At 44.1% G+C, this 71,537-nt stretch overlaps 1 protein-coding gene across 3 annotated transcripts; it reads left to right on the forward strand.

The window, feature by feature from the left end:
• The first annotated feature begins 18,499 nt into the window (after positions 1-18,499).
• PDGFRA (platelet derived growth factor receptor alpha) lies at positions 18,500-52,916 on the forward strand. 3 transcript variants are annotated; one of them, XM_059470140.1, is made up of 23 exons: positions 18,500-18,676; positions 25,990-26,050; positions 27,341-27,655; positions 30,398-30,661; positions 31,339-31,469; positions 32,790-32,961; positions 33,061-33,250; positions 33,751-33,866; positions 34,339-34,465; positions 34,967-35,160; positions 35,615-35,709; positions 35,819-35,951; positions 40,000-40,104; positions 40,785-40,895; positions 41,630-41,783; positions 42,792-42,958; positions 44,116-44,231; positions 44,785-44,907; positions 45,502-45,613; positions 47,200-47,299; positions 47,421-47,526; positions 48,241-48,476; positions 49,536-52,916. In XM_059470140.1, exons 2-23 carry the CDS (start codon positions 26,002-26,004, stop codon positions 49,681-49,683), a joined length of 3,264 nt encoding a protein of 1,087 aa, XP_059326123.1. In that variant the 5' UTR covers positions 18,500-18,676; positions 25,990-26,001; the 3' UTR covers positions 49,684-52,916. The 3 variants fall into 3 exon arrangements, with proteins under 3 accessions (XP_059326123.1, XP_059326125.1, XP_059326126.1); XM_059470142.1 differs by having other exon boundaries at positions 18,660-18,683; XM_059470143.1 differs by lacking the exon at positions 18,500-18,676 and adding an exon at positions 19,087-19,110.
• The last annotated feature ends 18,621 nt before the right edge of the window (positions 52,917-71,537 follow it).

Here is a 71,537-nt window from a genome sequence, read left to right on the forward strand (position 1 = left end):
GCAATCCCTGAGCAGCTGTGGACAGGACAGAGACTGGTGGAGTTTCCTGTGGGGATGGGTGCCAGGAGCAGAGGAGCTGGGAAGCTCCAAGGGCCAGGCTGCTGTGATGTTCACAAACAATGTCCCCCAGCAGGTTCCATTAGCCTGGGCACGGTGCCACGCAGCTGAGGGGACAGTGTGCAGCCAGCAGAGGCTCTGGGGTCTCTGCAGAATGCCCTGCTGTGTAGCATAGGCATCTACTTTGTGTTTCCTTCAGACCATTCATGCTACAGCTGTTTCTAAGAGGCTAAAAATACCTCAGACTCGACAAGATGCATGGAGACGATGCCCAAAATGAGATTATTGGTTTGTCTGAAGTGGGCTCATGTATATCTTAGGTTATTAAATTTCACCTACTTTTTTTTGGAGTCTGGAACTGATCCAAAGCCTACTGCAGCCTCTGGAATTACTCCAGAAAGTTCAATGGGTTGTGATTCAGGCTTTGAGTCAAGCTCAACTTTATACATTTTTAATTATTGAAAGGATTCTAATCCCCTTCTGCCTTCATGTGTGCTGATACAGAGACCTCATTTTCCAATGGTTAATGCTGGAATTTGTCACTTTTTGTAGGAAACATGCAGCATTTTCATTCAATGCAATCAAACTGTGTATTTTTCTAATAGATATTGTGGGTATGTTAATGGAGTTGTGGCACAGACTCAGGATGGGTCTGACACCAATTATTCCTAAAACTCAATGAGTTGTGAGCATAGAAACAGGAGTATTGTCCTTCAGCTTCAAATTACAGATCTCTGCTCCCTGAGCTGCAGGTGATGGTCCCCAGAGGTGAAGGGTGAGTCACACCCACAGAGGTGGATCAGCACCCCTGTTCAACTAAGTATTCCCAAAGCTTTGGAAAAAAGAAAAAAATCTGGCTGGTTTCTAGAGTAATGAAAAGCAGGTATTTGCCTCACATCATTCACAAAAATAGCAAGTGGAATGCAGAAAATTTATTTCAAGACAAACTATTTCTGCCTCTGGAAGCAGAAGAGAAGAAAGGGAGACAGAGAAATTACAAGGAAATTCACAAAGTAAAGGTGGCATTTGCCATGTGAACCTGAGCAAGCAGAACATGGGAAAATCTCAGTTTTCTGTCTGTCAGCAGCAAAGAGGCAACAAGTGTAAGCAAATGAGAAGAGGTTGGCCCAGCACCAGCCCATATATAAAATTATTTGAAGAAACTTAGATGGTGAGTGCTGAAAAGGAGAAAGAAATCCTTGAGACCACACTGATAGCAGCTGTGTTCAGAGTTACCGAAGAAACAACCACAAACTAATTCCCTTTATCATTTCAAAAAGAAGATAGAATTGAGTGTTGAAAGAAGAGTGCAAGGGCTAATTGTTTTACAGGTATAAATAACATGAGGCCCAGATCATTCTGCAAATGCAGCTTCCAGTTTTGCCTGGTTTAATAGCATTCCTTTACTCATGGTGGTGTAACAAGATGATTCAGCACATGGCTGAGGTATATTTAGTGAAATGCTGGCCCATCCACACCACTTTTGAAGGGCTGTGTGCTGAGAAGGAGCCTCCACCAGCTGATGCACTGACCATGTGCTGAGCTGCCCTCAGAGGAGAGCACCAGCTACCAGTGAGGTTAGCAGGTTGCAGCTTTGGTTCCGTTCCTGGTCTTTTTCTTGCCTGCTGCTCCAGCAGTTTAATTCAATACTGAGCACTAACCCTAGCTAGCAGCTAATTCCTGCAAGCTTCAGAAAGGTGTCATCTTCCTGCCCAATATTCTAGGAAATCACGAGCAAATACTGAACTTCCAACAAGCCAATCAATGAACCATCAGTGCAATTAATGGTTTCCTTTTTTTTTTAGGACCTTTAAAAATCCTGATAAAGAGATATGTACCTCTCTGCACTGCAGGGGTTGTGAAGTGTCATAATTCAGCACTAACTCTAAGCATGAGCAAATCTCTGCCTCTTTTTAAAGCTCTGGAAAATCAGACTGCAGCTACTGCAGCCACCAGCAAGGGATGAATTGGTGCATAAATAGCAGAGGGTATGGGTGAGGGAGATGCCTCCTCCCTGTAAGAGAAGCCATTGCTTCATAGCTTGGTTCTCCAACCTGGGAAAGGGATACAAGAGCTTTGATGCTCACTTACCTTTGTTGTCCCTTCCTTCTGGCAAAACAGATGCTCTCCAGGATTACATGGAGTCTGAGACTTGGGCCATGAGAGATCTTCCACCTCTCAGGCTGCTGCAGTGCTCCTGGTGACCAGCCCACCACTTTAGAGGACAAAATGGAAGCACTTTATTTATTATCCTAAACATGTGCATCATCAATATTTACTTCATTACCGATGTTTTATTCACCAGTATATTTAAGCACACTTTTATTTTGCCATTTTTTTTAAAAAGAGCATTCTCCCTTCTGGTATTTACTCTGTTGTGTTTTTCAAGACATTTATACTTCTCCATTTTTCAGTTTGACAGACTGAGGTAGCCAAGCTCCCCAGGTGCCCTCCCACTTTCATGGTAGCTCTTCTCCTGTACCTAGGATTTCCCTTTCATGCGTGTTCTTGAATAAAGCTGAACAAAGTGAACTCAGTTCCTTGTAGAATAGCATTTGTTCTTCCATCTCTCCGATGATAATTTCTATCCTGATATACCTTGTTATCTGTTTTTGCTTATTTATTTTGACCATTATGTCTGTAGGAGATCAAAATGATCCCATCAGTCTACAAGCCTTTCTTATATCCACAGCAAAAGCTGCTCATATCCAATTGGTGGATGATCTTGCACGTTCTTATGCCAGATTTCATCTTTCTTCTCTCACTTCAGTCCAGAACTTCTTTTTTGCCACTGTCCTGGTCCTTTTGCCTACCAGTGATTCTTCCCAGCTCGATGCCAATAGACTATATTGGCTGACTTTTCCCTGCTGTACTGCTCTAGAATGGCTTCTGAAGAGCAGCTGTGGCCTTTGCAGTCCTTGGCCTCCTGGAAGAGCCACTGTAGATACAGCATGTTGTTACTGGCTGCTCACCAAATCCAGCCTTGATCTTCATCACAACCTTCACATATATAGAACATCTGGGACTGGAAACTTACTGCACCGTAAATTCTGTTTCTGACTTTTCCATCTACAGGATGGCCTGATGGTTCTTAAAGGAAGTGACCAACTTCAGTGCAGACACCTTTCCATATTTCTGATGTCTTACAGTGCAAGAGTTCAATTGTCTTTACATTATAAGGGTTCTATATTGCTGGAGTTTCCCATAGGCAGCTCCTCCAGGCCCTGCCTCTGCCTTGCCCTCACAGCAGCCAGCTGGCTCCAGTTCCCCTCACCCAACCAATCCACTCTTTTATAACACTCCTCTCATTGGCTGCAGCTGTGGCCTGTTAACATCAGGCCTGCTCCTAATCCTTAGGAACTGGCTCAGATGCAACTCTTTAGGGGGTAACATTATTTTCTATACTACCTTTATTTACTTATGTTCTATCCCACTACATATTTCTGATGATAAATATAAATGAAATGAGATCACCTAGCTTCTTGACAATTGTGTCTATTTTAAGTTTTGCCTTTTATCCTTAGTGAGCCAGAAAACCCCATGTTCTTTCTTCAGAATCTTCCTTCCAACACAGGTAAGGAATAGCTTACTGTTTGTTTCAAACATTTGCATGCTTTTCTTTATGAAATTTATGATGAAAATTCCTATTAATTTTCTGCCTAATATTCACTGGCTGTAATTTATGTTTTCTTTACTAGGCGCTCAAAAAACTAATTTCACATTTTGACTTTGAGTCTTTCCAACCCTGCCAATTTCTGTATTGTTGTGTGGTACTCACCTCTCCTGAGCCTCTCAGGATGCTTCTTTCCAAGGAACCCCTTGATGCTGGATGTGCAGGGCTAAGACTCTGAGGTGGGGGGGTAAAAAGTGCAACTGAAAAAATTGATGGACATTGTGAATTATTAAACATAAAATATTAAATGTCTCCTTTTGCATTTGCCTCTATTTCTGTGTTACTATTGACCATGGGCCTGTGGTCTGGCTCAGTATAGCTGTTCTTGTGGACAGTCTTGTCCATAAATCCTGGACTTTTCTGATTTCCTTTAAACTTTAGCAATGTGAGAAGCTTTGTGTTTAACTGAAATGTCCCCTGGCGAGCCCCAGGGTGTCTGGAGGATGCAGCACCAGCATCACCTCCTGCACAGAGCCCCAGCCCCCACTGCTCCACAGCATCTCCCTCTCACCTGGGGCCAGGCCAGAGCAGCTGCAGGGCTGCACGGCTCCTCAGCTCTGCAGACTGGCACTGCCACCACTGGGACACAGGAGCTCGGGACTGTCACACTTGGCCTCTCCGCCATGTCACTGCAGACTCCGGGACAGGGTCGCCTATATTTAGATGTATCCATTTATAGATATTCATGTGTATAAGAAGCATCTTTTATGGCAGGATACTAATCTTGATTGATTACTTTCTGCAAAAAAACCCTCCCAAACAAGCCACTGCTGGAAACAACCCAGGTGTAAAGGGAAAACACAGACAAATTAGGAAAGTTGATGGATAAAAGTATGCTTGCATATATAAGCACATGGAAGGCTACAATAATAAATTGCTTCTGTATATGGCTTATTCATATGGTTCCCTGTTGCCTAATGGTGCAGGAGCTCTTTTGTCATTACATTGCAAGGGTTCCATTTGCTAGAGCTTTGTACCTCCTTGATGTTTGTTGTAGGCATCTCCTCCAGGCACTGAGTCTTCCTTGTCCTCACAGCAGCCAGCTGACTCCAGTTCCCACCAATCCACTCTTTTATAACACTCTCCTTATTGGCTTCAGCTGTGGCCTCTTAACATCAGGCCTGCTCCCAATCTTTAGTAATTGGTTCAGCTGCAACTCTTTAGAGGCTAAGATTACATTCTATACCACCTTTATACCCATACTGTATCCTCCTACAGTTCCCTATGGTTTTTTTTTTTTTTTCAGTTCTTCCCTCTAGAAAGTAGTGAAGCTGGTTTTGGCAGTTTCTGTGTTTGTTAGAATATCAAATAATAGATTTTTTTCTAATCTTTCTCTGGAAGAGATGACTTGTGAAGTTATCTACATTGATCCAGAAATGGTGCAATATCCTTCTCTTCTGAAACTTACAGATCTGTGCTAAGAGATGAAAACACAGGAGAAGAATTGCACAACTTTGCTAGTTTATGGAAATATGTCAGGTCATGTAAATAAAACTGCATTCTTGAATTCAAAATATAAGGTAACACTACCAGCTTGAAAATATGCCCATGTCTGCATATTAGGTAACTATCAAAGTGGCAAGTAATATACAATATACTTAGCAACCTTGGCATATCTTTTTCTTTTATGAGGGAGTGATTAATTTTTTTTTTTTTGATAAAAGATTCCTTGTGAAAATATAAAATTCAAAGATTAGAAAAACAAACTAGTATGAACAAATTACGTGACAAAAATGTTTCAAAGGAATTTCAAAAGAGATGCTTGAGATAGCATTTCAAAACTGTGCTAGTGGGACTTGATTTTTTCAAAGGGTTTCTCCAATAAGAATCATAACAACCCAATAGTGATCAAAGTTTGTAATGAAGCAAATTTAATGCCACAATATCACTTTTTGATCTGTCACCACGCCCTTCAGAAAAAATGAGTGACCTTTGCACCTCAAAATCCTTTTAATATGAGTATAAGAATTGAAAAATCTCTCTAAAATGCTATTTTCTGTTTGAAGCAGTTGTCAAATAAAGTAAATAATAGCCCAAATGTCATATGCAGTCATATTTCCTAATTTTTCCTTGTATTAGTATTACCTGCATTGCTGAAAGTGCTGCATATCTCATACCAAACACTTATCAATATTTTCATAAAACCCTGCATTTTTTCAAAATTTCCCGTATTTTTGTGTACCATAGGAACATTTAGGATTGCAATCACCCTGCCTGTTCCAGCCATAGCGAGCCACATCGACTCCAACCAGATGATACTGGAGACAGAAGAGCTTGGAAAGGAAATGTGTGCATTTTTTTTGATCCTGTTCCTGTTTTTCGCCACTCTCTGTTCTCAAAATTGTTTAGAGAAGCCTTGCATCCCCAGGCTGGCCAAATCCACCAGAACCTCCTTCCCTCTCAGGTGTCTATCTGCTGCCTCTGTCCCCAACTGCAGCAATGATCTCCTCTGCGCGTGCCTTGGCACTGGCTTTGCCACAGGAGCCAGCGCTGACCTGTCCTGCTCCTGACCCAGTTTTTCCTCTGTCCCTGGTGCAATAAGTGGGAATGTGCTACAGTCTGAAGACAGACAGATGGAGGAAGAGTCTCAGGATGTGACTGTTGCAAGAGCTTGAAAGTGAGCCAGCAAAACTTCATCATTGCACAAAGGAGTAAACAAGCTCAACTGGAGTATGGAGATGAGATAACCCCAATGTTCAGTGTCAGCTCTCAAGCTGGGGAGAGTCACCATGCCACAGGGATGTTTCCCATTCTTGTCTCTCTTTCTCTCTCTTCTTTTTTTTCCCCCCCCTATATTCTTTGAGAGAAAAAAAAAAAGGACAAATTAAACTCAAAGAAATGTGTGAGATGGGAACCTGGTACTGTTTTAAATATTTTTTTCCCTAGGCTATGACTTGGATCTTCTTAATTTTGTCTAAAATGAAGAGATTTCTCAGAGAAAAAGAAAAAACTTCCATGAGAATCCATTAAAAATTTCCAGCAAAAATCAGTGATTTGTTTTGTCTTATTGAAGCTTTCTCATTTGTGTTAACAACTGCCAGAAGCCCATTTGGAGGAGTGATTTTGCACTGTTTGCCAGAGAGGGATTTGGGATGGAAGACGTTCTACTTGATGGTGGAATATCTATCCTGTCCTGACAAGCTACATTCAATGTTCTGAGTTTCTTCCATACTGATGCTGAAAAAGAGTCCCTAATATAAGGAGATGTACATATTGGTACAGCTTGTTGAGGTTTTTTAACCACCTTGTAGTAAGTTTTAGGAACTCTGACCTTAAGTCAGGCTTCACGAAGTATGGCCAAGCAGAAAGACTGTTTACATATGATATGCAGAGGTAGGGATTATGGAGTCCCTGACTGGTTCTTATGTAGTTATTATAACAATATATTTTTTATGTTAGGGAAAGAGCAATGCTTGCAAAAATATTCTGTTGTATCTAATAAATTACATTTCAAGATGAAAAGCTACTATACTACCTCTGAGTAATGTTGCTCATTACTTAAATCCCTCAGCAACTTCAGGAAGTATTTAGTAAAATATTCACTATGCTACAGCACTTTTTTTACATTTTTTAAAACTACTTTATACCAGAGTGGGCACTACTTTGTGAGAGGAGAGGGAAGCAGGAGGGTGGTGGTTTACCTGTCTGTAGCAGGCATAGGCATCCCAACAAATTTAAGACTTTTATTGACCATGTTGTCCTCAGGATCAGGACCTCTAAATTTTAATAGCTGTCTGGTGGCTACAGAAGCCTCTTTATCTGCATCCTTCCTCTACATGATAGCAGCAGATCCAGTGACTCCACCAGATGCAGTGCACAGCCTCTTAGAAGAGTGTCAGATGTTGCTAGCACAGTGCACTTCAAACCCAGAGAGCACCAACCCAGTTGATCTGCAGGGAGTGAAGACTGGCTTGGAAATATCTGCCAGGTCAGAAGCCAGAGCCAGAGAATTTCTGCACATTTTTGGGAGTATGTGTGCAAAGCAAGTAGGATGCCTGCTGCCTGTGAACAGAAAGGAGAGTAATGAAAGATGCTATGAAAAGGAAGAAAAGAAGCAAAATCTGAAAGCAGCCCAAGGAATGATTAAAAACCCCCCCTCTGAATCTGCTTCATGAAATCCACTTCCCTGCAGGGTCATGAGCTGTTGTGTTGGTCAGGCTGCAGATAGGAAAGGATCTCGTGGCCCCATCACTCTGTGCACTGCCACCGGGGGCCTTGGGGCCCTTCTGTCCCACCAGCTCTGCACACACTGGAATCCTGTTGTGCTTCTTCCAGAGGCGCCTCCAAATCCCCAGGGGCAGGAGTCAATGTTGGATGGCATGCAGAGCGCCTGCAACGCCTGTGCACAGCCTGCTCCTCTCCTGTGCTCTGAGAGCCTGAGGAATCCAAGTGAACGGTCAGCTTCTGGAGATTTAGGAAACAGTCTGGTATTTAGGCTAGAGTAAAAACAAATGTTGCCTGCAAGAGCAGATGAGGATGCTGTGTCTCACTTCCTGGAATTTAGGGCTGGCAAAGGCAGAATCCTTTTAATTCATATCATATCAAGGTCTTCTGCACATTCCTTCTGAATGGGAGATACTGGAAGTGGAAAGTTGGCTCTGGTTTTTATTGTTTCCAAAACAAAGTCCTTTTGGTGATATTCCTGACAGAAACACTAAAAACTTTTCTTAGAACCCCACCTCCAATATACTGATTTTTCTGAGAGACGTCTAACAGATCCCTGTAGGTACAGCCTGTTACATAAAATGTTGTCCTTACAGATTTTCTGATTTACCATTTCAGTGAAAAACATCGTGGAGGATCACTATGAATTCAAAGAAAAAAGACATCCTCTTGGTCCCATTCTTTTCTCAATGTAACTTTGGTGGATTTCAACCATTATCCTTCTGTTACATTAGTGAAGTTACTGTAATCAATGTGAAGTGATTGGTCTTTCTCCCTGTACAGCTGGCACTAACATGAACTGATCCATTCCATTTACTTGGTTGAACCCAGTCTTCTGGACCAAAACTCCAAAGGGTATTTCATGTGTTGGTACACATGGGCCCAAAGTTTTCTGAGCTAATATGAACAGAAATAGTGGGTGGTCTGAACTTTCACTTTGGTAGCCTTGTAGCTGCTTTAGTGAATGCTAAGTGGATAATTAACATAAATGCCAGCATGAGGGCACAAACCTCTGCCTATGCTTTCTCCACAGGCCTAGCTGCTCTGTCTGCCCTGGATTTCCCTGCTGGAGACATACTCGTGCCACCAATGTGGACCTAATCATCCAACCATCAGCAAAACCAGTCTCCATCCAAATGGAGGATTTGAGGAGTGGCAGCAACGCATTTCAATATGCCTGGAGATCACCACCTTAAAGACCAGGAGGTACCCTGCCTGTACCCTCTTGCACTGTGGTCCTGTTCTGATTCCAGTTCTCAGCAGAATCCCTGACGTCAGGAGACCACAGACTGCATCCAGGTCTTTTCCAACAGAAAGCCTGCCCTCCAGTGTGTTACTCTCCTGTCCCTCTGGCCACATCTATGGGCTCAGATGTGGTGGGATGGATCCTTGGGTCTCCCCAGCAAATGTAGAGACACAGGTCCACAGGAGTTACTCATTACATTGCCATACCAATGAGACACATCCAAACTGACATCAGGATGACATCCTATTTCTCAGCACTGACTCCTTACCAAAGCCACAGTGCTGCCATATTTTGGATTCATTACCTGCTCTCATAATGAAAGGGCTATTTTTTAATCCAAACAGGTTCAAAACCATCACCCCTGGCACTTTTTAAACTCTGTAGAGATCCAAAAGGTTTTCTCCTGAAAGGACACCTCACCACAAGACTACTTTTGGGTTAGACTTTTGTGGTGTGTCCTTTCTGTTGTGGTTTCTGGAGATGCTGCAGGACTTGCAGAGCTGGCGAAGCCATGGAGCTGGGTGGAGGCAGCCCATGGTGCCTGTGCTTACAGACTATGCTAATTTTATTTTTGCTTCTGGGTGGGAAGCCAGCAGTTGGTTTCAATCCAAATTTGAATGTGTCTTTCTCAGAGTCTGGTTCTCTTCTTGTGTAACACTGTGACGCTGAGATATTCTGGGACACTTTTACTAACCATGGCAGAGATGCATTCCTGGGGACTGGAGCGAGGGTGCTTTTCAGTGCAGGGCCACATGTTTGAGTGATTCCAGCTGGGAAACCCACTCTCCCTGGTGGTGTGATGGAGCAGAGGTTTACTGACCTTCACAAAACTGTGCCACCCACTGCAGCATGACTGCCTCCCCCTGTCACACACATTCCCCTTCTCGCTGCACACCCCTGTGACCTGGGGCTTCACCCTTGCTTCTCCTGGCTTGGGCAGGCAGAGCAGTTCAGAAACAATGATGGCAGAGAGAAGGGAGGAAACAAAGCTACCCAAGAATGACAGCAGGTTTTACTCAGGCTCCAGTGGATGCTTTGAGGGATCCAACATGGTTTTTTGAAAGACGGTTTGTTACATCCCTAATTCCAAATAATCCTCACTGCTGAAATGGGAAGCAAACATCCTCCACTGTGATCCTGCTTCTCTCCTGCTCTTCAAAATAATTGAGGAGTGATACTTACACAAGGTGACTACCTACCCTAGCTCCTCTTGTCCCTTTATCTTCATTCAGATGCTAATGATGGTTTAAACCAATGTTTGTGATTCACAGGCCTAAAGCAAAGCTAGGCAGAAGGTCTGTAGACAGTAGGGGAGCCAGCTATTTTAGCTCTCCTCCTTCCCTAAGTCAATATTAGTATAAGCAGCAATGAAAAAGGCCAACACACGGAGAAAGAATTTGAAGCCAGGAGAGCTGCAGAAGCTGTCAGAACAAGCAGCCTCACAGGGCAAAGGGCAGCAGAGGGACACTGGCAGGTGCTAAGTGGGCTGGGGGACCATTTGTCTCCCACAAAAAAAAGCACTAGACTGCTCAGATATTTACAATGGCTTCTGTCCACTCCAACTGTCCAACTACCTATACATTTTAACCTCCCCTAAGCAGAGCTGCCTCCAGCATCCCTGTTAATGCAGAGGCTCTGGTTATGCTTCTGAGCGCTGTTCTGATCAGCCCCCAGCTGTACAGCTGCTAATGTTTCTGGAGTAAAGCATTTCCTCAACCCTTCATCTTGTCAAGTTGACCAAATCCTACCATGTTTTGGAAAGGGATAATCTGAACAGGCGTCATAGATTCTTTCAGCCTACCAGAGATTCTGCTAGAAGCTTGCTTAGCAAGAGATTCCCAACCAAGTTTCATGGAGGTGTGGATTTCAATAATACCTTTTTCCTGCAGTAGTATGTGATGCATTGGGAGAAAAATAACTAAGAAAATAAAAATATAAGTTTAGTGATGGAAATGATGGAAAGGAATTGCAAGAATTTATTTGGATTTATGTTGGCTTTAAAAATGTTTTCTGCTATTGCAAAGAGAGGGAGAGAATATTCTGTACTCTCTTGACAATAAGAGGAACATGCTCATATTTCCTTTGACTGTGAAATAAAAAACAGAGATGAAGTGACCTTTGCCTATTCCTTCTTCTTGGTGTCCATGACTGATGGACAAAGAGAACTGTTCTGAACTGGGCATTGCTTTGTATCGTTGCTGCTATTCCTTCAGCACTTAGCCTGTTAACAGGGGACAAAGGAAGAAAAACATGGATGGGAATAGGGGCCAGGTTGGTAAGGGATTACCCCACACTTCCCTTTCTCTGAAAGAAATCTCAAATGTGTAAAATCAGAATGGGCTCCATCTTCCTGGCTCTTTCAGTACATGTTCTTTCAAAGCTGCAGCCTGGTTTCTCCTCCTGTGTTTGCTCCCTGCAGCCTCCCAAGGCACCCATGCAGGGCAGAGAAAGGATGGTGGATAAGCTCACTGCCACAGGAGGTTGTGAGATGTGATGTGTTAGGGTGCTTCCTAATTCTACAAACCTGCTCAACCGGGAGATTAAAAGATTGCTCTGTGAAAGAGTCAGCTTCACCATGGTGTCTCTGTTCACTGATTGAGTAAGGAGTCAAAAAAAGAAGGCTGACAAGGCCTGACACTCAGGTACTTTTGAAATAACAAAATAGATTTGACTCCTCCTACATGCCAAACCCACTTAAAAAGAGCAAAATACATTTTCCAAATACATATTCTTCATACCCCACAAGAAGGAATCAAAGATAAATTACTCTTTCCCTTTCACCCCTTCTTTTCCTACACACCCTAAAGAGAGATCTGATTAACGCATGATTAAAATCTGGGGCCAGTCAAGAGAATGATAAATATCCTTGTGATTTCATTGGGGCTGAAAGGCAGACCTAACAGAAATAGATCAGCACTTTCTGACCAATTGCAATCAAATTATGGTGACATATTTTCTACGATGGACATGGACCTAACAAATAGAGTGACAGTAGAAATAGAAACTGTTAAATGTCATCTCATTTTCTTACAGAAATTTGGGTAGCAATTTATAATACTTCAGCATTCCTCTAGGAACTCCTTGCAGAGGTAGCTTTCCAAGGATACTAAAGAACTAGACAATTGCTCCTTCTCAATGTGTTGTGTTTAGCAGTCAGATAACAAGGTTTGCACCATAAAAAACCCATGTTGATTAAAGTATAAATTCAGAATTATTTCAGTGCTTGTGCTGTGGCTAGAGCAGTGAAATTCATTACTTCAGCAGCAAGCAGAAGCTTGCAACTGCCACAGCAGCATTTGTATCCTTTTAATGGAATTTGTTTTTTGTTTGGACAATATCCTGCAAAATTAAAAGTTTCTGTACATAACATTTTAAGCACAGTTGGTTGTCAAGGGTTAACTTGGTCAGTGGAACCTAAGTGAAAGTTTTAAAATACTGCTGTCATAGAGAACAAATGCCTTCAAAGTGTCTATAGCATATGTTTTTTAAAAGAGTGCTGAAATAAAGTCCTGGTTTTAATTATTTTTCTTTGCAGAACTTCTCTAACTTTATTGCCAAAGAAAAGACTTCCAGAGCCAATTTTTAATCTTAATTATACCAGATTCAATCTGGAATTTTTCCCTTGAAGTTAGAGTTACACCAGGTTTACACAAAGCAGAATCTGGCCCAGTTTCCACATTAGACTCTTTCTCAAAAGATAATGTAGATTAAAAAGCAAAATGTCTGACTAAAAAAAAAGCCAGAAGTCTAAGGATCATAATGCAACTAAAATGCTGCTGTATCCTCTGTTCGTGAGCCACTTCAGAGCTTTCCTGTCAAAGCCTGAAGTGTAGCTTCACATGCATGGTTACAGGAACCTTTAGCTGCATTTTCCTCTCATCTCACTCTCTCATTTCTCTCTCCACAACCACCTTGTTCAAGAGAAGTGTATATAACTGAGTTCTCTGGAGGATTGTCAACAACAAACAGGCAAGTGATCATGTAACTGAGGCAGAAAGTGCTCTCTGCAGAATTACATGAGGTGCAGACTAAAACAAGGGGATCTCGGAGAAAAAGGCCAAACAGTCTATTAGAGAAGTAAAAAAAGAGAGGAACTGCTTCCCTTGACATTTCAATGTTTCAGTCTCTCCTGTGCCTGAACTTAAAAATAAGGAAAATGAGGACATGGGCATTGGCCACTTCTTGGGATGGCTTGAGGTGTGATTGCTGCCTGCTTGATTTCTTCCATCACTGGTTAGGGCCGTAGAACCTTGAGTACAGGAGACATGCAGGGCTGAAAGGAGAATGAACATGATTTGTGCCTCCTGCTGGCATACCTCCAGCACGATCTTGGTAAATACGAGTAAAAGGAGTGAACTAATTCAGTGAGTAAGAGGAATGGCTGCTTTCATTTCCAGGTTTGGAACATTTTGCTGACTGTGACAACTCCTTGCAGATCTTGCAACTCCTAGTGGTGGCTCCACACAAACTCCAATTCTGCAAGCTCTTAGGAAGCATTAATGCATTTCCATCTTCTCAAGTCCTTGGGATGGGGCAGATCCAAGTTCAGAAACACTCCATGCCACAGAATAAGAGGGACAATGTTTTGTTTGCAGGGGTATTTTGGAGCATGAAAGATCAGGTGAGGAGAAGGATCCTTTTAGAAACCTAATTGCAATTAATAAACCTTGGCAGTTGCTCCAGTATTTCCACAGGAAATCACCACAAAGGTGTGTGTTAATCACTAAGTGTCAGAAGAAAATCTGTTGTGGGATGAAGCAGAAAAATGTCATCCCTTGCCTGGAGCATGGGCAACTCTGGGTACTCGGTAAACAGAGACCTTTCTCTCCTGAGTCTGACTCTTTGTGATGCTCAGCCTGTCTTGGGTCTTCCAAGGTAGGAATGTATGGTGGACATGATCAGCCCAGGAGCACGTGGGGACGGACACTGACACAGATGTTGGCACATGCCCACCGTGTCACAGCGAGCACGGCCGCGACATCCAGGGTGGTCTGCACACCATCCAGCCCCCCGTGCGGAACTCAGGGCTGGGCTCCCAAGCACAGTAGCCCGAGGGGAGCAAAGCTGGTACTAATAGCGAATAGCTGCAGAACGCAAGCAGCTTGGTCTGGCTGTGGTTTTGTCCTGCTGTAATCCATTAATCGCTGCAGCTCGAAAGAACAAAGGCACGGATAATGGTCTCGGGAGTTACGAACCGGAGGCAAACCTGGGCTGAATCAGCAGACGATCCTTTGATTTCAGAGGGAAAACTTATCATTTGCGGCACGGGAGGAATTTATCTCTCTGCTTTGCTCGCAACACGCCACATCCCCCGAGCTGCTGAGCCGGGTGCGGGCTGGACCTGCGGGGCAGGAGTCATTCGGTTCCCGGACGGCCCCTCTCGGCCGCATTCTCCGGTCTCTGTGCCCCTGCCGGGCTCGGCGGCTGCTCCCGCGGGCTGCGGTGCCCTCTAGTGTCGCGGGGCGGTGGCACTGCCCGGCGGTGGTGCCCCGGTGTGGCTGCGACGCCTCCCGCCCGTCGGTGCCGCGGCGGGGCCGGGGGTCCCCGCACGGGCCCGGAGCGCAGCGCGGAGCCAGGCGGCGGCGAGGGGCCGGGCGGGGAGCAGCCCCTTCCCCCTGGCTTTGCCTCGCCCCTAAATTGCGTTCAGCCTGCTTCTGGACCAGAGCGACGTGTTTATTCTGTCGCAGTCAAAAAAGTCAGGGCGGGAGCAAAAGGAAAAACAAAGTCTGTTTTTCAAAGAGTAAGGCTTCCACGGCTGTTCTGGCATCTTGTAATGTCGAGAGCCAAACGCAACAATGAAAGCAAAACAGCTCGACGTCGTGGCAGCAGCGGCCTCGGTGGGAAAACGACGGGCGCGGGGAACTACCTCAAACAGCCATGTGGCGAACAAAAAATAAAGGCTAGGGAGGGCAGGCTGGGCAAAGTTAATTTCTTTTGTCTGGCTGCCTGTCCTCCCAGTGACACGGGATCCCTGCCATTCAGAGCCAAATTCTGTTGAACAAACAAAATGAGGGAATCTGTACTCGTGGAAAGATGGAAAGAAATAAAAATCTAAAAATCTGGTAGGACTGTAAATGTACACAAGACCCTGCCGCCTCCAGAACACTTTTCCAGAGGGGCTCGGGCCCTTGAGTTCCCGTGCTTAGCTCTCCTTCCAGGTGGGGCAGCCCTCGCCGCTGGATTCCCTCCCTAGGCGGTGGATGTGAGCACAGATGTGAGGCCGCTGTGTTTTCTCCCTCTCTCAGGGGTTTGAGGGGTCTCTGCTCCGGGCTGTAGCTGCTCCTCACGCAGGGGTTCCTGCTCTAAAAGGTAAAAAGGGTGACTACTCTCCGTGCATCGCAGAACGTGGGTAACGATAATGAAACCCACACGAGCCTTCCCATCCAGTCAGAAGGCTGCGGCCCCTCAGTGGGGGCTCCCTCGGAGCCCGGGCCGGGGCACCCCCTCTCCCGGGCCTGCCCGATCCCGCCGGTGGCCACACAAGCCACCTATTAGCTCGTTCAATAGGCTTATCCAGTTAAGCGCTCCCCGGCTCACCCTTGGGAGAGAGCCGCAGGAAAGGATTTATTACTTGAAACAAATTGTGATTTCCCCAGGGAGGGGGATGCTGAGCGGGGGAGGTTGGGGGGTGTGAAGGGGCCTCGAAGGCTCCCAGCCCCCCTGGAAGGGCCTGAGAGCCGAGAGCCTGCCCCGCAATAACGCGGGCCGTCGGTGCTCCCGCTGCCCGGGGAGGGACACACACACACCCCGCCCGGCCCGGGGACAGGCTGGGAGCACAAACAGCCCAGAGCGGCTCTAGCCCGGGCGCCGCGCTCTGTTTGAGACGCGCAGCTTCCATCTGTTACCACATAAACACAGCTAACGGGATGCTGTATGCTGCAGCCCTTCAGGGGAGGGGAAGGCGGGAGGACAGGGAGAGGTAAAAAATCCCCCCACCCCCAGCCTGTCCTCTCGCTAACCCCACGGCACCCTCGCCTCCCTGGACGGGACCCCCTGCACCACTCGGGGCGGGAGGCAGAGCTCAGCAGCCGTCCTGGAGGGTTTATTTTAACTACCACCGCCTCTGCGCGGGACCAATCCATAGGCACAGCGCAGAGAGATCGGCCCAGAGCTGGCAGAGCCCAGCTCCCGCCGGCCCCGTGCTCGGGCCCTTAGTGTGGGCAAGGGAAAGCTACGTCGGGGAAAGCGCCACCATTCCCACAAGGGTCCCTGAGCCACGGAACACCTCCGTCCCTGTCTCCACAGAGCCGTCGGGCCCCCGCCAGAAGGGCCAGACTGGCCTAGCAGGCAAGCCTCGCCAGTCGCCCAGTTCACAATTTTTATTTTTGGCTGGGTCTTGTGAAATCCCACGTGGAAGCCGTTAACGACGTCTCGATAATGATCGCGACAAAGGCATTATTCAAATAAGGCAGGTAATTGCAACCAGAAGGCACCTCCTCCCCTTGCCTTTCGCTCCTTTCTTTTGGAAAGAGTAACTCTCGCATTACATCCCATCCTGATGGTGTTTCGCCAGGAATCACCCCGCACGTCGAACCACACACTCTCACGCCGGTACAGCACGGCCCGAGCCCTGCAGGATCGCCCCGGCGCTCCGGCAGCTGATGATCATCTTCGAGGGGTTTAAATTTGCCAGAGCCCGCAGCTCTGATCCAAGTAATGATAAAGCTTTTCCCTCCGCAAATTAAGGGGTTCAGGGTGCTGGGTGCGCTCGCCCTCTCAGATGGAGAGTTCCAGGGTGCGGTGTGGGTTTTTTTTCTCCTGTGTTGTTTGTTTGTTTGGTTTAGCTTTTTTTCTTTTTTTTTTTTTTTTCCTCCATGTTTTTTTTTTGACTCTCTGGGAGCCTGTTGTTTATTCACAAGCATTACGGTATCCTGTTAGCATTCCGACCAGGGGCTGCTCATAGATGTGACTCCGATGATTTCCTGGAGGAACATGTGGAAGCAATAGCGGGGTTGTGCTCTCGCCCGAGCCGAGGACGCGCTAGTGGAGGGCGTGCAAAGGGCCGGGAGCCCCGAGAGCCCAGGCAGGGGCACCTCAGCCCTGAGCGCGCATCCTTGGGACGTGGTTCTCGTTTCTGCTTCTGTTCTCTTCGGGGCATCTTCGTTTCAGAGGCTGAACTCTCCCTCGCTTACGAAAGAGAAAAGCTACTGTGTCCTGGCCCTTGCCTTCGAGAACAAACTTTTGTTTAATACTAAATGGGAGAAAAAGGTGCGGGTGGTGTGGTGCTGGGCTGGGGAAGGAAGCAAAAGGGAGAAGCCCCGGCCCAGGGGCATCTGGGGGCCCGTGCCCTGCCCAGAAGGCAGGCGGCGGGCAGGGACCCGCTCGGCTCCGTTCCTGGGGCTGCAGTGCCCCCTCTCCCGCGGCCGCCGCATCGCCGCGCTCCGCACGAAGCCTGCAGCCAAAGGGCGGCGAGGGCAGCTCCCCGGCAGCCCCTCGGCCACCCCTTATCGCCAGCGATAGCGACGGCCAGCAAGGCAGAGATAGCCAGCGCTGCTCCCCGGCGGGGATCAAAGCTCCGTCGGGAGCTGCTCAAACGGGACGGGCTCGGACGTGCGCTGCCCGCGCCTCCCCGGCACCTCCGGCCCCGGCCGGATCCCTGCCTTGGTCATTACTGGGCTCTGTTGGAGCAGGGCAAAGCGAAGGCAGAGACGAAGAGAAGAGTGCTCTCGGTCCCGTCGGAGCTGAGGGTTTTGGGGATGCTCTCTCCTGGCGAAGGTTACCTTTCGTTGTGTCTTTCATTCATAAATGTTAGTGATTCGTCTCTCCCCCCGTCTCTCCGTGCCTCCTGTCCTGGCTGGCTCACGGCCGTCCGTCCAGCTTTCTAGCCCGACCCCGAGCGCAGCGGTGTACAAAGGACACGAGGAAGCCGCGAATTCGTTTCCAAATCAAACTCCCCATCCATAAACTCACACTGTAAGCGTAGACATCGAGCCCGGCGCCCGAGCCACCATCCTGGAGGCTCTGAGGAGGGAAGACTCATTCATGAAATTTGGGAGCACTCTGAGTTTTCATGAAAGTTTTTTGGGTCTTTTTTTTTTTTCCTTTCTTTCTTTTTTTTTTTTTTTATTTATTTTTTTTTATTTTCTCCCCCTGCAGTGCAAAACTCCCCGCTTCCCCCTTTCCTCCCCCTCGCCCCTGCCATATGGCCAGCCTCCCCCTCCCCTGCGAGGCTCCTGAAATCTGGAGGCAGAGACTGGCCCCCCTGCCTGCGTAAGAGCCTCCCGCCGGCGCGCCCGCCTCCGCCCGCGGGGCTGGGGGCGCCGGGCGAGCCAGCAGCTCTTATTCTGAAGGGAACGGAGGGGGGCTTCATTTCCTGACAGCTATTTACTTAAAGCAAATGATTAGTTTTGGAAGGATGGTCTATAACATTGAATCAATTACGGGACGCGGTTTCTGAGACCATTACAGTCGGATCGGGAGAGAGGGCGAGCGAGAGGGAAAGAGCGCGGCTAAGCAGGGAAAGTCACAAAAGACGTGGACATATTTTGGATGTTTTACAATCTGCAGGATTGGGGCTGCGGGTTGTAAAGGAGAAGGTAAGAGGTGCGGGGCATTTTCCCCACCTTTTTCTCTTTTTTTTTTGCATCTTTTCTCCCGCGGTTTTTTCCTCGTTTATTTTATCAGGTTTTCTTTATTTATTTGTTGGGGGTTTTCTTAATTTGATTTTTTTCTTTTTTTTCCTTTTCTTTTTCTTTTTTTCTTTTCCCCCGATGTCCTGAGCCGAGCGGAGGGGTTCCTCTCTCGGGGTGCAGGCGGCGGGCGCTGGTGACCCCGCGGAGGGAGCGGGGGAGCAGCGGCGGCCGTCGGGGTGCGGCGGCAGCAGCGCGGGCAGCGCTAATGACAAACACATTGGGACGGCGGCGGCCACCGCGCCGCATTCCTGCCGCGGGGGCGGGAGCGACCCGCCGGGGCTCCGCGGGCAGCGGCAGCGCCCGCCCCGCGGGGGAGAGCGGGGACGCGCACCGACCGAGTAAGCGGCTCCGTCTCTTCTCGCATCCCTCTCTCCCTTCACCCCGCTGCTCTCCCGTCCCTTCCCCCACCCTTTGTTTTAAACCACCTTCCCTCCTTTAGATCCCCGTTCTCACCTCGCTCCCCCTGACCCGGTAGCCTAAAATGCCCCAAGATCCCGAGCGGAGGCACGCACACAGCCCCCGAAAGGCGACCCGACCTCCATCCCTGCGCGCCCCGTCTTTTCTTTTTATTTGAGTGTCTCAGTGAAAGGGAAGATGCTGAATTTAGACAGGGCTGGTACCTGGAGCCTTTCCAGCCTGCAGCCCCTCTCTCGACGGGAATGCCAGCCCTGCCGTATGCCCTGCCGGACTGCTGGACCCCACTGCCTCCTACCCCGGGAAGGGCAAAGTCTTCGCGGCCACCTTTTGGATTTTGTCAAGCGCAGAGTTGCAAACCTGCCAGCCTCTGCCAGGCTGGAGTCCCCTGGAAAAGTCCTAGGAGCAAGTAGGAAATGGCTTTTTGGCTGTCCGCGGCATTGCTCAACATTTTTGGACGCGGATCCCATAGCTCAGGAACCGTTCCAGAGAACAGGACTTGGACAGCTTTTTCTGGAGCCAGCAGCGGCAGATCTAGCAAGGCAGCAGCAGCAGTCCCAGGGCACAGCCACCAGCCCCCGGGGCCCGTCCGCACCCCGGCGGGGAGGCGGCTGCGGACCGGAGGCGGGAGCGATGCCCTGGCCCCCCACCAGTGCCGGGGGCACGCTCCCAGCGCCCCTCGACGGCATTCCCGGCGCGTCTCTCGCCGGTGTTCGAGCTCCCTAGCGCTCCTGCGGGGCCCAAGTCTGCACGGCCGGAGAAGGCAGCGCATCGCCTCGCCCCGATGGGAACCCACGAGCCCGTTCCCGGGGCTGCGGGCGCATGGCTCCCTCTTGGTCCCACAGCTCCCGGGGACACAGCCTCTGTCCCCCGCCGGGACCCCCGCCCCTCTCCAGACCCCGCGCTCTGGGGCTCCGTGCTTCGCCCGACGGAGAGGGCTGGAGGAGAAGCGTCGGGTCGTAGCACCAGCTCCGCAGGGAAACACGTCTGGTCTCCGCTCCTGTCCGTCTCCCCTGTCCCGCTTTTTCTTTTCCCCGGCCACTCCGCATTAAGAAAAAAAAAAAAGTGGTCTCTCCAGCTTGGCAAAGGCTTTCCCATTGTTTCCCAGACAAACAGTGGAGGGGCTGGGGGCTGCCATCTCCGCTAGGTTTGCTCGGTGTCCCGGGCAGCCTTTGATGTGCAGCGGCCGTCGGGCAGCGCCGGCGGTGGGCGGGCCGAGGGCAGCCGCGGCAGTGCCGCTGTCCCGCTCCCCGGGGGCTGCGCCCGGCTCCCCGCGGGCCCGCAGGGTCTGCCGGGCTCCTGCAGCCCGATGGGGGCCGGAGGGTGCGAACGGAACGTCCCAGCGCCGTCCGCACCCCAATCCGGCCGGCTGCAGGCCGCTGTCCCCGCGACGGGACGCACCGGGGGCAGCGGGATGGCTTGTTGCGCTCTCGGCGTCTCCAGGGCGGGTGTAGAGCCCAGCTGGAGCCCCAGCTCCGCTGACTAAGCTCTGTGTCCTTAGGTGGGACAAGACACGGGATCAAAGCAAGGAGACAGGCATCAAAGATCTCTGTGTCATCGTCTTATCAAAATCTGAGCTGCGGAGATCCGACTTTTAACTCTGTGTGTAGAAAAACTAGGAAAAGATCTCCCAGCAAGGGACTTTGGTTTTAGCTTCGAGTTAACAATGAGTGTTTTAGAACGGTCTGCAGCTAAACAGCGGTGTAGCCAACCTCAAAGCTTGGGGGGAAAAAAGTTTGCAGAAAAATGAGACCTCACAAAACACTGGGATTTAGGAGTCCACGAGCAAAGCAGCTCTCAGCCTGCAGGCACTCTCCTGCTGCTTTTAAATGAGATCCCTTGTTGTGGTCCTGCTCTTCAGGCACTGAGGGGCAGGAGGTGTGCCAGTCCAGCTGCCGTCGGGTGCTGGGGCCATCTTTGCTGTTACTAGTTTGTTGATGTATGGGAAATCTTCATGTGGCTCTGAGGATAATACATAGGTATTAGGTTTCAAGAAAGCAGGAAGTAATAAATATTTTAATAAAATACTTCTCTACTACAGCATTGGGCTAGGATTGAAGTACAGTATATCTAGACAGAAAGTCTTGCATAGCCCAGACCTCACAGATCATTTCCAGCTATACCCTTTGGTCTAAAAAGGAGGCTGAAATCTATAACTTCATATAATCCTTGCCTTGCTTGCTTCTTCATTTCATCGTGACTACAATCGTACCTACTTTTGTACATGAACTCTAAAATTTTTAATAGGAGATGTTTCCTTTTTTACCTTTGAAGACATAAAGACAAAGGAATGATTTCTGAGAGGTGATTTTTCCTGGTGGTGATGAGAATTGCTGGTAATTTAAAGAAAAACAAACAAGAAAGCAAATGATCCTTTCTCTCCCTTATGCCTTGCTCTCCTGCTTGACTCATCTCTTTCAAGCCTACGAAGCTTTGTGTGGGTGCCCAAGGGAAAAGTTTGCAATAGCTAGGCTTCCTAGCTCTTGTGGTCAACTGAGATGGATATTTTTTTCCGCACAGTGCTTCTCAGCACTTGAGTCGGGATCTGAGGTGTTTTTTGATTTGATTCTGAGAACCTAAGGAAGATAGGAAGATATATTACTTGGAAGTGCTAGCTGGTTTGTTTGTTTGTTTCTTTCTTTCTTTTTCCTCTTGTTTTCTGGGACAGTCTGGAAAACCCTCCTTGGATCAAGTGGGAAAATTTAGGCTTTGCAATTCCCCCACCACCCTTAGCTCCTAGACTCTGAGGGACTCTGTCCTGGAGAGTTAGGCTGAAGAATTGGGACTGACTAGAAGGCTCCTTGGGAGGCAGCCTCACTGTGTCCTGCAGGGCACAAAGTACTCAGCAGGAGACCAGCACTGGGCTACCCTTAATGCATGGCTGTTCCTTGGGTTTTTCTTGCTGCATAGTTTTTCTGTGTACAGGCTATGCTGGATTCAAGTATTTGTTAAGGGCCATGGAGCAAGCCTCATTTTGGGAGAATATTTATGCCAGTCTTTTTCATTGAAGAGCTTTGAGCCTTTCCCCAGTAAAACCATCAGACCCACATGTTAGCGCTGCAGGGCAGCGCTGCTCTTGTGGAGAGTTGAGTTTGCACTTTGGGAACTGAGGACCAAGAAATGTTTCAGAAGGTCCTGTCTGAACATTTACATTCAGCTGGTGACATATACCACAAGAAAGAAATGTCTTTTCTTGGGCTGGCCTTAGCTCTTCCTGGAAAAGATCAGCTTTCCCAGAAGGACAGACTGCCACTCTGACAAAATCACTGCTGAAATTACCCATCCCTCTCACAACAAGGATAATCATATCATTACGTGCCAAGATTTACAATCCAAATACTCTCCTATCCCTTATGTAAATACAGAGAAAATGGGACCAGGGTAGCTGTGTTGTTGGGATTTCGATTTTTTTTTTTTGTTTGTTTGTTTGTTTGTTTGGGGTTTTGGTTGGGTTTTTTGTTTTTGGTTGTTGTTGTTGGATTTTTTTGTTTTGTTGGTTTTGTTTCGTTTCGTTTCTTTAATCACATGAAATTCAAAATGCAGGAATTTTGAATTTTGAGTTGATCCGGAGACCCAGTTTAGGCGGCTCCGTTGGAGGCCAGCGCAGCCCTTTGCCCGCAGGGGATGTGCCTGGTTAGTGCGGATCAACATTGCCATCCTGCGGCCGCCGCTGCGAACTTCAGCGGGACCCAGCCCAGCAGCCCAGCATCTCGGCAGATGGGCGGCTCTCTGCCTTGGAAGGGGTCTTCGGTGGATTCACAGCAGTGTGAAAATAGCATTTACCCTTGGCTCTTCTCGGTCCCCCTCCGCTCTTTCTCTTCAGGTCACGTAGAGCACTCGCCTAGGAATATCGTAATTTTCTAAGTGTGAATTTCCGTTGAGTTTCTGAACATTGATTTTACCTTGTCTTTTGTGGCAGAGTCAATGAAATCTTTCTTTATAGGAAGCCAGTGCTTGGCAGTTAGTGTTTGGAAAATTGAATACTGACTGATAACAGCTCTTTAGAATTAGCTTTCTGACTTTTTTTTTTTTTTTTTTTTTTTTTTTTTTTTTTTTTTTTCCATAAAAGTGCACAAGGGAGATACCAGGATTTTGGTCAGAACCTTTCAAAATCTGTGTAAATTCAATGACTGTCCAACCCAGGGCAAACCCTTGCAAAGAGTTTGGCAAATCTGCCAGTGCATTACCTTGCTTTTACTATACACACCCACACTTCTATTTTAGCCAGCAATGTCCTAAGTATGCAAGAAAACAAGGTTTGCTCAAACTCACATTGTATATGTCGTGCTAATACTGGGTTTCAACTCGCATAAGCCTACTGGCTTCAGCAAGGCTACACCAAGTTATGGGTTGATAGGCCAGTGTTAGGAACTGAACCTGAGGTATTTATCCAGGGCTGAGATTCGGATAGCTGGGGACAAAGACGACTGGTCTGCCATTAGGAAGGTAAAGGAGCTAAAAACGTAAATATAGAAACCCAGGATAGATGTGCCTGCTTGGTGTTGTGGGAATGAGTAAAATCTCATGCACATAAGTGTGAAATGGTGCCTGTGTTAAACCTCGAGCCCGGTGTGGATGTGTGAGGGTATGCTGGTGCATTCTTAAGTAAGATGCGTGATGTAACTGAATTCAGACAGGTTTTGAACACGAATGATGTGAATCCTTAGTACATTATCCTGTCTTTCACAGCGAAGTTTGTTGCTCTGGGTCTTGATGAGATTAACGGGTCATTGGGGAAAGATCAAAGCTCTGGGTTGCGAAAGAAGAGCCAGATGGAGAAAGCAAGTTTAGTTAAGTCCTTGTGTTTTTAAACTGCTACGCTACATTGAGACACTCATTGATTTCAGCGTCAGCCAGGCCAAGACAGCAAGTTCAAAGCAGCACTTTGGAAATGCCATCACCTGCATTTCCATCGTTGGGCTTCAGTCCTCACTTACACTCACAGCTCTGCAACAAGTCCCCTTCAGCACAGCTTCTGGTGTGCAGGAGATGAACTAGCTTTGTTTTTTCTCCTCCTTTGCTGCATCACTTGCACTGAATAGTCTGACAAAACAACACAGGAGGGGGAGAGAATTGCCTTTTCAGTCAGAAAAGGGAGGGAACTTGGCAGAAGTAGGATAACATTGTCTTGTGGATCTTGGGAGATCAGGAGTCAGATCAATAAAGCAGACCATGGTAAGTCTGTAAAGAGTTACAGAGGGTTACTTTATTAGAAAAAAATGCAGGGTATAAATGTGATTAAAATGAGTAAAGAGGCTGAAAGTGAGGGAACTATTTGATATGCAAGAGTCTGTTATTGGTGGGAGACAGACACATAAACACATGGCAATTATTGCTAATTGAAGAAGCAGGCAAGATGCCTTGTCTCTGCTGGAGCTTTGTTAGCTAGATTTCTGATGGTCTTAGTACACGTTTTTGAGGAAGGTAGTCTTCTAATCCTTCTCTTGAGACCTTTATGTTTGACTATAAACTTCTTCTGCTCTGCAAAGGGGTGCTGTCTGCTCCACCCATTGCAGGAGAAAAGCAGGACTAGATCAGAAACATTCCTTGGCATGCTGTAAGCATTTAGTTCCCATATGGCACTGCCACAGTTGTAATAAGTAGATGCACCTACGTGCTTTCATATCTCAGCATCAGGAACTGAATACTAGAAAATGAATAGAAACTCTCCAGAACCTTTGAAAAAAAGTCCCTGTCTTGGCACATCATCCTTTATTTTACTCCTTGGTCAGTGTTTCAAATTAGGGGCTCTTCTGTGCAGTGCTTATTTAATCTCTTTTGGATTTGGGCCAAATCCAGTTGCTGTTAAAAGTCACCAACAAAGCATCTGTTGGTTTCAATGGGAGCAGGGATTGCAGAGTCTTCTCCTTTAGAAATTACCTAGCATGCCGCTAGAGGGTTTTATGTAGAAATGTCATTACAAGGCACAAAAATTGCATAAATACTGATTGCTATTGTTGCCTCTATAAGACAGATGCTTTAGGATTATATGTTTGAAAGCTGAAATAATTGCATGCGATCTATGACTCTCTGCACTGTTGGGGAGAATAGATGCTCTATGAATGGCACTGCTGGCCTAGAGTCTGTAATGGATTTATTTCATTAGAAAATTTCAGCATGTGTTTTAAATAGCGTGTCTCTCGATCAAGGGAATTCCTGCTAAATAAGCAATAAGCACTATTGTGTTACATTGTATTCTGTAAGCTATATATACACACATTACAATGGCAAAACAAAAATATCACTCAGGGTTGTACTATTTGTAATAAGAGTGGCTTTAAAAATGTACTTTTTCTCCCATAAAAGCTGCTTGCAGCTGAAAGGTCAGAACGTACTGCATGAATATGTTACATCTTCATTGATGCCTGTGAGGGTGCTGCCTCTGTGCAGGGGCATTTCTGTGGGCTCAGTCCCAGAGGCTGCAGTGGGAGCAGAGCTGCCTGCAGGCTGTAGGAGAGGGGATGCACCAGGACTTGGCACCACACCAGGACTTGGTTCCTTACACGAGGATTTGGTACCTCACACCAGGACTTGGTTCCTTACACTGCCAGTGTGCAGAAGGAGTCGTGGTGTCTCATCTGGCTGTGATCAGTCTGTGGCCACACACATCTTGTGGCAGTAGGTGGCATGGGTCTCACTGGGCTGTGGCTGTGAATTGGGGTCCCTGGGCCACTCCTCTTGGTGGCACTGTGTGTAATGATGGGAAGCTGCACTTGGGCGCTGCAGAAGAGGGGTCCTGCTAAGCCTTATGCACTTGTCAGTCCATTAATTGTCTGACTCCTGCCTTCTCCTTTCTGTTTCAGCTGTTGGCAGCTATGGGTACTTACCCACAGGCGTTCCTGATCCTGGGATGTTTTCTCACAGGTAATGTTCCTCAATCCTCTAAGCTTCCCTATCCCAGTTCTTCATAAACCCATGCTTAAACTCGCTTTCATTCTGCCCACAATAACAAATGCCACATGCTTGCCAGCTGGTTTTTTCTGCTTTTCCCCCCTGGCAGGCTATGACAAGCCCTACTGAGAACGCAGTACTTTCACCGGCCCCTATGGCCTCTCTGTCCCTCCTGAGCTGCCACAGCCTCCCACCGAGCGGCAATGTGCGGCACAGTGCTCTGCCCACCTGCGGATCCCGGCCGGGCTGGCTCTGCCTCGGTGGGCTCCCTGCATCCTCCCCGCCCAGCATCCCGGCTTTGCTGTGCCATGGGGATGGCAGGGCAGGGCTGGCTGGGCCACAGCGTGCCAAATATAGAAAGGGCCCCTAGAGCAAGGTAACTCTGGGCAGGAGTGGAAAATTATTTCAAAGAGTCTGGATTCCTGGTGCGGGTTTATTGCAGAGAGTGCCAAGTCAACTCAGTGGGCCTAGGTGCTTGTTTATTGTACAGGTCATTTTGTAGACTGGAACCACAAACATATTTCCTTGATGAGTTCCTCATTTTGTAGGGTTTGGATCCTCTAATTTTCCTTCTGAGAGTTGGACCTGCACCAACCCACCTGCAAATTACCTAGACTTGCAAATCTGAGCCTGTAACTGGAGATTACATCTGAAAACCAGTTCCATCTACAACATCTAGTTCAGTGAATTGCAGTTTTATCTGGCTACAAGCCTTCTGTACATTTTGGCTAGAGGTAGGCCTGATGTACAAGCTCCTGCTCCAGCCCTTTGCAGAAACCAATGTCAGATGTAAAATGCAGGTTTTTAGTCTTGGGAAGTTGTTTCCAAATTTCAGCTGTGAGCTTGCTTGGAAGCTGACAGGACTGCTGGTTTTGTGACCAGGGCTGTAAGAGGGTGTGAAATGCCTGTGACCCAGCAGCCGGGGTGTGGAATTCACTGGTCTGCAGTAGAGCTGTGTACAGCTTAGGGCTGGCAAACTGCGGTGAGGATTGGGAGCTATCTCTAACTTCAGCTCTGTCTGTCTTTCACCTCTTGATTTGACAAACAGAAGTCAGCAAGCAAACACTTAACATTTCAAAGGAAAGCCATTTGCTATTCCTCGGGCAAAGCTTTGGCTTTTAACAAGGGCAAATTTCCTGGGACATCAGCAGGTCTGATGCAGTCAGGAAAGAAAGCTGCTCTGACCCTCTCCCCTTCCTTTCACATCCCTGTGCTGAAGCTGTTTTGTGTATTGACGTGCTGTTTATTTGTGTCTTTTTGCAGGACCATTCCTAACATTTTGCCAGCTTCCTCTGCCAACTATTGTTCCCAATAGGAATGAAATGGTGGTACAGCTCTATTCCAATTTCACACTCAAATGCTCTGGAGACAGCGAAGTGAGCTGGCAGTACCCGGTGACCGAGGGGAACCACAGGATAGACATCAGACACGAGGAGAACAACAGCGGCCTCTTCGTGACAGTGCTCGAGGTGGGGAACGCCTCGGCCGCGCACACGGGCCTGTATGTCTGCTACTACAACCACACACAGGTGGAGGACGGCGAGGTGGAAGGCAAGGACATCTACATCTATGTGCCTGGTGAGTGGGGATGCCACAGCTGTGCAGGGGGCTTGGGGTGGGAGAGGTGAGCCAGGGATGTTCAGAAGAGGTGTAAATTGCTGGTGGCAGTTTACTGTCCGAGGAAGAGAAATAACCCCAGGGTTAAATCATATGTAAACCAAGGCCAGCCCCTGTAAATCTATGGATATGTTCTTCTTTCCTTCTATTGGTTTTCACTTTTTGAGAAGAGTTTGGGTTCTCGATAAGAGTGATGAACTCAGAACTTTAGAGCTGAGGTCTTCTGACCACCTGGGGGCTGGAGGGCAGACCTTGGTTGCCAGCTCAACTCATCTGTGGGAGCATGTCCAGCCTTCAGGTTTGCCTGGCTGCCAGGTGGGGATTAACAGAAATTCCAGGCTTTTCAGGGGGCACTTGGGTGGCTATCTTGGGATGTGTACTGACAAACCCAATGTGTGTACTGACCAAACCATACTAAAGCTGCTGCCAGGTGAGGAAGGCCATGTCCTGCTCTTAACCTGAATTAGGCTTTAACTGAGAACTGGAAAAAGCTCATGGGTGGACAGGGCCTGGGAAGCGTAAAGCATTGAAGATGTCCTAGGGGTGACTGTCAGAGGGAGGGGAAAGAAGTGTTCTTGCTGGCCAGTCTGACACAAGATTAAACACATGGCGCTACTGTGCAGTGCCCTGTAATTTTCAAGGCAAACACAGCCTTCCCAGGCCCTGCATTGCATTTCTCTTTAGTGGTGGAAAACTGTTGGACTCAGAAGAAATGGCATCCCTTCTTTTGGGAAGTGCTGGAAGTCCAGCTTTGCCCTCCCACCCCCTTGTTCTGACTGGAAATCAGCTTAAAGGCTTTCCACAATCTCTCTGGGATGAGAATCTTTATTGTCATAGCTGAGATAGGCACCAGAGGCTGAGCCACGACTGACTGCTCCTGTAAAGCCCTGTCTGGATGTTTTCCTCAGCACTGTCGGGGCTTCAGGGGTGAGGGTCACAACTGCAGGGGCAGAAGAGATCAAGCCACTGGATTTGCAGCAAACACATTGAACAGGGAACAAAAGAGTGGAGAAGAGATTGCAAATCATCCTGTGAAACTGCAGCGTGTTCTGAAGGAATGACGTCTGCAATGGCAAGGAAGATTCTGGAAGAGCAAAAAGCCAGGAGGCAATAACAGGACATGTTTAAAGGCTATTTTGCAGTGGCATTAAGTTTTTGCTGTCGACAGTGTGTGATTCAAGGACAGTGATTCTTCCAAGACTTTCCATTTGCCACAACAAATGTAATGTGTTTGCCTTCGTTCTTGAAGCAAGATGTTTCAGCAGAGGAGTATACTGCCAGCTTTGGCACATATATCTCAATATCCAAGCAGCTCTAACCAAATTGCCAGAAGATGTTGTTTATGTTAAGCAGTCATGCAACAAGTGGAGGAATATAAAGGCAGGAGCTGGAAGATTTCTTCAAGAGGACTTTTTGGTTTGGTTTTCGAAAGCCTCTAGACATCAGCCTACCAGATTCGCAGGGAGAGACACCCTGTAATTTTTTCCACTTGCTAACCATCAAGATGTCATAAAGGCAGAAACATATCCTTTTCTCCAAATTACAGAGAATGTCTCTGTTTCCACTATAAACTTTGTCGTTACAATTGGTTTTCCTGCAAAGAATTAGGAGGGCAATGGGTGGCAGCAACCCACTTTAGCCAGGGAGGATTACGTTGGGACTTCACACAATATCCTATTTTCACTAACAGCACATAGAAAACCAAACTAGGTGAATCTTGTTTCTGTTTTAAATTACAGTGGGAAAATGAATACATGGAGTTGGCAGCATTTTTGGGATGGAGTGCTGTGTTTGGAATATTGCTACAAAGAGCCTGCCAGTGCAGCAGAATGTCTATTGTTGGAGGGATTTGGATTGCTATTTAATAAATTTTATTATAAAGCTTTGCACAGAAGCTTCAGGCTAGCAGGGATTATTTGTTTATTCTGAATGGCCAAATGGAGACGATTTGAGGGCTATGCTTTTTATGCATAATGTTATGCAATTATGTTTTAAACTCAGACTTTGGATTGGCTGGAAAGCAAAGTTGGCATGTGTTTTGTTGACTTTAAAAGAAATAAAACTACCAGGTCCTTGTTTGCTTTTTTTCCTACTTGAATACTGTATTTTGAAAACCACATGCTGTGACCATAATTAACTATGTCTCATAACTGTAATGTTGGACATGTTAGAAATACACGAAGATAAGTACCTTGAACTATTTTTGATGAAATGTGGCTTTAGTGGTGTTCAACATAAACAACATGAGACTGACTTCAACTTTTTTTTTTTTTTTTAACTTGGAAAGTGTTTGGAATTTTTATTTTATTTTTATTTTACCCCCTGCTTATATATTGGTTAGCAGACAGCTACTAATTAAAAAAGCTGAAAAAAATCTAACTTAAAGTCATGTGAGTTGTGGATAATAACACGTAACATTTTGGGGAGGGGATCTTTCGTCTTTTTTGTTTTGCATCCTGAATTGTCGCAAAGGAACCTATGCCCTTTCCTGTTTTGTCCTTAGGAGAAAGGTTTCATTACACATCACATCAAGTAGCTAAAATGAGATACCACATGAAATTAGCAAACCTTACCTGCAATATCTGAAACAGAGGGAGAATGAACTGTGCAAGTTTCACTTATAAGTGGTCATTGATATGCAATGCTTGTACATGGACTTGCTGCAAACAAGACAGTGTAAGATTGCCTCTTGTTTTTTTACAGACCCAGACATGCCTTTTGTTCCTTCTATACCCGAAGACCAGTTCATCCTGGTAGAAGAAGGTGATCCTGCAGTTATCCCTTGTCGGACAAGCGACCCAGAGGCCCAAGTGACTTTAGTTAACAGCTTAGACAAGGCTGTGCATGCTTTATATGACACCAAACAAGGCTTCAAAGGGAATTTTCCTGCGGGCTCATACACATGCAAAACAATGGTTAAAGGCGTGGAGTTCAAATCTGATGAGTTCCTCATCTATATTATAAGAGGTATTTCTTTCTATTCATTTTTTAAAAAATAAAAAGTGCTTGTGTTCTTTCTTTACAATGTAAGAACACCAGCATCATGGGGTTATATAGGATATTTCTGCAATGATGAGCTCCTTGCTCCTCTGGCAGTACTGCCACTTAATTGCAAGTTTACTTACAATTTTGATGAGAATAACATGTCTTTATCTTCTCCCCAAAATTATTGCAAGAAAAATGTTTTGTAGTCCATATATTTTCAATCTATTTGCTGAAACACAACTTAAAAGGCTGGTGTTTACCAGTGGCTTTGAACTGTAGAGCTCTGGGTAGCCTGAAAAACATATTGATTTAATTATTTTGAAAACATTTTTCCTGGCCATCAAGGAATCCTCAAAGACAGTCACTAATTAGCAAAATGGGACATTGTTTTTATTCCCAATACCTTTTTACAGGGGGATTTGAGATAGGAACCTCTAATTGAAATTTTATTTGTGGAACATTTCTTTGTGGGATTGAACTGCAGTTCATGCTTTAAATACAAATTGTTTATATCAGTATAGATCAGCAGTACTTTTAATGAATTTTCAAGGTGATTCCTCAGTAGAGGAATTGAAAGGGAAATCTTCCTCTCAAACTGCACCATGTGAAAATTGTACTCTTTTAAAAATTAAATGAGATGTCTCTCTCTCTTCTCTTAGCTACTTCACAGCTGCCTGTTGAAATTGAAGCTCTTAAAACTGTCTACAAAACAGGCGAGACCATTGTAGTGACTTGTGTGGTCTTTGACAATGAGGTGGTTAATTTACAGTGGAATTACCCAGGGAAAGTGGTAAATATCTCGTTTTCTTTCTTTTTTTTTTTTTTTTTTTTTTTTCACAACATTTGTAGTTATTTATTTGGCAAGCAAGTGAGGTTGTAAAACATTCTTCTCTTATCTGAATGAGGGCTGCTGAGGAGAGAAAACCAAGTAAGTTCTTTTAATTTTAGGTTACCATATAAGAAAGTCAGTCCCAAAAGGTAAATTTTCTGTTAGTAACTAAGCAAAGCATGAGAAGAAGGTGAGGTATGGCTGAGGAAGTAATGCTGTCTCTCAGGTCTCGTGCTGCTGCCAGAAAAAGAAATCTTGTGAAAATTGAAAGATCTAGGTATGTTTGGCATCTGAGTAGAGTTCAGCTGCTGAAGGTCTGAGCCTCTAAAACAGCTCTCTTAAATCCTGGTTCTTGGGGATAATAAAGGACAATGAAGAATCAAGTCTATAATCTTAAGTGCTCTTCATTATGCAGATGTAAACTGAAATAATTCTTACAGTCACTGAATTTACTAATGAGAAACATCTAGTAAGAAAATCTTGTAGAACCTTGAATTTTTTTTTTTAACTGGTTTAACATCCTTTTGCAGTGAAAACTTTTATTCAGTGGAACCTGGCTAGGGCCAGTCCCAGGCAATTTCAGAGTATCCAGTGTAAAAAGTCTGGTTGTTGAAGGAATGATGCAATTGAAGTGTACTTAGTTGTTACTCCAAATCCAACTTTTTATTTAAGTAAGTTAAGAACCCAAGAGGAAAAATTATTTGAACAAGTTTTGTCTTGTTTTCCATCTTACACATCAGTATAGTCTCTGCTATATGCCACCTTTCAAAACTAGCCCCAGCATATTTTTGTACCAGCCCCTTATGATAACATGTTGTGTCATTTTCACCATCCCTTTACTCTCAGGAGTTTCCTCCTTGTCAATAAATAATTCTTATTTTGAGAGTAGGCAGCACATAGCATCTATTAACTGGTTACTGTTTGTCTGATGAAGGGGATAAAAATTGATCTTACTTCATGGACATTGAACAAAGGGGACTCAAGGTGCTTTTACATCTGAGGAAAAGGTAGTGCATAAAGAGTAAATTTCTCTGTCAAGTTGCTTACCCAAATTTTCAAAGGTATTTTGGTTTTTGTGTTTTTTCAAAACACAAAAGGGTTTATTTTCACAGGCACAATTTTTCTGTTGTGGCTGAAAGAGGCATCCTTGTCTGAGTAAACAAGTCTTTTGCCACACAGAATTTAGATGTTTGCTCTCACTTCAGGGATATCAAAGATCCTTGGTGATGTGCTTTCAACTCAGTTACTTAAGCAAGGTTTTTTTCCTTCTCCAAACTACAGAAAGAAAAAGGTCTGATTAAGCTTGATGATATCAAAGTGCCATCGCAGAAGCTGGTTTATACCTTGACCATTCCTGAGGCATCGGTGAAAGACACAGGGGATTATGAATGTACTGCTCGGCATGCAACCAAGGAGGTTAAGGAAAATAAGAAAGTAGCCATTACAGTTCATGGTATGGTCTGATTTCAGTGTCTAAAATTATCAACACATTGGAAAACATCATTCTTGAAAAATGTTGCATAGTGTTTACACAAGGCTTTTTCATTTGCAGACAAAGGCTTTGTTCACCTGGAGCCTCAGTTCAGACCTCTGGAAGCTGTCAACCTGCATGAAGTAAAAAACTTTGTTGTTGATGTGCAGGCTTACCCAGCACCAAAAATGTACTGGTTGAAGGATAATGTGACTCTGATTGAAAATCTTACAGAGATTGTTACTACTTCAGGAAGAGTCCAGGAAACAAGGTAAAAAACCTTCTGAGCCTTACCTTGCCATGCTGACTCGACCTCCTTCCCCAGGAAACTGGGCACTACTCCTGCTCACTTTTTACACCACAGTTTGTTGCTTCTTCCTCAGAGGCGTTTAAAAATAGTTTAGTTGTTTTTTGTTCTAAAGGGCAATGCCTAATTTACTTCTTCTTACTACCTTCATAACATCAACCTCTTCAAGGTTCTTGAGCAAGAAACTTCATCACTCCCTTTAGGACGTCCCACACCAAGAATTTCTGGCTGTTTCCAGTAAAATCAGGGCTTTGTCAGGTCCTTGCAGAAAGTAACTAAGGCCACTTCTTTCTCACTTATATGTTGATAGTTATTTACCACTTGAGTAATGACTTAGTTAAAGGCATGCTAGAAATGCTAAATGTCACTATGTTATAATTGCAACATACCCAGATTACATGTTGCTCTAAAATGATTTTTAATATCTTCTTAAAAAATACAAACAAAAACTTGCATTTCTGCAGGTTTCAGAGTGTTTTAAAATTGATACGGGCCAAGGAGGAAGACAGTGGATACTATACTTTGGTTGCTGAAAATGAAGATGAGATTAAAAAATACACCTTCTCATTGCTGATACAAGGTAAGCAGCCCCAAAGCCTTGCCCACCAGAACTCCTGGCACACAGCAAAGACTTGATCCACTGGCACACTGCATTGCCTGGAGTATGGAGCCATGAAAGGCACGAACCAGGCTGAGCAGAGGAGTGCGTGTTAGTCTCTGGAGCTCCTCTAGCCTGATCCTGGCTTTCACTTCTGCACTGGCCTTGAGCCAAAAAGAAACTTTATCCATCCAGCTAAGTAATTCCAGCTGACAGTAGGATGATAGCTCATTTAACATGACATGAAGACGTGGCACAACTGCAGCACTTCCTTCTCATTGCTCTAGCCTAGAATCCACTCTGTGCTACAGGAGATAAGCACCTCCTGCTTGAGTCTGTGTCTGTGGCTCTTGCTAAGGTGTTGGCCAAAGGACACCTGTCCTGCTTTGAAATTTGAAGCTGCTTTTTTGTAATCACTGACAAATATTTTAACAAACTCCCAACTCCTTCCCAGTTCCAGCTCTGATCTCAGCCCTCGTGGATGATCACCATGGCTCTGCAGGTGGGCAGACTGTGAGATGCTTGGCAGAGGGGACCCCACTTCCCAATGTGGAATGGCTGGTTTGCAAGGACATTAAAAAGTAAGAGGAGTGGGTGTTTTCTTACCTGAAATGTGACCTATATCCTCAATTATATTAACATAATTAGTTACTGTACCATGTTTTCCTCATCAAGAGCTAGTAAGTTTCAGATAATTCTTATTTATTTTTAGAGGCATGTGTTTTGTATTTCAAGAGATGTTGTCAGTGCCCTTCTTTTTACATCCTATAGGACACAAAACAATGCACCAGTTCAGCTTTCTCTCATAAAAGCTTTCTGTTCAGTAAGCTGACTCCAAGGATTTCCTAGTCCAGATTTGAGTAAGGATTTTGAAAAGTAGCTGTCTCTCCATTTAGGGAGTATTTTTATTTTGAAGGAAGAAAGGTGCAGGTTTTTCAGAGATGCAATCTGAAGACCCTTCTGGTCCTTAAATGTATTGTTGTCAGAAGAAATTTGCAGGGAAAGGTAATTCTTGTTCTGTTCACTCTTATTCATCCATACGTACACCCAACGCCCATTTCCTCCATTATTCTTCTCTGCAGGTGCAACAATGACACCTCATGGACCCTTTTGACTAACAATATCTCTGATATACACATGGAAGCCCACCTGGATGAGAAAAATATGGTGGAAAGCCAGGTGACCTTCCAGAAGGTGGAGGAAACCCTGGCTGTGCGCTGTGTGGCGAGGAATGACCTTGGTGCTGTTACTCGAGAGCTGAAGCTTGTGGCTCCCAGTGAGTTTGCTTTGTCCTTCTGTGCAATTACAACAGCCAGTTTGGCCCTGCTCAAACCCCCCCCAGTTCAGTCCTAATGGATAAAAATATGAATTGTTGTAGATAATACATTAAAGTGGATTTTTTTTTTACCCCAGTATTTCTGAAGATGATGCCTTTTACAGGTCTTTATGGTGCATCTGCTTTTTGCTTATTATGTGGTTCCATAATTAATTTTATCATTTTATTAGTATTGGCTATGGGAAATTCTTCTAGACAATTTGCATTTGGTTTTGGAACACAATGGCAGAGCAGCTCTGGGCATGGAAAAACTTTAAAGTCACCAGCCTCAGGAACTGTTCCTGGCACTTCTTCAGGACACAGGAACTGCAATGAGAGGGGAGGTGGGTGTCTTATGTGTGTGATGTCCCTCATGGCTAATGAAGAAAATGTGGTCTATCTTTTTACTCCACAGCCTTGAGATCAGAGCTAACTGTGGCTGCTGCTGTCTTAGTGCTGTTGGTGATTGTGATAATTTCACTGATTGTCCTGGTCATCATATGGAAACAGGTATGTAGAGAAGTATTTCAGTTTGGGTGCTGAGCTCTGCTGGGTTTTGATCTGCTCTAAAGTCAGGTCCAGGACTAATGCTTGGTTTTGCATTCAATGTGCTCTGCAGAAGCCCAGGTATGAGATCAGATGGAGAGTCATTGAGTCCATCAGCCCTGATGGCCACGAGTACATTTATGTGGACCCAATGCAACTGCCTTATGACTCCAGATGGGAGTTTCCTCGAGATGGGTTAGTGCTTGGTAAGTTTTCTGTGAGGGGCTGGCCCCACCTTTCTTTGGGGAGAAAGACATTCAGTGACCCTTCTGAGGTGTCTGCAGGATTTGCAATGGAAGTTATGGCCACCAAGTCCAGAGTCTCTGTTTGTCTGTTCTCATCAGTTCTCCTTCCTGATCCTCTTCTACAGTGGCATCAGCCCTGAGGTCCCTGTGTTAGTGTCTCCTGTGCCTGCGTTCTTGTTCTCTTCCTGTGTGCAGCATCCACCCCTACGTGGCTTAGGGGAGTCTCTCAGTGTTAAACACCCTTTTCAACCCTCATTTCTGCTAAGGCATCCACAAGAAGGACATAATTATTTTTTGTTTGCAAGACATTTATATAGTTACGTGCAGAGACCAAGAAAATCTGCAACTAGTTATATAGTTTTATTAAAAATATTTTAAAAATTATTAATCCATGCCATGCACATATCAGTGCTGAGTAACTGCATATTTTTGTGGCTACTGTCCTTCTTTCTTCTTCCTTCCCCTTCTACTTTCTTGCTTTGCTATTCCTCATTGGAATTCATGCACAATTCAGTTGTAATTATTTCCTCAAGGCTGGCCCAATCTCTCATTTATATCAATTGAAAGTGTAATGACTATAGAAAATTTTAATGCTTTATCAAGATAGTGCTTTAAACATACAAGGCTTCCCTCTCTTGGAGATATCTGTGAACCAAATTGTATTGCAAAACACAGGAGAAGTTGAAATGTGTCTTTTGTTTGATATATTTCAAGAAATATACTCCCCTGGTGTATTTCTTCACCATCACAGAGAAAGAGTTAATTCTTGAAAGAAGCAAGAGAAAAATTTCCAGTTCAGGAACAATATCCTTTAATTAAATTCATTTTGCTAATTGAAGACTAGAGGAGGGTGAATGTTTTATGGAATTATTTTATTACAACCCAGACTTTAATTATATGCCTAAATAGGATTTGTCAGATCTGAGTTGTTAAAGACCACCACTGTGACTTTGTCTCCCTCTGACTCATGAGCACAGCCTGCTTCAAAGCCTTCTTGTTTACAAGTGTATTCAGAATAGTCAGTAACTTTAAAACCCAGTGCTCCATATCCTCCTGTCAATCTGGGTTGCACAACTGCTCTTCTAGACACTCTCACCTGCTGGCACTTTTGAGGTATTAAATGCTTTCTGGTGAGGGGGGACCCTCTTTTGTTTCTAGGGATGACAATTCTGATTTGTATGGATTTTCTCTTATCTAAGTGGGAGATGACAGCAAAGCAATTACACCTTTAGTTCAGGGAGGCTCTGAAGCAGGTCACAAACCCATTTTGGCTCTGCCAAGATGAGTATTTTCCATCCTAGCTGTGTAAGCCAGCTGGCATTTATTTGTTTTTTCTAGCCAGTAGTGCCTGGAGTGCAGTGCTGTGTTAAAGGCCATCTCTGAACATTGGCTGGATGGAGCTTCAATTGATAAATTTGGATTACACTGCAAATTTCCCTTTGCAATCTCTGATCCACTGTATATGCAGTGCACTGCTCTTTAAAGGGCTCCTGAACCAGTGCAAGTCCAGGAGATGTGTACCAGAAGGAACAATGCAGTAATTCCATGAGCTGTTTGAACACCACGGCCTTCTCCTGGCTCTGCTGAGAACTGGTGAGGTCCCGGCAGGACCTGGACCTCCTCATCTGGCTGACAGAGCTGAGAGCAGCTCCTCTTGAGGCGTGGGGTCAGAGTGCTGCTGCTCAGGATACCAGGGTGGCTGGACAGAGACAGCAGAATTGCTCTCATCACTTCCCAGCAAGACACTTATTTGTCCTGGTGACCTTAATTAAATGAAATGCTGGTCTGACACAGAATCTGACCCTTGCCTATTTGAAAAGGCAAGTTAAGATTCAGGTCGCACAACAGTCAGAGATATATTTAATTTAATGAGTCTAGAAACTGGGTGTAGATTATAATGCTTGACACTTGTTTGGCTTTTAATATAGCCCAAGAGACTTATGGTTTCATTTGGGTGGGTTGATTATCCCAGGCTAATTTTAGAAAAAGAAGCATCCAGCTGAGATGGCTGCATCTGGAACAGATTCACACACCCCACCCTTGTATTCTCTGAGCAGAAAAGCAGCACCTCTCTGGCAGGCACAGCAGATAAGCTCTGTAGATGGGTACAGAGGCTGAATTAGCTGCTGTTCCTCCGTTAGTTGGAGGAATCTTGAGCTGCTGCTGTGTCTGCACAGTCCCTCTGTGGTGGTGAAGCAGCACTGCTCCCCCAGTGAGCAGATCACAGCTGTGCCTTTATACTGAAGAGTAAACTCTCACTGTAATTTTGAGCCTCAACGAAGCACTCACCAAGAATATGATGGCATTACAGATGCTTCCAGTTCTTGGGCAGTTAGCTCCCACCTGGCTCCTAATTTCAAATGCAAAAGACGTGGGGCTTGAGCTACATCTGCAGAGAGGGTTGGAAAGGGGAAATAGCTGTGGTGGCTCCCTGCCATTCGGGAAGTGCTCTCACTGCCTCCACATGCACCCCAGCCCAGCAGAGGTGATGGAGAGGGAGATGTGTGCCTCGTGCTCAGCTGACAATATGGTTTTGGGGAGGAATTGGCTTGTGAAGACAAGAAGATCAAGGAGCATCAGCAGATGCCATCACATTCTGAAGGGCTGCATCCTGCCATATGGCTCCCAGACCTTCAGCCTGAAGAGTTTCAGGGGCCAAATTTCAAACTCAGGTTGTTTGAATTAGTCTAAAATTTAGTGTGAAGCTTTCTCACATCCTGATTGGGAAGGATAACCTTTGGAGCACGGGAATCTTGAAAAGAAATCACATAGCTTCTGTGTGCATGACAAACTATGCTGTCATAATCTTGGAGAGGTTCGCCAGTGTTAACTCAGCTAAGCATTCTTTAACCATTTCTTGTGCTTTTTAATAATGTAGATATTGTTTGGTTGGAAATTTTCTTTTGAAAGCATGTGCACAATAAAAGTGGGGGCAGTAGCTGGAGGGTAACAGAAACATATGGCATTGTATGCCAGATAACACCTTCAGAAGTGTAAAAGGTGACAAGTTCAAACCGCAAACGAACGTCAAAGACAAAATGCTGTGTATCTCCATAGTAAAAGTTACTACTCACTCTTTCTGTGCTTCAAGTTAAAAACTAACATAAAACCAAAGTGACAGCTTGTCAGGCATGTGATTATATTCTGGCATCTGGACCTCATACACAGGTTTGTTCACTAAGTGTTCCCTTGATGAACTTGGTTTTCAATGCAGGAGCTATGAAATACAGCATTTTGGAGAATGTTCGTGTAGTTCATATTTCTCTAAAATCTCAATCTGTACAAAATTATTCTGGAGACTGTATCCATATTAGAAGACAGGATATATTAATACCAAATTTTTGTCTAAATTGATTTGTGGCAAGAGTAAAGGGTCTATAAACATTAACTGTTTCATTACAGCACTTGGAAATTTGCAATACAATTTATTCCAGCAGATGAAACACACTTGTACATTAGACTTCAGAGAAATTTCCCCTCATATGTGATCAACATGTATTTCAGCTTCTTGCAGATCTGAAATGATGCTGCCTGTCTGAATGGGCTGTTGATGTGCTTTAGTCCATTTTACTGCTGGATGTATCCAGCATTATATAAAAGACCAAAACTACAGCTGAGGGACCCAATTAAGATTTGTAAGTCAGGAACACACCTGTATTTTAATCAGGTGTTGACTGAGGCAAAGAGGTCAGCTTAAGCCTAGGACAATCCATGTTGTAAGAGGATAAAGTGAAGATGGCAGAGCACAGGAAGGGATGAATTTGAATGAGCTGAGCTTACAGGTGTGCTCTTGATGTTTGCTGGCATCTTATTAAGAATTGTACTTAATGATAGCACTTCATATCTGCTTTTTCTGCTTGAAAACAACATTAATAGCAATAATACTGGTGGTCTGGCTAAGGGAATGTGCCCTTTCCACACAAGAATCAACTTGTAGAGGAATGGAGATAGGAAAGGAGCTGAATTGCTGTTACTTTCTGAAATGAACAATGCTTTCCCTTGTGTTCAGGTCGGATCCTTGGTTCGGGTGCATTTGGAAAAGTGGTTGAAGGGACTGCATATGGATTGAGTCGCTCCCAACCCGTGATGAAAGTAGCTGTGAAAATGCTGAAACGTAAGTTGTCATGGTTCCATTTCCCAAGCCAGGCAGGGCAGGTTCCCAGAGGGTTATTCAAACTTTGCTTGTTATAAATTAATTCATCATATCTGAAGTTGAAAATGAATGGTGAATGGTGAAATGGTGGGATTTTAAAATTATAAGTTAGATTGCTTGATGGCATTTCGCGCCTGAAGGTACCCAGGCTTTTGAAAGCATCTAAAGTTTAGGTTTAGCTGAACAGCTACAATTACTCAACAAATACTGAGAAAGATAAAGTAACCATGAATGCTTGTGAACAAATGAGGGCTCTACAACAAGGGGAAATAGGCAGGTCTTGTATAAGTTCACTGAAGATTTCCTGCTTTGTGAGAACTGAGAATCTGATGCAGTGATTCTGTAGGAACCATGGGGAGCTTGCTTGTGTTGAATGAGCAGCTTGTAGAGTGCTTCTGTGCCATGTGGCAATCCACTACACCTCTGGAAAGGGACAGACAGACTCAGTCAGCTACTGAGCTGCATCAAGACAGTCCCTTACTAATCATTTGGGGTTCCTCTCCAAATCTTAAGAAAAGCATGTATCAAGTAAGGGACATGCTGGCAGCAATGCTTCAATGAGGCAAGCAAGGAGAATTTTTTTGTAAATATGAAAAAGGTAACTGCTCCCACCAGGTGGCTAATATGTTTTTTCTCAACAGCTACAGCTAGATCCAGTGAAAAACAGGCACTCATGTCTGAACTGAAGATAATGACACATCTTGGCCCCCACCTGAATATTGTGAATCTGCTTGGAGCTTGTACAAAATCAGGTGAGTTTGGTTGACAAAATAAAGGTTTGCTGTGGGATCAACATTCAGTATTTAACAAGCACATTGGTGCCTAAAGATTTTTAGATTTTTATGTAATCTTCATGTATTTATAGCTTTGTAGACTGTTAAATGCCTAGGTATAACTTCTAGTATGTTTCCAGCTTTCTACCCACAATGAACAAATGTTTATTGATGCATTCCTTAAATTTTATCTAGTCTTTCCTGTTAATTTACTGAAGACCTTTTATTTTGCACCATGTCATCAAAGACACATGAAAGATAGGGTAGGAGATCGGGGAGAGAGCTCCCGTGAGGCAGAACCCAGGGTGGAGGTTTCCTAACCAACTGCTCCTCAAATTGGACAATATTGGCTAGATATTCTAATTGCCCTGTTTCATAAAACTGTACAAATTTAATTCTGAGTGCTTTTTTTTTTTGCCATACTGCGTATTTGAAAGTTTTTATATTATCATTCTTATTTTATTTGGAAAAGTTTGTGTTCTATTTTCAGGCATCAACACAGGTTTCAAGTAGAGGACTTACCAATAAATATAACCAAATACAGTTTTTCAGAAAACCTCTTGATATTTGGTAATAATTGCAGTCATAACTTAGTAGATAGAAATGAATTAACTCGCAACTATATTTTCCAATACTTTTGGAGGCTCTTTGTATTTGTTTCTGTTTTTCAAAACTGCCACTCATCAATGCATAATTTTGCTTTATTTTAACAGGTCCTATTTACATCATTACTGAATACTGTTTTTATGGTGATCTGGTGAACTACCTGCATAAGAACAGGGACAATTTCCTGAACCGACACCCTGAAAAGCCTAAAAAAGACTTGGATATCTTTGGGATGAACCCTGCTGATGAAAGCACAAGAAGGTGGGGAAAAAAAAGAAAAAAAGAAATCAGTGACCTGTAACTTAAGGATTTAAGCCATTATAAACCCTTATAGCATTACTCTCATTCATTGGTTTAAACTCCTCCTCAATTTTTCTTGTTAGACTTTTATTTGTCACATTTCATAGGTCTGGGAAGGTTTCAACAGTTTTTATTCAATCTCCCTGACATGTGTCCTAGATCTGTGTTTCCTGCATGTAGACATGCCTGCAGTCTGAGGACCCCTGTGGTTTCTCTATATACCCCAGTGCACTTACCTGTCTCCTTGTTTCCATGCTTGGGGAATTTCCAGTGTCTAAAACTCCTTCCCTCCAAGCAATTTGGTAGGGCTTGTTCTCCAAACTCAAGTCCTCTCCTTTATCTACCAATGGCTTAGCCAGTATCAAAAGCGTCCTAATTGCTAATGTTCATCCCAGAACTTTTTCCAGATGATGGTTGAGGAAGCTTGTCATCATATATTCAGCAATAATATAATACCATAAAATGAGCCAGGATTTAAAAGGTGGACAGAGATTCATTCAAAAAATCACTCAGAGAAGTAGATCAACTGCCTTGGTAGCTGACTAAAGCCAGTGCCATTCATCTGGGCATGGGTTTATTTGGCAGGACTGGATTTGATGCAAACTGTGTGAGTAAATTACACCAATCATTTGGAATACCTTGAGCTAAAAGCCCTAGGTAATGATACTTGAGTTCAGTGGGATTTTGGGAAATAAGGCATGGTTACATACCTGACTGCTGGTAAAAGCCTAAATTTGCAGTACTTGTGTTTGACTACAGTAATTCATAGTAACATGTATTAATAAGTGATGGTTATGTAATACATATGATATCTGGTAATGATATTTATATATGTGTATTTCCTAACAAGAAGCTAGCTGTTGAATTTCACCTCAATCCAATGGTACACATTAAATGAATGGTTAGATATGCACATGCTCTGAGAGGGAAGTCACTACCTGATACACTTGTGTTTTTTTTCAATTTCAGTTATGTGATACTATCCTTTGAAAACACTGGAGAATACATGGACATGAAACAAGCTGATACTACTCAGTATGTGCCAATGCTGGAAAGGAAGGAGGGCTCTAAATACTCTGATATCCAGAGATCTGTGTATGATCGGCCTGCTTCCTATAAGAAGAAATCCATGTCAGGTAATGTAACTGTCCCTTCTGCATATATCATTGGTACAAATCGCTCTTGTGTAAACAGGTATCTGAGTTTTGTCCTCTAAATGCACACAAACTGTTTAGCTCTGTTCAGCAAGAGTGTGAGCATAAGCTTTAAGGCAAAATCTTGTGGTTGTGTTCTTCCACCCTGCTCTGGGGGTAGGAGAGCATGTTGCTGGGGCAGAAGGGGTCCCATTGTGTGTCTGTTTCTGTGCTGAAGCACTGGGCAGTTGTGCTCAGCAGTGGGGCTGTAGGCACTCTTTGGAGGCAGAGATTTTATTAGTCTTGTAGTTTGAAGGATTTTGAGCATTAGCGATGACCAATGCTAATAGTAGTTTTTATTGTACTGTTTCCACTTACATTTCACATTAACTGACACTTAGCAAATGCAGAACACTCCCAAATATTTTCCTGGATTATGTAATGAAAATAATGAATGCATCCTATTCCCTGTCCCTGTTCTCAGAACCCAACTATGCTTTTGTTTAAAAACAGACACTGCCACCTCTGCCTCCAGGCCTCAGAAATGGAACCATCTCCAGTCCCAGATTTACATGGCAGACTTATGCGCTCATGCTCTAGGACAGTCAGGGAAAATGAATCACTGGATTTTGACTGGATTTTTTCCAGCATTTTTCATAAAATAAATAAGAACTGCTGCCATGAATTCCTGACCCTTTTTGCTGGTATTGGATTAGTGCCAGTGGATACTTCCTGGGAAACAGCAGTGTTCAGCAAATGTAAATGGATAAGAATGTACATGCATGCATAAAACCCTAATGAAGGCATCACCTCTAAATAAATATTTTTGTACCACACAATGAGTAAACAACCTGTGTGACAGCCCAGTAATGTCCAGCAACAATTCTTTCTCTCTTTACTTTTTCCTGCTGTTGACAGGGGAAAAAAATTACAGACAGGAAAAAATTCTAACTTGCTATTTAACACTGGCTGTTTTTAAAAATGCAGTATGTGTCAGTGACTGATGCAGACATTAGAAGTGGCAATAGTTACTGTGAAAAGACTGTTTTGGTCATGGTACTCTGCTAAAATTATCAGCTCAGAATCATGATAGGTAGGGGAAGATGGATTCTACTTTCACACTCCACAGCAAAATCACGTCTTTCTTCTTTTTTTGATAGAATCAGAAGTCAAAAACCTTCTTTCAGATGACAGTTCAGAAGGCCTCAGCCTATTGGATTTGCTGAGCTTCACCTACCAGGTTGCACGGGGAATGGAATTCTTGGCTTCTAAAAATGTAAGTAAATAAAAAATAAGCGAAATGGAATAAGGTGCAAAAATGTCTTCTGCAGCTATGGTTTTAAATTTAGATTCTGAGCATGTGACACAATACAGTATTATTTTTGGAGATATAGACAGCTTTCTCACTTACCTGGAAATGGAGATCACCATGGTGGGAAAAAATCAAAGCAGCAGTCTCTTGTCTTCCCCTGCTTCATCCTGTGACATTGCTGGAGTCAGGGTACCAGAGATGGTGGAGGGTCAAAGCAGGGTCTGGGTGAAGGGTCCATGCAGTCACAAACCAGCATGGTGAGAAGCACAGGCAAATCATTAGCACATGAGGGATGGAATGGGAAAGGGTGATCTCACTTTTGCCTCCTCCCCCTTAAAATGCATCTGTGTGAGACCTTGCTGGTCCTGAGGCCTGGTGCCTCCCTGCCCCTGTCAGCAGGTGCTTGTTCAGTAGACGGTCTTTTTAGGACTGCACCTAGAAAGCCAACCCTTTTGTAAGGGCAGTGGCCCTCATGGAAAAAGCATGTCCTTGAACAACTCCATTTTTCTCCACACAGTGTGTGCACCGTGACTTGGCCGCTCGTAATGTCCTCCTGGCTCAAGGAAAAATTGTGAAGATCTGTGACTTTGGGCTGGCTAGAGACATCATGCATGATTCCAACTATGTCTCCAAGGGCAGTGTATGTACTTAATCTATGGAGCTCTGCTTTAACTGAAATGAAAATTGTCAGTTTTAAATGCTATTTCATGTTCTTGCCATTCAGTGTTGGTTACAGTAATTGGCCATTGGGATGAATGCGCCTCAGAACAATTTATCTTCAAATCACTAATTTCTGTAACTTTTCTAACTCTGTTTTAAAGTGAAAAAGTACACATTCAGTACTCCACTTCAGTCTGACATTTTTAACAGGCAGGTTTTGTGACTGGATAAATTACTAAGGAACTGTCAAACAATGACATATCAGACCTAGTTCAGCAGTGCCAGATTTTGCATCATACTTTCAATCATTTGCTACCTGGTCATTTGCCAGTAATGAAATGAGTGCAGCTATGGTTTAACTAGTTTTTGTGGGGAGCAACAAGTAGCATTGCTTATAATCCTGGTACCTCTGTATTAAATGTAATTGAATTGAATTAAAAATAAACACTAGCAAGGTTAACATAACTTTTCTTATAGAGAGATGTTATTCCTGGCTATCAAACAACAATTGCAATAATAATAATTTATTTAATGACCAATCTGTGTGCCTGGGCTTTCTTTCTTTTTATTACAGACTTTCCTCCCAGTAAAATGGATGGCACCTGAAAGTATTTTTGACAACCTGTACACAACATTAAGTGATGTCTGGTCTTATGGCATTCTGCTGTGGGAAATATTTTCTCTTGGTATGTACTGTGAATATTTTCCTATGCGTAGTGATTAATTTTTTTCAATTCAAACTGTTCTACACAAAGTATTTAAAATTCTGCATATAAAAATATACACATGAAATCCACTGTTAGTTGTTCTTCTGTATGGCATTTCAGATTCCAGTGTTAGGTGTGAAGTGAAATGTCCATACTCTCCCAAAGTTCTCTTTAGTTTTGGTATGGATTTTTTTTGTTCCTTTGTTTGAGGGTTTTGCTTTTTTAGTTTTGTTTGTTTGTTTTTGCAATATACGTTTTTTTGCTGTAAAACTAAAAGAACTGTGTGAAAATCTTTTGTGGAAAAGTATTGGTGTGCACAACAGGATTGATTTTCTGTCTAATATGAGAAGGAGCATGTTTCTCCCTTGCAATGGGGTGCCTGGGGCTGCAGCCCAGCTCAGCAGCTGCTTTGGAACAGTCTCTATACACATTTCAAAAGAGCCTGTCTTAGTCCCATTACAGAATGAAAATAAATGTCAATCTTCTGGGACACTGATTTCTCATTTCCAGGTCAACACTGCTCGCACAGTTGGTTTATGGCAGTGTAAAGTGGTTATGACAATATATAGCAGTTCCAGACAACGCACAGCTCCCAGCTGGGAGCAGCCTGGCTCTCTCCTCAGCCTCATTAGTTAATTAATTAGCCTCCTGGACGGGTGGATGGCCCGCTCCAGCGAGCCTGCATTGCCCAGATTTACTGCCAGCAGAATTACTCATGCCTCTGTGGTGTCTACTCCTGCCCCACGGCAGCCCCAAGCCTAATGTTATTTGCTAGAACAAGTTGTCACATAACTGCTTCTCAGAAAACAACAGTTGCACCACTATTTATGGTATTGATTCCTGTAATCTCTGGGCATCACAGGGTCCTGTAAATAGCCATTCCCTGATATCCCTGGGAGACATTGGACAGCTCAGGAACTGAAGCACTAAACTTCACTGCTTTATCTGTAAAGAAGGTTCTGAAGCTCAATTTTAGGTGAAAATCCTGCTTTAGAAAGGGCAGAGATTTCTGAAGTAATATTATAGTACGCCTCCTCCATCTGAGAAAATTGTTCCTTTTTGGAAAGCAAAATATATCCTCAGTAGTGTTTGTTAAAAAGGTCAATTATAACATCTTGATACCATGTTGACTTCAGCTTGAATTACTCTTTTACACATCAGCAACAACTGAGCATGAGGGCAATGATGTCTCTGTGCTGCAGCCCCAAATTATCAGTTAGCTGTGTTAGCTAAGACCAAACTTTTTGACAACCCATGCCAAAGCAGGCTGGTGACCTGATCCAGGTATTATCCAATCTCTCTCCCAAATACATTCTATAAACACTGAAAAGGTATTTTTTCTAACTAGCATCTACTTCAAACTTTCCTAGCCAGCATTTCACATTGGGGCTTAACATCGCTATTGTCACCAAGACAATAGCTCTGATGTGAAGCGCTGGCTAGGAAAGAATAATTCTGATGCCATGTTAAATTGTAGTGCTAACATCAACAAGAAGACAGTATTTGGGAACTCTGCATGGATATTTAAGTATAGAGTAGTACTTTTGCTTCTCTTTTTTCTGCAGGTGGCACACCTTATCCTGGCATGATGGTTGATTCTACTTTCTACAGTAAGATCAAGAGTGGATACCGAATGGCCAAACCTGATCATGCCACCAATGAAGTGTATGTGTGCATTTGGCTTTTCCACACCTGCCCAGTCTCCAGAGAATTCTGGCTTCAGTTTCTGTTTGATCAGTTGTGTTCCTCTACCAGCTGGTTAAACTGGTTTCCTTCTTATCTGCAGGTATGAGATTATGGTGAAGTGCTGGAACAGTGAACCGGAGAAAAGACCTTCTTTCTACCATTTGAGTGAAATTGTGGAGAGCTTGCTGCCTGGAGAGTACAAAAAGGTTTGCTCTTTGTAATTTTCTCTGTGTTTTCTGTATATTGCTTCAGAGGGAATTACAAGCATTGTTCCAGCCATGAGAGCCATGAGCACTGAACTGGCACATTCTAAGCTATGAGAATTATGTGATTAGCAGAGGGACATTGCATGTTTGGTTTCCTCAGTCAAACTAGCTGAGAGAAGCAGTTCTGCAGTATTAACTGGGAAACAGAACCCTTTATGTCTAATTAAATCCTAACAACTCAATTTTTCTACTGGAGAACTAGTTCTGTATATTTTCATGGGATTTTGTAGGCTGTGAAATAATTATATACAAAGGACTTCTTGGCCCATGAATATAATTTCCCTGTCTCTTCTTCAGATCCTGACACCAGCAAATTTTCCCCTCACATTTCTGATAGCTCTGGACAAATTGTGCCTTCCCCATCATTCAGTGTTTCATTTTTCTGACCTACCTTAACTCCCCTTTCCTTACCCTTCTTCCACATCTACGTGTCTGCTTTGTGCTGCCACAAAGCTTTGCTCCTGCATCATCTAGATGTCACACTTACATGACACTTCTCCCTTCAAAGCAATTGAACATTCTGGACTTCTCTATCCAGTACTGCTGGCTCATAGGGCAGAATATTTGCTAGGCTAATGAATCACAGCTGCCCATCTGAAGAAAGGCAGCCTTAGTGAATAGCATCTAATGAAGGGTTGAAATGAATTTTTTCAGAGCTATGAGAAGATTCATCTGGACTTCCTGAAAAGTGATCACCCAGCTGTCACACGCATGAGAGGGGACTGTGACAATGCTTACATTGGTGTAACTTACAAGAATGAAGACAAGCTAAAGGACAGGGAGAGTGGATTTGATGAGCAGAGGCTGAGTGCTGACAGTGGATACATCATTCCCCTGCCTGACATTGACCCTGTTTCTGAAGATGAGCTTGGCAAAAGGAACAGACACAGGTAGGTGCAGTTTACAGAGCCCTTAGCCCATAGTCACCACTTGGGGTCATGTTCGGCAATGTCCATTTCCCCTTTCCAGCACAGTACTCTGCAAATGGTTTCCTTAGCTCTGTTCAAACTACTTACTGGGGGAGTCACATATAAATATGGTAATATGACTGCCCACAGTGTTTTCAACGGGAAAAAGTTATTTTTTCCTGTTTTGTGGTTGCCAGGGTAAGGTGACTGCTGGTAGGGGGCTTCTGTGTGTTTTTGGGACTCCTTTAATAGCTTGCTCAAGTCACAGTGGTTGTCTTGTGGATCTGTGGGCAGAATTTCCATCACATCTTGCCTCCTTGCAGCTTCATATGAGACCTCAAAGGATTGATTTGTTTGTGTGAGACAAATTCTAAATCTAGGAGAAGTTTTTGATAATATCTTCCATGTTCTATGTCTCTATATCTCCTAATTTTCTATGAAAGCAGGGTGCCCAGAACTTTTTACTTCTTCTTGTCAATTTGCATGACCAATGCCACTACAACACAGCACTGCCTGACCCTAATTGTGAATGATGGAGGTTTAATTCAGCCCTTAATTCACAGTGTATAGATTCAGCAACCTAGAAATGCCTTTTTTCATTTTCTTCTTCTTCTTTTATTTTTTTATATCTTTGTGCTTTATTCAAGTGAGGGAAGAAAGAAGTCCCTAAAAGTACTATCAAAATTAAGACATATTATCTCTGTCTGTTATTCTTATCTTGCTGTTATTGCTATCTTGTTTTCACCTGACCTCCTTAGATTTGACTAAGTGGCCTATTGTCACAGTAGTGTCATAAAACTACTTCTCCAACAAGTATCTGGCTGAGAGTGCCAGCATGCTCCTTTGAATTCCAAGGTGGTTCACTACTTTTGATATACTAGGTATGTCATGTCCTAAGAAACCGGTGGTCATAGTCACCTAAGATTGCACTGGGGGTCAGAAAGCATCTGGGGAGATAGCGTTCAGTTCTGCCAGAGACTGGAGTATTTACCCAGCCAGAGTCACCACATACCTTATCTCTGAGATATCTGTCTCTTCCAGTTCACAGACATCTGAAGAAAGTGCCATTGAAACCGGTTCCAGTAGCTCTACCTTCATCAAGAGAGAGGACGAGACCATTGAGGACATTGACATGATGGACGACATTGGCATCGACTCCTCAGACCTGGTGGAGGACAGCTTCCTGTAAGGCACGGCCGCCCGCCAGCTCTGCACACAGGGAACCTTCCCCAGCTCTCCACAGACTTCTGCTCTACACAGAAAACCACTTTATTGCAACATCAAGGATGTGAAGAGGAGGTGGATTTGTAGAAAGGAACGCCCAGAAATGGGCAGAGGACTCAGCCTGAATATAAATGAAAGAGACATGTTGAAGATGGATATTTTAGTGTTGCTTCTTGCAGTACTTCAGTAGCATCTCAGTGTTGTTTGCCATTCCAACTGGTAGGAGGATGAAGGGAAAGGCCACAAACAGACTGGTTTTGTGTTTCAAGGGCATTCATATGACTTTGATGGATCAATTTTCCACTGCAGCAATACTTCACCATTGTAATTATGTAAATAACTGACTACTCAAGGATCTTTTGAGGTGCACATTGAACAAATGCCATGGATTTTAGAAGAGGTCATTCATGAATTCTGTGTACTTCCTCCCTCAATCTCAATGTCAGCTGCTGTTGAACTATCATGTGAATTGAAGAACATGCAAAAACCACTTTTGGACCAAAAAGGTCTAAAAACACAAGGGACTGACCGGTACTATAAAACATGTTACTTTCCACCATTAATGCAAGTAAAGGGGAATAATAATGATAATAATAATAATAATAATGATAATTAAAATTCAGTCTATAATAGGTGTTAGAAACCTAGTAAGTCTTTATTAACTATAGAAGGTAGCTGTTTTCAAAATAATACTACTACTGTTTTCAGTAACACTAAATGTATATTTTACAATCCATTGTCCTTCAGTAAAAGCACAATATCAAAACACTTTTTTAAGTGCAGGGGAGAAATTTCCAGCCCAAAATTTTTATGAATTTTTTTTGATCTACACCGAATGGTAATTGTTCTGGTTAGCTAAAACTACTTTAACATGGAGAAAAAATTTAAGATTTTTTTCTTTCATGAGCTGAGTAGCTTTTCTAATCAGATGTACTAGAAGCAATTAGTTTTCCTCTGATTAAGTGAGGTCCTAAAAATTTCAATTAAAAAAATTATACCAGATTTCTAAGATGCTGGAGAATGGAAGATTATGATAAACCACCAGCAATACCTCATTATTAGTGTTTCATGGTACTCAAAAGAAATCTTATCCTGAGGTTAGCTATCCTGAGGTTAGTGAAGAATTGATTTGATATTTAAACTGTTCAAGAAACAAAGATATTTCTCCTAGCCTGAAATGCAACTTCAAGTAAGCAAAAATAAATATGCAGAAAATATTCTTGTCTTAGTTTTCAAGTTTAAACAGGAGCAAAAATCTCTACTATCTTTGCAGACTGTAACTACAAAAGGTAAATGCTTCTAGGAGTGTTTTTTGGAAAAAAGTGCATGAAAATGAATCTGCTCTCAGCCTGCAATTGTTGATTTTTGGCACCACTTATACGAACAAAGTATTATGATTACTGCTATCACTGTACAATGTGTTATTGAGATATGACACTTTGGAAGACTTACATGTGAAAAAAATTATATCACTGCCAAGGGCTCCATCCTTTCTGGTACTCAGCTTTCAAACTTTGCCTTAATTCAGTGCAATGAGCACCTCGTAGGATATGCCCAACCTCTGCTACGATACAACCAATGCAAATGTGGTGCAAACTCATTCCTGTGTTGAAATATTTTCCCAGAAAGTGTGAAAGAGTGACTGACAGAACATGCTCCCATGTTAAACCACAGTTTACCTTCAAATAGCCCTACAAAAAGCTTTGTAAGTCCCCTTGACTTCACTTGTGGACAGCTACAGATCAAACAAAAGCAAATGCAATTTTGGCAGACACTGCACAGGCAAATCATTCTGGGTCTGTGTTTCAAGCTGTCACCTGGCTGAGGCCATGCACAAGATCACAGCAAATGTGGAAACAGGACCTGAAGCGAGCCCCCACATTTCCACCCCGATGGAAGCTGACAATCAGGAGGAATGGTGATTGATGGTGCATCCTCTACTTCTTGCATTCGACAGATCAAGAACAAGTGTCTTCCTGGGACCATGCTTTTGCCAAACACGTCACTGAGCTCTGTACGGGGACAACTGTGAAACATAGACTCTTGGTACAGCCAGGACAGATGAGATGGTGTGAAATCTCCCTGCAGTTACGAACCATGAATTGAGGAAATGCAAATTGTCTATGGATATCCCAGATATCTGAATGGCCACTCGAGATGACATGTGCCTTAATTTGCATGTGTGGTCTTTACAACTACACATTCAAATTAGGCAAGATTCACCTGCATTTTTGCACATGGCCTGGTGTTCTTCAGGGTTTGAAAATCAGCCCCAGCATGTTTTATTATATCAGTTACTGGAATCTAAGGACATTTTTGTGCAGCTTTGCCTTCCCCTCACCAGCCTCATTCTGCATCTCACCGTGCATCTCAGGCTAGACTCAGCCAATGAACCAGAGCTGGCTCATTTTCTGGTACATGATAATGTTAATTCTCCATCTTGTCATGAGTATTGTACAGATCAATTGCATCCCTGGCAGGGGTCTAGCCAAACCCAGCTCACTGCAGGCTTGGAATCAGACAAGCTGGCCTGGAAACTGGAATGAGAAGAAGAGGAAGAGAGAGGATTTATTAGAGAGGGAGAAGTGTGAAAGGATGAGAATGAATTGTTTAGTTTCACAATATTATCAGTATTACAGACTTTTTATTTTATGGCTTACTTTTTGAGAAGCCACTGGAAGAGATTTTCCCAAACCTTTTGCTACAGTAATTGTATAACGACAATCAGTGTTATCCTACAAAATGCAGCTTTTGATTTGGAATGGCCAACCAATTCCTTACAGCGTGGTCTGCGACTTGTACAAAATGGTCCTATTACATGATGAAGGACGTGAGATATGATGATGTTATACATCAATATGTATATAAGTATTTTTATATAGACTTCTAGAATACTGCCAAAACATTTATGACAGCTATATCACTGCCTTTGTTTATATTTTTTTCTACTGTGATATATTCCACAGGCACGTTAACTGTTGCACTTTGAATGTCCAAAAGTTATATTTTAGAATAATAAAAAAGGAAGTGTTTCCAAAATGATGGCTGTTGTGAAATGTTTGAAGAAGGGCAAACTGGCCTGAATGATGGTAGGCACAAAATGTATTTCAAAAATGCCCCTGTTGATATTTTGTCTTTGAAAAAATCTTGTAAATGAAGATCTTTATATTTCAATAAATGATATATAATTTAAGGATATGTGAGGGGTCTATACTCACTTATTGAAAGATGGTTATAAAGAATCAGTCTTGCTCAGGGATTTTTTCCCTCAAGAGGTCTTTGAGCTGTCTGTGAAGCCATCAAACAGTAATGACAACCCTGTCTCCGAGCCCTTCCATGGGCACAGTGAGGGAGTGCTGGCAGCAAGTGACCAGGATACCAAGTGACATCTGTGGGCCGTCATGTTATCTCCCAAAACACAGCAGGTATAGTGCCCCAGCACTGGGTGGGTGAGTGGGTGGGCACTGTGCTCCCTGCCCAAGATGAGACCCTTGGCCTTGGCACCATGTGTGCTGGGGTTGATGCCTGCTCTCTGCACACACTCACAAAAGGCCCCTGGCTACAGGGTTTTTCAACTTGTGCTGAACTCACCACCATTGTGAATCACACTAAAGTTTTAGTACGGTTCTGTGCTCCCACAGAATCAATTTTACACAGCATATGTAACTGAATGTGAATTTGAGAAGATTTGCAAGATTTCAACCTGAAATCAGAGTTAAACTTGGCAGCTGCACCTCCTGCACAAAAGGCTGTCTTGGTTTTCCATTGGGAGCCAGGCAAAGCTGGCTGTGGGAATGCCCTGTGAATGGGTAGGTTAGCAACCTTCTGTCCTTGGGGTGGCCGCTGTTTCTGCTGGGAACTTGCTGGGACATGAACTCTCCATCTAACATCCCCTCCTCACTCAAATGGGGTGCAGCATCCTGGGCCCTGGCCTTGGATACGAGTGACAGTAGGTTGTGTCTCCTTTGTGTGTCCTCGCTGAAAGGAGCCTTTATCCTGTATCCTGCACAGACACACAGCACTTCCTGCCACCACAGGAGCACAGGAAAGAGCCCTGGAAGTGCTTGTGCCCTCACATCCTGCTGGGCTGTGCACCTGCTCTTCTGGCAGCTCAGCAGCTGTGTGAGACACAAGGACGAATGGAATCGTCATTTCTGCTGTGTGGGGTACCAAAATCCCTCTCTATGCAAGAGCCTGGCTACAGAGCATCCTCCCAAGCACAGGGCATGGCTGTGTGTGCCTGTGAGCATATCTGTCCATGCTGGGGAGCATGGAGAGTGAGTTTCTCACCTTCTTGCTGAAGCAGACCCATTTTGGGCAAAATTCTAGCTCTTTGCTCCACCAGGCTGGGAGTCCAACATGAGTTCCATGCATCATCTTGCTCCCTGTCTCAAGGCCTCAGCAAGTATTTGGCTGCAAATGTGCTGAGGGCACGCAATGGCACAAGGCAGAGGCAGCCTGCCCAGGAAACAGGAGCTGAGAGAGAGCAGCACTGTGCCAGGAGCTGAGAAGGGCAGGCTTCTGGCCAGGAGGATGGGAAGAGAATTACTTCAGGTTATGCAGGTAAAAAGATTTTTGGCTAAGTTGCGTTGCTATGAGTGGAAAAAGCAGCAGGTTCACAAGCCAGGGAGAAGTTATCCAGCCCCCTTGAGATGATCCCCATGGCTCTGGAAACCTGAGGCATGGTGCCTCTGCAACTGTCTCAGCAATTTTGCTGCGTCCCATCAAGTCATCCCCATTGTTAGAGGCTGTGTGGTATGGGAGCTGTGTGCTGGCATAACCCCCAGGAAGAATGAAAGGGAGACAAAGAAAAGACTTTGTAGGCTCAAAAACAAAGAAGAGAGAATCCACCTCATGGGTCTGGGCTAGCTCGTGAAGCAGCAGCTGAAGCAGAGTCCATGCTCTGCTGGAGTCCCATCACTGCTGCCTTCAGCAGGGTGAGGGTGGGCTCAGCACTCATGGGCTTGTCCTCCTGACCTCATCTCTGTCCTGCACCCTTGGCACAGCAGCTCATGTGAGACCAAAACAGAGTGTGTGGCAGAGGAGGCACCAGCCCCTTCCTCTGCTGGCATTGGTGTTCAATGCTTTTCAAAGGGAAAACCTAGCTTCCAACCCCAATTCATTCCCATCCAAACAACTGGAGCTAAGGATTAGAACCACCTCTAAAAATTCCAGTGTTTCCATTCATTTGTTAATAATAATTTAACTGAAATAAACCCCCAATTTTTTCTTTTCCAAGTTGGCCACAAGATGGAAGCAACAGACAAAAATATGTGAAATTGTTCTTTTCCTCATCCTTTCTCTGTTTTTGCTTGCACAGCAACACAGATGTATTGCCACTGCAGAGGCAGAACAGTTGGAGCTTTTAAAGCAATAGGAGGAACACACAGTGTCCATCAGCTCCACCTTTTTATTTGGAAGAACTTTGAACGTCTTGTGATAGCTGTGGTTTTTTGCAGGATGAGACTGGCAACTGCCTTGCTATCCCTGATGGTGCTGAAGAGCACTCTGCCTTTGCCTCAAAAAATGTACCTCTTGTGGAGAGAGAGGGAGGAATTTAAAATAAAATATTATTTAAAATGAGGCAAGAAGTGATACCTTAGATATCCTAATATCACCTGAGATGATGTCTTTTTCTCTGCATTCATTCTTTTGTTGCTTTAGTGCTGTGCTGGTGCTCAATGGGGAGCTAAAAGCACTGCTGAGCTGAGGGCCAGGCTCATGTGCCTTTGTGAGACTCAAAAAAATAGTTGGGACCAGCCTAAGGTACGTACCCAGACCCCCAAAATGTAACCCCTAGAGAGCATGGGGGGTGGAGGTTAACTCCAGTTTGCAAGCTATTCCCTGCAGCAATCTAATGTATCCCCTGTGCTGTACCACCCTGCCATCAGCTCTGCTGGCCTCTGCCACAGGAGCATTGTCTGCTTTAGCATTTCTCCATAAAATTGATCCAGGCTTTGTAAGAAGGGGGATGTAATTTATTAGACCACCTGATAAATCTGAAAAAAAATGAGGAGAAACTCACATCAGGTACTTGAGCCCTTGAGGTGGGGCTTGGGTAGCCAAACCTGGGTTGGGTTTTCCAGCTCTACTAATTGGCCTCATAAAAGCCTTCTTTTGCATAATACTGCTGGGTAGCTGAGACAACAGCCCTTGTGTTGCCAGCAGAAGCATGTGCCAGCTCATACCCAAGTCTAAGAAAGCCATTTAAAGGCAGCTCTAAGCTTTGAAATTGCAGCCACCTTGTCTAAGGTAAGCCAAACAAGTGTGGGTTCCCAGAGACAGCTCTGCACAAAAGCATATATAGGTGCAATTGTATTTATACCAAGTGCATTTGTGATCTTGTTGATTGAGTGCTTTTAAAGGTAGAGTTCTGCTTTTTTCACAATCTATTTGACATGCAAAATGATGGGTGCTTTGGTAGGCAAAAATGCTACTATATTGATGTGGGAACAATGTCAATGCTCTAAAGCTAATCTTCAATTACACAAAAAATAGAGTCTACTCTAGTCATTTAACCTGGCATGCTGTATGATACAAACCAGAGGGTTTTCCCAAATTAATTCCCGTTTGAATCAGAGCCTGCCATCTAGAAAAAAAATACACAGGCTTTTCTCATCTCTGTGAATCCTTGTGTAAATATCAGGTTTTGCAGCTGCTTACATATGAGACAAGTGTTCTTAGTTCAACACTCTGGGCATGCACCAAACCAAGACTTATATTTTCACACTGTTTGCTCAGAGGAGTTCAGAAACCCTATCATTTCTAGTCTGATGGGCTGGATGAGCAGGAAAGTGGGATTTCATCAGCACATTTTAGTTGTTTTTAGTGTAGTTCCTGGTGTCTGCCTGCAGCAGTCCTGGTTACATGTGTGCAACACTGATGCTCTGTGTATGAAGTGGGAACTCCTTTGGCTAGAAGTTAGTTGAGGTGGACTGCCCTGAAGGAGAAAAGATGCCTGTAGGGAAAAAAATAGCACAATACTTCTATTCAGTAAAAACATGCAGGTGAATTTAGTTAAATGTGTTTTCCCACTCTATCATATGACCTTTCCATGCTTCTTTGAGCTGTGTCTCCCTGTTGTTGGCTCAGAGAGATTGCTCAGTGAAGAGCGGGAGGGGTGCCACTGCCAACCCTTCCTGGGCTGGGTCAGAGGTGCTTTCACTTGGTTTTTATGAATGCAAAAGCAGGAATGTATAGAGGACCCTCCATAGCGTTTCCAGCTACAGTGTAATGCAGCAACACGCAGGCTTTGACACTGCCTTTGGCTGCAAGTACAGGGACAGCTGTGGGCAGGTCAGGAGATGCTCTCTCCTGACTGCAAGGCTTGGCACAAATAGTGAGACAGTGCTGGGACGTGACACAGTCTGTTTTTCCTGCTGTCTTGCTAAGACTGCACCATTTGATCAAGGGTGCATTTGACTTGGCCCTTTTCTCCTGTGCCTACCCTTTCCAGCTTCCCCTGGATGAGGGCTGGGAGCTCTGCTGCATCTCTGCTCCACTTCCAACTTGGACAGCACCAGCTGCTGCCAAGGGCCAGAGCTGGAGGGGTCCAGTGCCACTTTGAGCTGCTCTTGAGAGCTGCCATTGCTAATGCATTTCCACGGCTCCTCCCTGGATTCTCGGCTGTTCCCCTGGCAGTGAGAAACCCTGAGAATTAAATACCGTGAAAAAGCGTTGTTGAAAATGTTCAAGCAAAACTGCATTTCAAGAGAAAATGCATTTGAAAATGTCAGCATACTGTAAAAGAAGACGAAAAAAATGGTGCGAATATATGTTGCTTTACTGTCAAAAACTGAGCAGCCCAAACCTGTCCTGAGCTGCCAAAAATTAAAAACTTTATTTTTTGGCTTGAATATTTTGGTATTCAGATTTTTTCTTGAAAATTCCTTTTTTGCTGTGGACTAAAAAGCAAGCTATTGGGTTTTTTTGACCTGGTTGAAATCCACTTTTACTGCCTTCCTCCTGAGGTTCCAAATAAATGCTGGGAAAGGATAGAGGATAGAAGATAGAGAACTTTGTCTGCTGGGTTTCTGCTCAAACTGTGGATAAGGGATACCCAGGCATGAAAGATGCATTTTGTTCCCCTGCTCTGCCCTGTGGTAGTCAGCTCTGGGAGCCAGTGGGAGCCTCCTTTTCCAAGGGGGTCCCCAACACAAGGGCTCAAATGTGTGAGCAGAATGCAGTGGCCCGTGTATTTGGGCACATGTCTGCCTGCTGGCTGCTCCCCGCCCACAGGAACCTCACCTTTATGGCTCAGGAGTAATGATAAAGAGGGCTCTGAGCCCCACCACAGCCTTACAACTTCACACTGGTCAGAGACACCGCCAGTGCTGCCTGGGTTTTGCCAGCCGTGTGGATGGGGCTCATAAAAGACATTTCCAACCTGACAGCATATTAATCCTGAGACCATCTTAGTCATGGAGCTCTGCTGTGCCACACTGAATTTTGGCACAATACTGCTCAGGTTATCTTCTTCTCCCTCACCAGGGAGAGAGCAGGAGGCTTGTGAGAGCACTGAGTCAGTAGAAAAGAAGAATTTTCTTACACGTCTGCTGAACAGTGGTGATGGAGCTCATGGCAAACCTGCTTCCCTGTCTTCTCCTCTCTCCAATACTTTATATCTGATTCCAGCAGCCTTCTATCATGCTGCCCCCAGGCTCCTGATGAGGTCTCTCAGCCACACACATACTGCTGGCCCTACTGTTGAGATCTGTCTGACTCATGGTGTGGGAGGAACAGCAGCTCTGTTCCAGGAGACCTCTCCAATAACAGGATCTGCTGCAGGTGAGGGAGGTAGAAGGACCCCTGCACAGTTGTAGATGGTGGGAGGGGGAGCCATACCATGTAAGCACTAGACAGGATAAACACCATAATATGGCACATCCTACAGTGCTAGCAGGGACTAAACCCTGTCACCTTGCCCAGGACAAAGCACCTCTGTTCTCACTCCCACAGGAGCATTGGCCAAGACTCTAGTCAAGACCAGTAAGTCAAAAGTGTGACACTCGTAGACCACCAAGAGGGACTATTAAGGATTTAGCCTTGAGGTTATCACCAGGACACCTTCCAAACTTTAAAAGAAACTAAGGAGGCTCCTTTAGGGCTCAGAGAATGTTGTGATTCTGGCATGAAGCTTTTAACTTCTAGATGTGCCTTACCATCACTCGAGACATCCTTGCTGAGTTTTGTGCATTGACATCTCTCTCCTTGGGAGTAGTCTGAGAGATTTTTGGCCCTGTCAGGAGAACAGAGGCATGGGTAACCTAAAACAAAGGGAGTAGGGCACTGTCCTGTTTTACTGCAGCCAAACAGCTGCCAGAAAGTGAGGGCAGTGATGGTTCCATTACTGGCCTGCTGCTGAGGGCAGCCTGGGCTGGATTTGAACAGCTGACAACTGACCCTCCTGTCAACTCCCCAAATCACCCATTCCTCATTTTACCTTGAGTTTTACATCCAGTAGCCATGCAGCAGCTAAAATACTGTCAGATTATTATTTTTATGTCATTATATTGTTGAATCTGATCTGATGTAATGAGATTGGATTGTTTATATTTATATATACTTGACTATACCTTCTCTCTCTTTGAATAGACAAGCACTCCAAATATTGGGAGTGTTTACAAGTTCCCAATTTTTAAATGAATCTGGAAAAAAGAAGATATTAAAAATAGCTTAAAAATTTAAACAATTTTTAAAATAATGATAAATAAAGTAAATAAAAAATCAATTATTATCTATCTCACATTACCCACAGCCTAGCCTTAGATAAAATCTTTTTAGTACAGCAGGCACATCTTGAAGACATACCATTTTTGCTAACCACCTGAATTCTGGCTTTAGTAGCTCTATGATTGGAAGCACTCAAAGTCTAGACACAAGTACTAATACTTCAGAACAAAAGTGAATATTCATTTATTACAGAAATTGTACATCTTTCAAACTTTTCATTACATTGTCATGACTACATCAAAAACAGCTTGTTGAAATGCAGTTTTAGCTTATCAACCTTTTCATGTGATCTTACTTGTCAGGAATTCTGTATAATAAATTCTGCTAATTATGTGAATGTACAGCTATATATCTGCACAAAAGGGCCACATTTTCTCAGCAGAGAACATTTTTCATGAAAATGCAGTTATTGTTTTGGACAGAGCAATGAAAGCAAAGGATGTTAGGTAATGAGAAGGTTCTGGGAGAGCTGGAGGAGCTGGGCAGTGGCTGGGCTTGCTTATATCCCATCCCAATATAATCCTCCTGCTTTAGGTTTCAGCAAGCTCAGCTCTTTTAGCAAGGAAATTGTCAGAAATATTCCTTTGCATGCAACAAGCAGAAAGTGGCAACTGATAAATACTTGTCTTTCCTGCTTCCCTCCCTCCCTTCTAATTCTGCAAACATACAATTATGGAAGTCACAAACTAACAGCGCTGTTGTCCTTTCCTGTCCTTCCTCTCCCTTAAGGCCACATCACCCCCTGATATGTCTGTGGTCAGTACTCTGGAAAATCAGTTTGACTCCTCCTTCCCTCCCTGCAGGTGCTGTGAGTCATTTGCCTGAGCCTTGCTCTGGAGGACGCAAATGCTTTGCTCACTGCTCACTGAGGTACTTTGCTCCATGCTCACTGCAATACTTTGAATCACATATTGGCCTTGGGTTTAAAACCTAAAGGTTTTGAAGGGCCATACATGTGAGTAACTGTGCAGGAACTCACTGGGATTGCATCTTTAAAAATATGTATTTTGATGCAAAATGTGCCAAATGGAGAAGCAGAGAAAAGCAGAGAAACCGAATTATCAAAATGATAAATGGACAATATGCATCAGTGTCCCAATATCCTCTCCAGTTCCTGAATTCATGACTCTATAATCCTTTGTAAATTAAGGCACATTTTCATCTCTGCTTCCAAAATATTATCGAAGGGTTATTAAAAAAGTCCTCATATGCCGTTTCATCCCTATTCATATTCTAGTACAAGTCTGGAAATATTCCTACTGGCATAGAAAGATTTTGACTCAAAGTCTGTCTTGATTACATAGTGGGCAATCTGCTCCTTTCTGGCTGACCTTATTAACCCTGATTGGTGCCTAGGAGGCAAAATGATTATGGTGCTCAAGAAAATACCTGAAGCACTGCTGCACCAAATAACAGGAGCCATAAGCTGATTCTCCAAGGCAGGATTTAAAATCAAGACAAAACATGCTGGGTTCTTTCAGTTCCACTTGATGGACTTTCAGGTTTGTGCTTGTTTTATCTTTAACGATTAGCAATGCACAAATGAAAGTGAAAAATCTGTGATTCCAGCAGGTGGGACTTCACCATCCATCACAAAGACATGGCAAAGGAATCTGGTACAGCCCATCACCAGTCTCATTCTCCTCCCAGAAGTCCACAGGAGCTCACAGATTACAGGGCTTCTCCAGAAATTCTCTCTGTGGGAAAACCACCAGCATTCAGCTGATTAAGTAGAGTTGTATACTTGGTTAAATGGTTTGTCAGGGAAAAAAAAATCCTTTCTCTTGTCTTTTTCAATTTACAAGTAATTTAAACAATGAGAATCCTGGAATCTGCTCAATAGTTCTAGAATTTGTCTGTTGAGCTTTAATAACTAGCAGCAGTCTGAATAAAACTGAAAGAAAGTTCAGGAGGTATACTGAATAGGATATTCAGGCACTACCTTCAGTCTCAGATATTCACATCCATAAAGCAGAACTGTAAGAAAGCCATGATTAATTTCTATTTATCTCTCCCATTTCCAAAAAAGTCAGGTTTATACTGTGTCCTGTGCAGTCATTAGCATGTAATAACATAGATAGCTAAATTCCCTTATCAAAGGGAGTTGTTGGTCTGCTTTTCATCTTCTGCAGGTTGAGATGGCTGTGTGTACACAGTCACAGGTGTACGTGCACGCTCTGGTTTGGATCTGACACTTCCTCTTTCATCCCATCCATTCCAAGCCAGGCAGTGAGGAGTGTTTTGTATCTCTGAAGTCCATTTCCCTTAGCTGCTCCTTGTCATTTCCTAGCAGGATTTGTCTGTGTATGTGAAGGCACAGCTGGAGAGGGGTGATGTTTGTCCTTTTTTTCCTACAGCTGCTCTGTGTGTGTCGAAGCTGTCAAGGAGGCTTCTTGGTCACAATGAGGAACAGTAGAGGACTGTGACCTTGGAGTCTTCTCAGGACACAAATCAGCTCCCTGGTTTTAATTTGGTACTTCCTGGGGTTTCCGATGTATAATTATTTTCCCTTTTTGCTTCTTGGAAAATAAATTAATGAGAAATGGGGAACTGAGAAAAAAAGCTGGGTGTCTTGGGTTAATGAGAAGAGGCAGGAAAAGAGCAGAGACAAGTCCACAGCTAGGGAAGGTGTTAGAGATTAAATGAACCAAAGTTAAACCTGGCTCAAAGTTTGCAGCAAAGGAGCAGCTGTAGATGAGAAAAGGCCAGTACCAGAGGCAAAGGTGGTGTTTATACAGAGGCTGTGAAACCAAGGGCAGGTACTAATAGACTTCCTTCAATCTGTATTACACCAAAGATCTCATTCAACAACAGCATTAAAAGGCACTGAAAGCTGAATTTAAAATATCCTTTTCTAGACTGATTTCACAAAAATTCACATTCCAGCTATGACTGGCAGTCAATTTACCAACAGAATGAGGTTAGGTCCTCTAAGAAAAGCACATCTTACCTTGTAAATCTCTACCTTTTTTTGTTAAAAGTGTGCTGTCAAAATGATACCTGTGTATTTCCTAAAATGAGCTAAATGTAGCTTGAGGATTACACCTGTCTTTGCCAATTTCTATCATTAAACAATTTCCTGTCTCCAGTTTTGTGCTTTATTTCCTGCTGATGTCTAAAGGATGCGCGCTGACAGCTGAAGAAAGCGGCTGTTGTGCAACACTGGCACTGCCTGTGGGGCCGTGATCAGCAGCAAGGCTGACTGGTGAGCCTGGGTGAGATGTTTGCTTTTGTTTTGATCAATCGTTTAGCGTGAGAAAAACGTGGCTTTGGCAGATCTGGCACTGTTCACTAATTGGGCTGAATGTACAGATTGACTAAAGCACATGCTTATGGTTTGGGTGATCCAAGTTCAACTTCACCATCTGCTTCAAGCCTCGTCTTCCTGCAGCCCTTGCTGAGCAGGCTCTGGGCTGAGCAGAGCTGGCAGGTGCAGAGTCTCTCTCAGTGAAGCTGTTACACTTTGCATACAAAGATTAAATATTTATTAGTGCTGATGGTTCTCTGTGTCCCAGCTCCCACGTGGGTGCCCCAATCCCTGCACTGTAAAGCTCCCTCTGGAGCAATTCGCGTTCAATGTAATGTGCAAAACGAGAGCACACCAAGGGAGAGGTGGCTAAAGCCTTCCAGTGCTGTGTAACAGTTTGCAGGGATAAGACAGTCTCCTGGGGAAGGGATGCAGTTATGAATCTCCTTGTACAGAGGAAAGCAGGGCAGAATTGGGTTTTCCTTCACTCTGAATGTGTGCCAAGCTTGAGGCTCTGTGGAGTTCCCCTTTGGGTGTGGAAACTTCTCCAGTCTCTGAGCTGTGCAAAGGACCATGAAAAGTGCTCAAGAAGCCTGAGCCCGCAGGCAACATTTTAAATCCTTTCTACTAGCATCCTCACCTGGCAACTTTGGGGAAATTCAGCTAATCAGAAGAGCTGGAAACAAGTGGAGAGATGCTGAAGTAAAGGGCTGCCACACCCTGCAGAAGAATTAAAACTAAGACAAGCTGCATTCTCTTTTGGCTTTTATCAGTTCAGGTGAGATCCATTTAAGTATTGCTGAGGTCTAAAGATTGCCCCAATCAACAACACAACTGCAGAACTGATTCTTTCCTTCAAAATTTCACAGGCCCTAGTAGGTAAATATAGTTCAGACACAAATATGTTTTTAGATGAAGAGTGTTCTTTCAAATCTTTTTTTTGCTCTTCTAAGAGTGCCAAGTAGCACCAGTTTTGAAGTAATTTCTGAAATGTGGACATCTGTCTTCTAGGATCTGTACTGAAAACACCATCCTTTTTCATATAGCTTACCAAACAAGTCATTCATTAGTAATTAGTTTTCATTTTAATGACTTTGGGTTGTAATGACTATTGGTTGTAACTCCTAAACTTTGTGCCACTGTCAGTGGGGTTTGCATGAACATACATGGGTGTAGAATTGAATCTGTCCTTCTTTCTGGTCAGACTAATTATTTTCATGCGATGTTTCACAGGTCTTCATTGATCTCCAGAGCACTTCTAATGTCTGAGAAAGAAAGAGTTGCAGAAGAACAAATATACCATAAAATTACTCTAAAAGTAACAGTTAATCTCCTATTTGAGATGTTAATTTATAGAAGGAAATATTTTGGAATATACCCTGAATCTTGTAATTAAGTGACTTGCTGTTTTCTTGAGGTGCTTAAGTATGAGTTCTACACCCAGGTCTTTTAGCAGTAGTTGAAAGGTATTTCACATCAGTCCACACGTAAGAAAAAGTATTTCATCAGTCTGAAGTAAGGTATAAACAACCTCAGGAAGTTTGGAATATATTATTAAAACTGTTCTCTAGTATCCTTCTTACAGTGTATTTTGGCATCTCATCCTTTAATGTAAACTTATTATGTAAGTCACTTGTTGGCTCGCCTCTGGTCCGTCCCATGATCTCTCACTAGAAAATCACAGTGTTTTGTAAATGGAGTATGGCAGGAGAGACTGCTGTGTGCTGCTATTCATTCAATGATTCATCTGACTTGCTTTCCCCCGCTTCTAGACCCCTCTGTATCTGAATTTCAACCTATCTGTGTCTTAGGCATTTCTCCTGACTTTCTCTTTCCCATGTTTTGGGCACATCTGCACTCGAAGATGTCCGGCTTGCCTTTGGTCACTGCCCTGAGCAGGGTGTCAGGGATGTGCTGGCCCTCAGGCCCTGCTGCAGCCTGGGGAGGGGCTGTGGCACCCAGTGCACGCAAAGGCCAGCATTAGTATGTAAAGGACACTAAGGAAAGCCCCTTTGCTCCCCTGCTGTAGGGCTGGAGATGAGCCTCCCCAGGAGATGGCTCTCTCTGAGGCCGGCACACCATCCCATAGCAGGCACGCTGCCACATTCAGGCTTTGCAAAGAGAGGTGATGGGGTCCCTAAACCTCTGCAGACACCAAAAGGTGTTTAAACCTCTTTAGAAAGTGAAATGAGGCACCCAGATATTTGTGTTTCCAGTTTCCAGTCAGTGCCTTGCCTCTTACCTCATATTTGAAGTGTTAAACTAAAGGATGCCACAGACAGATCCTGTACCTAGAGGGGTTTGAAGATCAACCAAAATATCACTCTTAGAAAAAACTTTCAGGCCCTGTAGCTGTGGATGCAACAAGAGCTGTTCATTAGTGTTAAGGAGGTATAACTATATGTGGTCACAGGAAAATATGAAACATGAATATGAAATATTTACAGCACTGAACAAGGAAAAGCATCAGGTAGTTAATTTTCTTTGACACCATCTCTTGAAATGAATAGGTCAATGTGTTCCTAGGATGACATACCTCAGAGTCTTCAGAAGTCTTCAGGGCTGTAATCATCTGTCTCTTAAAAAGACCCTTGATCCCATCCTTTTATTGGGCATGCTTCTCATGCTGTAAATCACCCTGCAAATCAAGAAACAGACCTGAAAACAGCTGAGCAATGGGGGCTGCTGAGCACCACCAAAGAAAAGTCAGCTTGAGCTTGTGGTGAGGTTATGTGAGCTGCCCAGAAGCCCCAGAATGGGTATGAGCTCAGCCCCCCAGGGCCCCTGCGCTGCCTATCACACCGTCAGGAACCGCTGGCATCGCGGGCACATGTGCCACGGCTCACAGGGCATGGAAGGAGGAGGATGAAGGCAGGGATAAAGCAAACCTTCAGAAATATTTCTGCACTTTCTAAGGCATTACCAAAATTTCACTCCATGCAGGAGTATCTGGAAGAAATACTTTGGTGGCAATGAGTCAAAAAAAAAAAAAAAATCCCATTAAGTGAACATTGCCAGGGTTTGCAGATACTTCTTCCAAAATTTGGAAAATGCTTTGGAGGTGGAACCGACCCTGAATATTTCTTTGCTTTTCTTTATACAAAGGTATGTTTAAGATACCATTTTGAAAAGGTTATCAAGTGGCTGCAAGATGATATATTTGGGAATTTTTTAACAGAGCTGTGAGGTGAGGGATGAGCAGCAAGATCAGAGAAACCCAAACCTTGTGGTGGCAGGGTGGTGTGGCTGGGGAGCAGAGTGGGTGGCTGCAGTGGCCGGGAGGGAGGGCAGCAGCCTTCCTGTGGGAAGTGGAGAATGCCTAGGAGAATGTGCTTGCAGAGGGAGAAAATACACAGCAGCTGGTTACCTAGTCTGTCCTTGTGGCAAGTTGAAGCCCATCAGTAGAAGCTGCTATGGTTGTTATACACTATAGTTATGATACATAACAGTAGTTACATCTATTGTCCCTCAGGAATTAATAATGTATTAATGCTACCTTATCTATTAATAAGTACTATAATGTAGGTAACACAGAATTCTGTTAATTCTCTGTCTCTACATTTTACTCCCTCTAAAAAAGGCAGGTCTGTATCTACTTATTTGCTTATCTGAATTGCTTTTGCTGCTTTTGCTACCACTGCTATAAATTTCCTAGGAAACCACCCTGCAAAGCCACGGTAGGAATTCAAAATTTCTTCAAGGTCACTCACATCAGAGGTTTTGTTCAAAGCTTTTAAAATAGCTAGCCTGGTGCTGAGTCAAACATATTTTTCTTGACTTGGTTTGTATTAAAGTCCTCAGCTACAAACCTTACTCAGGCAAAACTTTATTTTCGCCAGGGCTTTGGCTCCTGCTGCGTGCTGGCTTTGCTTGCTTTAGTAGAAATCAACTTGCATGATACCCTGACCTACACACATAGTTGGACACTAACCTTCTTTGACCAAGGCATCCTTGGTCATCCTGTGCAGGCAGATATGTTATCACAACAGATATGGACCTAACAGTGAGGGAGGGTTTGGACAAACCACTGGGACACAGCCATTTCCTGAACCTCAGGCGCAGCTGGGTAAGGCCATCGTCAGGACCCGTCCATTCTTCTGGGACAGCAGTCAGATCTTTGCAAAATATTCCCCCTCAACTTGAAATGTTCTTTCAGGGGCCAGGAGAGTGAGGTGATGCAGCAGTAACTGAGCAGGAAAGGAAGGTGGCCTGTTCATGCAGCACAGATGTTCCCAGGAGCTCCACGGGCTCCTGGAACTGCTCCGCGTGTGCGGCTGGGCTCTGCGACTGCATGGAAAGAGCAGAGTATCTGGCTTGACTCTCAGATTGGTGTTTACAAGGCAGGCAGAGGAAAAATGAATGTTTTACTTGAAATGTTATGGAAATCGTTCAGAAATAATGCCTGCAGAAGGCAGTTCTCAGAGTCTATTTCTGTTCGTGAAAGGCGTGCACCAGAATCAGAAATTCTGCAAATCCATTTCCTTTTGTTTTATTGCTGCTAAGTTCATGAACTAAAAGAAGAGCCTGAGCAATTTGACTCAGTTTCCAGGGGGAATTATTAGGTTTAACTTTTTGAAAAATATATATATGCTCAAAACTATTGTTTTTTTAAGATAAACTGGGATTTTTCCCTCCATACAACAATAGTTAAATCTGATACTCAGTTGCTTGACTAAGAGACTGATAGGATTAAAACCTAAAAATACAAAAGATAGAAACCAGATTGTGTTATCTAAAATATACATCCTCTCCTGTCGTGCTGGTAACTTAAGTTCACACAGTGTAAACAGAGAACTAACAAGCTCTGGTATTGTCATTTGGGCTAGGGATTTTTTTCTTTTTTTAACATAAACTAGCTCCAAGCAGCTTACAGAGCTCTCTCAGAGAGCAGGTACATAGGTTTCAATGTGTCTTCAGTCCACAAATGTTTGATTGATATAGTACAGTACTCCTGTTCATATAAATATTTGAAGTTTGAAAAACCTTCTGGTTTTATTTCTGTTAGAAAAACCCAAGAGTTTAAGCTAATTTCCCGTGGCAGAACAGTACTTTCACACACACACACACACCCATGTGCAGCTCTGTTTCTTGTATGTAGATCCCCATCCCCACCAAGAACAATGGGCTTCATGCAACAGCTTGGCCCTTGCTGTTTCTTACAAACTGGCAGGAAGGTACCAGGGGCCTGAGCCAAAGCCAGCTGATTTTTCATATTCCTCACTGACTTTGGAGGACACTGGATTAAACAGAGTTGTAGTGCTACTTGCTTTCTGGGTTTCATGTGTTTCTAGGGATTCCAGTTGTTCTTCTCACCCCTCATGCAAGCTGCAGTCCCAGCACAGCAGTTACAGAGGTAACTGTCCTCACAATAAAAGGCTTGGACACCTCACGCACAGATCTACTGGTCTGGATGTTCAATTCATATGGAAGCCTTTTTGTTGCATTCACAGCTTTCTGAAAACATAATGCTACATTTTTATTATGCTGTTATGAGAAAAAAAAATGTTACCAACTAGATAGATCCCTCATGAATGAGTATCTGAGAGAAGGGAAATGAGAACACTGCAGATTCTTGTCATCCTGGGACACGGGCAAAAGCTGTGAGTAAGGAAACCTGGAAGAGAATGGTCAACAAAAAAGCAATTGCAACTGACATTAAAAAAGCATTCTGAGATGCTTTGCTTGACAAGTTCAGAGCTGGAAACCATGTGTAAGAATCCTCAAACAAGGAAAATAACAACTAAATGTCAGAAAAACCAAGAGGCTGATTCCATAATCAATGAAGGCAAAAGTCACAGCAAAGTCAAAGGCATGAGACAAAACTAGACTCCTGTGCTCTGGGTTTGCCTGTTCTCAAGTTGGTTTTTTTCCTTCTAGCTTCTCAGTTTCTCTACTAGGACTTCTCCTTCCTTACAATCTAGCCCTGAAAATACCTTTCTTCTGGTAACCAGTGTGGATGACGGCATTGACAAGCCCAGTTATCCCAGGTGGGGAGGAGATGTCTGACATACTCCAGCTCCAGCCTTGGAAGGACTTTCAATTCAACACTAATAAACCCAAAGCACCAGCAGAAGTCAAAAGCAATCTTTCAGATGCTGCTCATGTGTGTAGGGATGTCGGCAGCAGCTGGAGATGAGTGTGGCTCACTGAGCACAGCCAGGGAAGGCTCCAAGGTGCCTCCATCACGAGATGCACGTCCTCCAGATTCTGCCAAGTGTGTTGGGAGCCACAGTCTGGCTCCCCGTGAGGAGGAAGCTTCAAGGCTTTGCCACACCACAGCCTAGTTCCTCCATGAGCTGGTGAGGCTTTGCCCATAGTTCTTTCAGGGAATTAGAGATGCAGTGACAGTATTTTTAATTTTAGGCAGGATTGTTGATATTTTTGCACTGAGTATCTACCCAACTGGGAAGTAGGAGCCCGCAAGCACAGTCACAACATTGAGACACATTTGCACAGGTTTCATTGTCAGGGTGGCCTTTGTCCTTCATCCTACATGGAATCATGGAATAATTTGGTTTTTGGTTTGGAAGGGACCTTAAATCATCTAATCCAACTTCCTGCTGTGGACAGGAACACTTTCACGGGACCGGGTTGCTCAAAGCCCTGTTCAGCCTGGCCTTGAACACTTACAGGAATAAGGCATCCACAATTTCTCTGGGCAATTTACTCCAGTGTCTCCCCACCCTCATTGTCAACTTTTCTTCCTTATATCCAATCAAAAATTATCCTCTTTTAGTTTAAAACTGTTGTGCCTTGTCCTGTGACTGCAGACTCTGGCAAAAAGTTTTTCTCTGCCTTCTTATCTGCTTGTGCCCACACAAAGTCTGTGATGCATGGAGGAGCTAACAAATGTGTGTCAGCAGGGGAAGAGGTAAAACCTTGTTGTGAAAACTGGGGTGACGCAAGGTCACTTGTAGTGTTTATTCAAAGTCCAGACCAGGTCAGCTCTGTATCCCTGCAGGTTGCTTTCCTGGAGCAGCTGCCTGGTAACCTGCAATTAGCAGCTTCCCTGAGTCTTGAACCCTTGTGAGAGACACCACTTTTCTGGGAGAAGTTATTTCTGAGTCAGGAAGCCTGTGGAAGGAATAAGAGGCTGCTTCTAATGTGATGTGAGCTCAGAAGCCTATACAGTGTATTGTTCTGTGCTTCTTGATACTTGGAATTGAATACAATCGCAACATTTAAGGTAGGCTGCCTGCTTTAGTTTCACCTTTGTAATTTTAATTTGTTTGCTGTGCTGGCGGTATTTTTTTCTTTTTCTTTTTTTCTTAATTCTGGCTTATACAGGTGGAGCCAATCGATGCATTAGCTTGTTCCTGTCTTCCTGTGGCTTAGCCATGTATTTTAAGACTGTTTTCCTTTACAGGAAATGGGAAGCTGTGGAATGCAAAGTATCATTTTAATAAAAATAATACTGCCTAACAAACCCCAAATGACTTAGTGTATGCAAAAAAGCCAGATATACCAGAGAGACTCACTTGGAAAGTGTATTTTGTGTTTAACTTTTTTTTCCACACTGCACTTTTTAAAGTTAGTTGGATACATCTAGAGAGGCTGACTTGAGTAGGTGGTTTGTTATTCCTCACTTATTTTTCAGTTATTTTTCAGCTAATTCTCCAAGCATACACAAAATACAAACATATTCATTCTGCACCTGTGTCCCCAGCAACATTTTTGCCTCTAACACAGTCAATCTGAAGCCATTATCATTTAGAATACAGAATTATCACTGACAACAGGAAGTCCAAGGAAAGTGGGCAGCTAGTTAACATTTGCACGAGTTACTGGTTAAGAAGCAAATATCAGAGATTCCTTATTCATGGATGAAAAATCTTCTAAAAATAATAGAATGTTGCTACTTTTAGTGTTATACTGAGGACTGAGAACTTAATAAAAAAGGTGATAGTGAGTGTTTGTAATTACCTAAAAGACAGATGAGTGCTGGGGTGGCCAGTGGCCTGCAGGACATGGCTAAGTGCAGAGACTTGCAGGAACAAATCTGCTTTCAATAATTTCAGCTCCTCAATGACCTGGCTGCTATTCCTTTCCTCCCTGTTTCCCCACACATGCACATGTGAAGCAGATCAGCTAATCAAGTAGAAGATGAGCCAATTTGTGAATATTTTCCATGGGCAGAGGGGAAATTAGGACAGCCCCTTCAGTCTGACCTTGGGTGTGGGGCATGGGTAGAGCCCTTGGGTCCTTTGCCCTTTCAGGTGCTGAAGGTTCATGGCTGTCATTGCAGTTTGCCATTTGCAGCTTTCACACTCCAGGCACCAGGAGCTGAGGTGCTGGTAGCTTGGCAGAGTTGGTGGGTGTTGGAAGGGGTCTGTGGCTTAGCTGCCCACCAGCCAAGATGCTGTGCCCAGCAAATCCTTATGTGCCAGAATGTCTTCAAGAATAGCAGGGAATCAGTTTGCAAGCTATTAACTTATTTAAGCTGGAATTTCTTGCACACACTAAATTTATTTGCACTTTATTTGATGAATAATTCCATCCTCAGCAGTGAATGGTTAGTTTTGTTTGTGGATGGACTGCAGGAATGAACCCAGACTTTTCACCATCTGTAACTCAGTTTTGACCATGAAGAGTAATTAAAGAAAATATATTAAATGAAGTATGCTTTAGCTTGCATGTTGCAGAGGCTTCTCTTGGCAGCTCCAGTTACTTTCAAATGCAGTGATAGGGTGCCATTGTTTTGGCAGAAACTCTCCACAGCAATGTTATCAGAACAACTTTCAGCAGGCACACGTGGACAGGAAAGTCAGCCCAGGTTCCATGGAACTGGGACCATCCCCGAGAGCCCTAAGAGCTCTGTTTTGCTTGCCAGGGAAATGAGG

This window comes from Ammospiza nelsoni, chromosome 4 (assembly GCF_027579445.1).
Source record: "Ammospiza nelsoni isolate bAmmNel1 chromosome 4, bAmmNel1.pri, whole genome shotgun sequence".
Classification (NCBI taxonomy): domain Eukaryota; kingdom Metazoa; phylum Chordata; class Aves; order Passeriformes; family Passerellidae; genus Ammospiza; species Ammospiza nelsoni.

Bases quoted from the DNA above. Each gene is read 5' to 3' on its own strand.
- PDGFRA (XM_059470140.1), top strand. From the start codon at position 26,002: ATGGGTACTTACCCACAGGCGTTCCTGATCCTGGGATGTTTTCTCACA. The intron at 35,952-39,999 runs GTAAGTTTTCTG...CCTTGTGTTCAG, and splicing joins TCGAGATGGGTTAGTGCTTG to GTCGGATCCTTGGTTCGGGT. The intron at 42,959-44,115 runs GTAATGTAACTG...TTTTTTTGATAG, and splicing joins TAAGAAGAAATCCATGTCAG to AATCAGAAGTCAAAAACCTT.